The sequence below is a fragment of the Eucalyptus grandis genome, chromosome 8 (assembly GCF_016545825.1).
Source record: "Eucalyptus grandis isolate ANBG69807.140 chromosome 8, ASM1654582v1, whole genome shotgun sequence".
Taxonomy (NCBI): Eukaryota; Viridiplantae; Streptophyta; class Magnoliopsida; order Myrtales; family Myrtaceae; genus Eucalyptus; species Eucalyptus grandis.
This window is the reverse complement of record NC_052619.1, coordinates 35,258,606-35,330,694: the sequence shown is the minus strand read 5'-3', so window position 1 is coordinate 35,330,694 and position 72,089 is coordinate 35,258,606. Positions and strand designations below refer to the sequence as shown.

The window sequence follows — 72,089 nt, the reverse complement described above, 5'->3', positions numbered from 1 at the left end:
CCATCTTCTTTCTCTGCCACAATGCCGCTTCCCTCCTGAATCAATCCCCCGACCCATCCTTGGCCTGCGAGCACGGGATGTTCATGGTCTTCAATGTTATACTGCCTCACGTCCCCATGAAGCCAGTTCACAAAGTACAAACAACGATCATCTAGCGATATCAAGAAATCTGTTACGAGTCTAGGCATTATGGGAAGGATCCAGTTTTGGACCTTCAGAGGTTCAACTGATATAGCCACCTGCATAAACCAGTGAGAAAAAGACATTACTGGGCTGCAAATATCATATTAGTGGCAATCTGCAGGGTGATAAAAGCCTGTATTCAATTAGAAAAGGAAGTATGGAGACATGGAAAAAAAGGGCATCGAAAAGGGGAGAGATGACGAGACAAAAATTACATTCAACTAGATCTCTGATTTTAGTAAGAGGACAGGTAAGAATTTTGTTGTGCTTCCCAAAGTTGGCGAAATTGCATCAATTCATAGGTTTTTGTCACTATATAACAAGAGTTATATATCCCTTATAATTTCATTTTTGCACAAAGAAAAAATACATTCATCATGGTCCTGGTGTAACATTTCTAAATGAATCAAAAACAGCACTGATATGCACTGACATGCTTACATCAGTTGAACTGTGACTTCATTTTTCATATATTCTGGCTGTCTCTCAGAAAGAGTTCCAATACAAATATTCTCTAAATTTCAAGAACTTGCCATGCCACTTGACACCACTACTAAAGGTTCGAGTCCACCTATTGTCAAGAGCGAAATATCAGGAAGTTATACTTGACTACCTCATGGCTCCATGAGCTGTCCTGGGTCTTGAAGAAGCGCACCATATTGCTGCTCAATGCACACCCAACAAATCCCATGTCCTTGGAAGGATCATGCAGGAATCTTATCTACAAAAAGTCAGTGAGGGATTGTTCTGAGAATTTTGAGCTTGTGGGGGCTTAACAAGAACCAACACATAAACCAACCTAAACAGAACTGAACCTAAAGCTGCTAAGCTTTTTATCTACCTCGAGCGGTATGGAGCCAGTGTCGCCCAGGTCCAGTGTTTGCTTGAGTTCACCATCAGGCCAGCTGTACACATGGAGATGCCTCCCGTATAGACCATCCGACACGTGCTGAGGGTTAAAACCTTTGGTGAAAGCTGAAGGAGCCCCCCACGATGAGCTGATCATCGTCTTGTGCCAGGGTTGGTACCAGAAATCATAACCGAAGAGGGGACTGTGCCCAGGTTTCTCCCACCTTATGTAGAAAAATCAGCAGCAATTGAAATTCAGAGCGGCATATAGATGACATTTAGGGTAAAAATATTGACATGATACAAAGGAGGAAATAGAAGGAAAAGACTTGAACAATGCCAGATGCGACTAGTTGAATAAATTGGCACTGCCAATTGTTTAACATGTATCCAAATGAAAACGGATGAAAAGATTTGGGCATGTTATTCAACAGTTATAACCTTCCTTTCACGTTGAATTCTGAATCCAGGAGCAGAAAGCCATTTCCCTCGGCTTTTCCATCTTTGTCACTGAGGCACGAGACCATGATCTCACCAGATGCGAGGCAATGGGACGTGTGCGGATAAGCAAGTCCAGTCTTCTCAATAATGTCTTTTGGATCAACAACCTTATGCAGAGCTGGAGCTCGAGGATTGGTTTTTGTGTCGATCACATATATCCGGCTGGATCTGAAAGATGCAACGTACTTTGTAAGCAATGTATATGAAAAAGCAGTTTTGGCTGCTGATTTGGTAAAAGAAAGAGAAGCTAAAGAAAAGTAATTGCCAAACCAGAGCAGGTGAAGTAGCTATTTTATCCATCAAATACTCTCAAGGGGCATCTTTCATCAAACATGAGCAACTGTAATGGATTGATACCCTTAAGAGTAGAGCATAGAAGTGGCAGGAGATCTCAAAACAAACTTATATATAAAAGTCCAGAATGCTAACTTCCTGTACATTGTGCCTGAATGTTCTCATGAAAGTTCACTGAACCAGAGGTCAAGTGTCTTTTAAAATGAGAGATTAAGAAGTTCAGCTGTTAGACATGTGCATTCCTTTTGATTCGACTTCAGGTAGGAAATGCAAGAAAATTGATCAAATGAGATCTCACAGCAGGATGCAGGAATACAGTGACTATGACTAATGAAGATGAAAGACAAGGATGAAGACGGGTACTGCAATCCAAAAGCAAGAGTCCAGATGAATTACAAAAGAAAAAGAAAAGAAACATTTATGTGAAGACAAAGTACTAGGTATGATACCGGTATAATAAAATGGCATACTAGTAGCTGATTTGGTAGATAGCACACCGGCATTTAGAAAAATTAACATTGCCAAAAGACTGTCACATCACTTCGTAAGCTAATCAATATTCAAAATCACAGACATTCATATACCAAATGATATTTTAGCAGAGGAATACATAAACTGCAAAGGTTGTCATTCTCAGGTAATGATGCACTCAAAACAAAGGAACTGCGTCAGTTCATCATGATACCCCGTTCTCTCCTTAACAAGATGCGTTTTTTTTTTTATCCCCGGACTTTGGAAAAAAATTGTAAAAATAGAAGGACCATGAGAACAGGCTTCTCACATCAAAGATGGCAGAACCAGAAAATGCCTTTCGAACGACGGATCCCCATGGCAAGAGCTGCACGCGTTCCATTTGGAGTGATGGAGCTCGTCGCCTGGGTAGGGCACAGGGAGCCTGTGGATGACCTTCGAGTAGCTAGGCGAGTCCGGATCCACGTCCACTGTGGCGAGGTAATCGAGCTTCTCTATTCCAGTTCCTGACCCAAGAACAAAACTTTCACATCTCTTTTCGAATTTTGGAGACACCAAGCACTAGCACCAGCCAGACATCAGACATAAGTACATTCAACATATTTGGTGAGCAAAGTAGACGCCGAAATTAGCATCGTGTTCACCCAAAAATGGCATCTTTCAATCTAAGGACAGACAATCGATTCCTCATAAAGAACCAATTTTAGCCATTAAGCGAAAACCAAGCTCTTCCTAGAAAGACCTCACCACATGTTCAAAACCAGCATAAGAACTACGTATCGAGAACTGCATGACGCAGATCATCCGTGTCACAGGACAGTCCAGGACCCATATGGACCCGGTTCCTTTCTTGTTCCTGGGTTAATCGGCGACTGTGTCGAGTAACAGAACAGAGCACCGCACGAAGTTGCCAAGACGGAAATCTCAAAAAAGACAGAACGAACCCAACTCCCGGTTAGAAAACGAAAAAAGAGGCGAAACAGCAGCGAAGACGAGAGTCAAAAAGCACGGAGGTGGGTCGAGAAGAACGATACACCGGGGGGACGCGACGGAGCGAAAGGAAAGTACGCACCGGAGTAGACGCAAGAGACGTAGAGGATCTTCTCCCTGGGGCCGGACATGGCCTCCAGCGGGGACGCGTACCCCGGCCCCTTCGCGCAGCATGCATGCCCGTTGCTCGCCTCGGTCGCCATCTCCCTCTCTCTCTCCCTCCCTCGTGCACGAGTTCCTTCTCTCTCTCTTTCTCTCCCTCTCCCTCTCCCTCCCGACAAGCAGCTTTATTTCTGACTGGTTGGCTGGGACAGACAGAAGTCACTGGCCTTCAGTTTGTCGCGCGACGCCCCCGTGCTTTCGGAACTGAGGTGGCGCAGACACTAATAATTGTGTCCAGGTGGGATGTACCGAGGGACGCGGGATGAGGACGAGGGTGGGTGAGAGCGATCGGGGGTCGTTACGGTCTTGGTCTTATTTTTTATCGTGGAAATCTTGGCCGGACGCGCAGGGTGGGGTCCAAGCGGGTTTATCGAGATTGTCTGCCAAAACAACGAGAACACCAGTCAATCCTGGCACCTTGATGGCTATGATTTCTGGGTTGTTATTATTATTTTTTTTTGGTCAGAGATTTCTGGGTTGTCGGGTGAGTCGATCTGTATCTCTCAACATTGATTTCTCTATTTGAGTCGGTCACAATTTCTAATCTTTATTTGCCTCGAAATACAGGTATGGTAATGGGCAGTGGACAGCAGCCAGTAGGAGCAGCTATAATCTTGTCGACACACTGCTCAGGTAACTCCTTGGTCATTCTAATTGCGAATCAATTAGAGGTCACCTGCTCAGGTAACTCCGTAACTGTGATTTTCTTCTTTGCCTTAACTCTTTAGCCTCGTCCAAAATCTTGCAGGTGTATCGAAATTCATGGACCAGCATATACATGTCATTGGACAACCAAGGCATGTGGAATGTGCGATCGGCAATATGGGAACGGCAGTATCTCGGGCAGCGGTTCTATCTCAGGGTCTGGAATCCAGTCCAGAGCCTCGCTAATGAGTACGACATTCCCTCCAATGCTCTGCTCTGTGGCCAAGCTGTGGGACGGCACCATTAGAAAGACAACTTTTAAACAGTTTCTATAATTTGTTCATTCAATTAGTCATGAAGGTATGACTGCAGAGAATTGAAAAGAAGTGAATAATTTGTTCCTCATTAGTTTCCTAGTTCTGAGCCAATTACATGTACGGGATTCATGCGAAAGCTATTTAGTTAGGACGTGTTTAGTAATATTTATGTTAAAAAATTATTCCAAGGAACGAGAAATAGAAAAAAATGTTTCATTCGGGAATAATTTTTGAATAAAAAATGCGTTTGATAAACTTGTTCCGAGAATAAAAATGAACAAAAACACGTTTGGTAAATTTATGTTATTTTTTTGTTTCTTTTAATTTTTTAATATTTTTATTTTATTTTTCTTATTTTTCTTTCTTTTTCTTTTTTTCTTCTTTTGGTCGGTCACTGCCTCGACCATGGTGCGGCCTGCCCAGCCACAATGAGGCTCGCCGGCCCCCGGTGAGGCCAAGCCTCGCGTGGTTGGGCGAGGCTCGGCCTCGCCTTGGCCGGGCGAGCTCGGGCTCGCCCGCATCCGACGAGCCCGAGCTCGCCCGGCCTTGCCCCCGTTGGCGAGGCTCGGCCTCGCCAGCCACCGCCGATCCGCGAGCCTCATCGGTGGTTGGGCAAGCTTGGGCTCACCGGATGCTGGTGAGCCCGAGCTCGCTCAACCAAGGCGAGGCCGAGCCTCGCCCGAGGCTAGCGATGCTCCGTTGAGGTTGCCGGCCCTCGACGGCGTTGCCATCCTCGACGGCCGGTGCCGCGCCATGGGCGAGGCCGGCGACCGGCCAAAGAAAAGAAAAAGAAAAGAAGAAAAAAAGAGAAGAAAAAGAGAGGAGAGAGAAAATTTGTTCTTAAAAATTGTTCCAGAAACAAGAAAAAGAAACAAGAAACATGTTTTTCTTGTTTTTTGTTTATGTTCCAAATGTGTTCATGGGAACAAAAAAATAGATTTGGAACAAAACGCAAACAAACGCGTTTTTGTTCTTTTTTTTTGTTCCCTAAAACAAAAAACATAAATTTTGTTCAAAAACAGAAAAAAAAAAAAAGAAAAAAGAATGAAAACAAACAGGCCCTTATATTCATTTCAGTCCAAAGTGAACTTTGGCACAAGTTTATGTTGACACCTAAATTTTAACTATCAGATTTAGTTCTTTATTGCATAATAAAATTAAAAGTTCATATTTTCACAATTATTCTTGAAGTATTCCATTCCACTAACCATAATTACTTTGCACCACCCTAAATTTAATTTATAAATTCATGGTCAAGTGATTGAGGATGATTTTTCAACACCATCTTGTTGGAAATTTACTATAATATTGACTTACATTAATTAATTAATTTTCTATTTCAAATAATTGGATTAATTGATATTCCAATATTTGGGTTTTGGCATCTATTAATAATGGGCTTAGTTGAACAGCAAAGTGTAAGCAATTGTATTTAACTAAAACCCATAATGGGAGGGACCCAATTGACACGCTATTTATTAGAGTTTGCTAGGTCCCCCTCTAGTCTATAAAATGGTAAGTTATACCTATAAGTTGTTTAATCATATTAAAAGCTACTATACTGAAATAGGTCATAGAAATAAAGATCTGGCATTCCAATAGATCTCTGATTATTAGGTTGATATATTTTTTTTTTTTCGAAGTGAAGTAATGGCTCAAAACATGTATGTTTTAATTCCGCTATGCTTATCGATTACGGTATTTTATAGTCATATATGGATCTAATTGTTCTTGATTAATTAGTTATTTATGTTAATAATTTTTTTGCGTGTGGTATCAAAGTGGGTCATATATGATTGGAGAACCCAATTTTTTTTTTTTTAATGAACAAATTCGAAATTTCCTCTTTGAACCGAATATTTGCATTATTTTTTCATGTGGATTTTTTAATCAATTGATCCTGAAACCATAAGGGTTTTTCTTCTACATGTTGAGATATTTCCAATCATATATAATTTATGTAATTTCATTGAGAATTGAGTGAGAATTTTGAATTTGAAATTCTAGAGTTTATACATTGAAAAAGTTCTAGAATTTTAAATTACATGCAATCGATTGATGTTTGTTATAAATTGTTGCATGGGCATCATTTTATATATATATTAGCATCTTTTGGTTGCATTAAGGTAAGTTTTTTGGTTTAAATAAGAGAAAACCGAATTTCAACCATGGGGGTGTTAAATCCAAAATTTTAAATCTTGAATATGGTTCATTATTTTGTTTGTTCTTCATTTAATTAATTATAGTCAATTATATTGATATTACATGTAAGATCCATGGAAAAATTTCATCAAAACTCAACTATTATGTGTTTTCTTATGTTCGTGACCTGGCTGGAGGTTGAAGAAGACCTCCAGCCAAGCCGAGCCAATAAATTGGGCTCACGCCCATTAAGAAAAAAAAAAAGTTCTAGGTGTGAGCCCATAACCAAGAATAAATGGGTCTAAGCCCTTTTTTTTTTTTATTCATGGGCGTGAGCCCAATTCTTCCACCGGGACAAGGCATGGGCTCTTGTCTGGGGTGAGCATTGGTTTAGAGTCAACCTTGGACCAACCCTGGACCGGACTGACCCTGCTGGTCCTAGTTCGGTTCCTAGGGAGACTGGGTTGGTCCTTGGTCCTAGAATTTCTAGACTAGCACTGTGTGGGTTGGTCCAACCCTGACTCTATATATAATATTTTTTATAATTTTTTTTATATAGAGAAAATCTTAAAATAAAACGGTGTCAACAACATTAAACAACTCTTTAGTGAGTAATTCAATTAACTTTACATTATTCTTTAATAACTTAGAATTTTAATGTCTTTTACGACGTAAATAGTCATAATTTACGGAGGAAAATATTTTTGTGAGGAGTCCTCACAGTGTCCAAAAATGCACCTTATGTCATGCTCTTCTAGTATTCGTTCTCTTCTATCTTATTTGTCTTCTTAATCTTCAATTTGCCAAAATCGAAAGATCGCCACTCGACACTAGCCTCGCTCGCTTTGATTCACTTGTGCCACTCGACGCTTGATGCTCGTTGGGCTTGTTTCTTCCCGCTCGACATTCGATGCTCATTCAGTGTGACACTCATCCCACTTGACCCTCACCACTTATCTTCCTTAGTTGACCTCACTCATCATCGAACTCATTGGGTCGATATTGTCCTCGATTGCCCTTTCAAGGAGTACAAAAATGAAATAAAAAATTATTAGTTGGTTTTGGGTTGACCTTGAAACTAGACCGAACCCATTGGGTTAATCCGGTCCTCAATTGCTTTTTAAGAAGTACAAAAATAAAATAAAAATTATCGGTTTGTCCCGGTTGACCTAAAACCGCATCAACCCATTGGGTCGGTCTAGTCCTCAGTCTCAAGCTTAATAGGGTTGGTCATCGGTCCCAAAAATTGAGGACCAATACTGTGCGGGTTGGTCCTAGGGTTAGGGGGTGGATCGGCTCAACTTGAACCATGCTCACCCTTACTCATGTTGATTTGTGGGTTGGGCAAAGGCTTAGGCCCCGTGGGAGGGTCTGAAACTTAAATAAATAAAGAAATAAATAAAAGTTCAAAATTAAAAAAAAATAAAAAATATGAAAATTTGTGGCAAAAAAAAAAAATTGTTGCTTGATAAAATGCAATATGATCTGTGGAAGCACATCTTGTAAAGTGTTTCATATTGTTTGATGAATTTTTGGCATAAATTTTTGGAGTTCTTTATTGATAAAAAATTAGTGTGTATAATAATTCGCCTAAAGGGGATTATTGTGTATATTACTTTGGAAAATTGCATGAAGATTTAATTTCCAATTTAAAAGATAGGGATGTATAATTGAAAAATATATATCTACCCAAAGGGGATAATTTTTTTTTAAAATTATATGTAATTCCCTTCTTTATTGTGATAATGTAGATGTATAATTTAAATGTTTTGTTTGCACAAAGCGAATAAGCCATTGATAATCATATGTAATTCTCCTTATTGTCTCTATATATTGATATCTTGAAGATGTATGATTTAAAAGATTTGTCTGCCCAAAATGGATGGATCCTTGACAATTATATGTAATTCTTCTTGTTGTCACTTTATAAACTTCATGATGTGGAAAATAATGGTGCATTATACACTATACCCAAATGAGAGTTTATAATATACTAATTATTTTTGTTAAATTACTTGTTGCCCATAATTGATCTTATTGCATTATGTGTGACAAAAGGTTACCTTTATTGTAAACAACAACAATGTTGCAATTGAAATGTTAATTGGATCAAATATTATAAGACTTGGTCAAAAAGGGACACGTTGTGATCGAAAATATCATATCTGAATCCATGTTGGTTAATTCTCTAACAAAAGGCTTATGACCCAATTTGTGTTAAAGCACATATGAATAATATTAGTGTTTTTAGATTCTTTTGATTTCTTTTGTTAGTAGGAGTTATATAATTTGTATTTTTGGATATTATAGTTATACGCAAACTAATAATGCTTTCATGATGTCTATTAAAGCATTTATTTTTAATAATTATTATTGGTGATTCTATTGTTATCCTTCCCCTATTGACTGAAAAATTGAAGTATAAAATAATATCTTTAAAAAAAATTTAGTTTAGAGACGACTGGATGTCATTGATTATGAGATTTCATGTTGGATTGTAACATAGTCGTGCAATTTCATGTTGTTTAGAAATTGCGCTAATGCAGTTTTATGTTGTTGAGAAATTGCATTGAAGACCGATAAGAAATAGTGATATTTTGATCACATGTTGGCACTATTTCTTACTAAACTACTAAGCCCATGATCCATGAAAATATAATGCTTATTATATGTGATTATGGAAGGTCATGTGTTGTGGTATTTTCTTAACACATTGATCCCTATAGTCATATACTGAGATTATAAAGGATTTGATTGGTTTTGAGATGCCGTAATTGAAACATTATTTTTTAAAGTTCTGGCCATATAAAACAAAATTTTCAGTTATTAACCCAATAGTGTTGTTTTTAATATAAAATCTTTTTCAAAATACAAATAAGTTAATTAATGTAGCCTAAGTGAGAGAATGTTGGAAATTTGGTATAATATTGGCTTACATTAATTGATTGATTTTCTATTTTAAATAATCGGATTAATGAATATTCCAATATTTGTTAAATCCTTAAGTGATCTTATTAAATTAGGTTTTGGCATCTATTAAAAATAAGCTTAGTTAAGCAATAAAGTGTAGACAATTGTGTTTAACTGAAACCCGTAATGAAAGGGGCCTAGTTGACACGCTATTGATTAGCGTTTACTAGGTCCTATCTCTAGTCTATAAAAAGGTAGGTTATATATATATATATATCAGTTGCTTAATCCTATTAAAAGCTGTTATACTGAAATATATGAGGAAAATCTGGCATTCCAATAGATCATTGATTATCAGGTTAATCTATTTTTCTTCAAGTGAAGCAATAACTCAAATAGGTATGTTTTATTTCTACTGTGCTTATCGATTTCGGTGTTTTACAGTCATAGATGGATTTGATTGTTCTTGATTAATTAGTTATTTATGTGAATAATTTTCTACACGCACTTGTAAGCCGGATTAAGAGCGACGCATAATTTGACGATGTACATACACGAAAGGGAAAACTATCTTTGATAAACTTGTAAGGTGAAGCAATTAGGTGAAAGAAGACAACATGAATATAAAGCTGTCAATAATGTAGGATCTTATATGCTCTTTATGTTCACGTGATCTTCTTTCAGCTTAAGTTTGTTTTAAAGATCTCATAACTAGACAAACACAATTGTAATTTTCAATATGTTGTTAAATTAGTGGTTCATGTTGACAAAAAGGAAGAAAAGATCAGCGCTTTGGACGGAGATTACATGTCATAATGGACTTAAATAAAGACGTAGCACATCTTTTCGGTTGAGATTTTATTAGTAAGACAAATCAGCTAAAGAATTGGAATCACGATTGGCTCAACATTTAGCGTCCGACCTGGTCTTCTGCCAGAAAAAAATAAAAATAAAATTAATTAGCATCTTGGGGACTACATTTGAGGAAACGATCTAGATCTTCTTGATTGATAACTAAGTCAACGGTCTTAGAATTTATCAAAATGTCGAGCTTTGTCCACTTGATATAAAAATCTGAATATTAAACGCTACCTTGAGTGGAAAAACTTGAAATCCTAAGTGAGAAATGAATATCAAAGTGAAATGGAAAATTACCTTAACTAAGACTTGACTACACTAAGCTTATATAGTACCCAAATAATTCCGACGGGCTAGAGAAAAGCTCACTTAAAGAAGAACAACTATTGGAGTCAAATGTATCGTGCCAGGCTAGAATGTAATTATTAACTGATATAATACGTTTTGATTGATTATTTAAACTAGTGAAATACATGAATAGAGAAAGTCATCTTGTCGCTTCGAGCGCTTGAACCTAACTAGAAAATAATTTTATTTAGTAATGTAATAAGTTTTGATTGATTATTTAAGCTAGTGAAATACATGAATAGACGGAAGTAATGTTCTTGCTCCGGGTGACTCATATTCATCATTAAATGAGATCAATATCATCTGAGATTTAAACTAATCCAACTAAACGAATCAGGCTCATGTGAACCTTAAATATACTCGCTTTTGAATTGAATACTTTTTGAAATAGTTGTGTTAACACCAAAAAATGTTCAATATTTGCTATTATCAACATGTGATAAACTTAGTCAATGAGAGTAGAATTTGATCATTCACTAATAGAAATCGACAACTTGAGAAATTGACAATTTGAAGAATAGGAGTTGACAATTTTGGATGCAATTGTAAAAGAAGTAAACGTCAATGTAATTGTTCAGTAACCATTTGTAACTTCTCGCTGTAGCCTCCCTTTTGTAACTTCTTTTTGCAACTTCCTTTATGACTTCTCTTTGTGACCTATGGAGATAACCATCAATTGTGCATTTTAAATAGTCATATTGCACTCTTTAGGACCCCTATGCATGCATAAATCAAATAAATTTACTATATTTTACTTTATTGCATTGCAATTTATTTTCTTTAATTGTAACTTTTAGATTTGCGTCATCAATTAGATTCTGATGTGTATCCGTTTTCTGGTTATTATGCCATCAATTCAATTTCAACATAGTTTGTTTATATCTAGTTGCTTGCTTCGGTATATATTTTCCAAGTTGTGCTATTAATTAAATTTCACCATGGTTTGCGTTTGTGCAATCTTATTTTGTATAAGGTTGTTTATTCTTAATCGCTTGTAATATTTCATGTCCCTTTGATTTTATTTTTATTAAAAGCGGAAGAATGACTTTCAGGTAAAGATCTTTGGTCGCGGAAGTAATTCCGACAAAATCAATGAAAATTTTTAGTAAGATTTATTAAGAGAATTGGATTTTTTTTTCTAGGTGGGATAAAATCGATGAGCACGGGACGTCTCTGTGGCTGTTTGTTATGGAATATTGGGGCGCGTATGACAAAATTTCTGGAACAAATCAATTTCTATTCCATGGACGAGTTTTAGAGTAAAGAAACGCGTTTGATAACAATTCAAAATTTCTATTTCTGAATAAAAATTCGTTTGATAATTAAATTAAATTTCAATTTCTAGGAGCGGCAAAGATCGGCGTCCGGTGGCTGGAGTTTGATGTTCGGCATTTTGGCGTCCGGTGACCGGTGGCGGGCGGCTGAAGTTCGAAATCCGACATTCGGTGTTAGGCACCAAGTTTGATGATCGGTGGCGAGCGGCCAAAGTCCGAAGTTCAACAATCGGTGTCCAACATCCAGAGTTCGACGTTTGACATCCGAACTCCAAAGTTTGGCTACAGGAGGTTAGCGGCGAGTGGCCAGTGGCCGGAGTCCGACGGCGGGTGGCAAGAGGCTGACATCTAGCGGACGGTCGCCGATGAACATCCAATGGTTGGTGGTGAGCCTTCGACATCCAATGATTGGCAATGAGCGGCTAACGACCGGCGGGCGTCCGGAATCCGGTGACCGGCGGTTGGCGACGAGCAGCTAGAGTGCGGTGGCTAGCAATCAACGTCCGGTGGCCGGCGGTCGGCGGTTGGTGGCCGAGGCCTATGGTGGGTGGGAGGCAATCGACGGCGGGCATTCGACATCCCATGGGTGGCAAGTGGGCGACGGTCGGTGATGAAAGTGAACGATGAGAAAAATTTTGAGTTCTCATTTCTATTTTAGAAATAAAAAAAAATTATAAATTTTAACTTCTGATTTCTGTTCTAAATCTATTTATGAAATATAAATATGTTCCAAAAATAGAAAAATGAAATTCTGTTACCAAATTGATTTATGTTCCAAACTTATTCCGGGAAATAGAAAAACAAATAAAAAGAGAAATTGAAATTTTGTCATGCGCGCCTTGACCGGCTAGACAAGTGGGGCCCCATGTGTCATATGCACGTGTCAAATTTAGATAGGATATGCATCTGAGGAGGGACTAATACTATTATATGGGAATGATTCGAGATCACGGAGGGATGGTACTATGACTTTTATTTATTCTAACCTAAACCAAGGCCATTATTTATGAAAAACCTCGCTTGTCTCATGGCCTATATAAAATTGATCCCAGTTTTCAAAATAAATTTTCTGAAAGAGTATACTTAAAATAAATCATCCTAATTACAAGAAAATTAGTATATAAGATATTGTAATATTTTATAATGAGTAAAATGGTGGAAATGAACAATCATCTCTAGCAATCCATTCTGGATTTTATCATAAGGATCTGCACCACTATGGAAAAATTCGTTTGAGTCATAACTATTTTCCGCCACTCAAGACTTAATGTATTCATCGCAACCCTCGCAAAAATGTTAGCAATTAAGAAGTTTCCGCGCATGATATATATCTCATGGTTAGGCAATATAACTTGTATGTTTTATTTTTTTATTGTTAATCTAGGGCTTCAAAAATACATTACATTGCACAATTGATACTTGGTAATTTCCTAAAATTACTGTAACTTTAGGTCCAATCACAATTTTTTTTTTAGCCTTTTTCGTCTAAAAGAAATTCCAACCTTTTTAGTCCCTAATCTACCCACTTGTCCAAAAATCATGATTGGTTTCATTAAAATTATCAATATCATGAAGCTGTTATTTTTTCATACGAAGATAGGGATATTGATGAAGACGAAGGTTTTGATAATGAATCTTTAATTGGTCCCGATGTTGATAATTTCGAAAAATTACGGGCAATTTTTGGATGCGTGAACATATTTGAGGCTATAGTGAAAGTCTGAGATTTTTTTTAGACAAGAAGTTCAAGACATAATTGTGATTGAACCTAAAGTTGAGGGATTTCTAGATAATTATTCCCATATCAATTATGACATGTAATCTATATCTAAAGCCTTACAATCTAAATAAAAGAAAAATACAGTTACTTTGCCTAACTACGAGATAAATAATGCGTAGAGATTTTTAACAGCTAACGTATTCGTGGGGCCTGACATAGATCAAAGATTTTATCCACTAATATTTATTAGTAAGACAAGGAATTGGGAATCCCAGCTGGCGCCAACATCTTGTGGCCAACCCTACATGCTGCCAAAATAAAGGAACTAGTTTACCTTCTTGGAGACTTCAATTTTATGAAATGATATGGATCGTCATGATAATGACTAGACCAAGAGTCCTAGAAAATATCTCCTTCGGAAGGCATCACATCACACAACGAGGTCGAACCGTGGAGATAAAAGTATTTTCTTAACATGCTCTATAACTTCTTCAAAACTTGGAAAAAATTATGACTAGTGGTTAATGCTAATTACAATTTTAGGAAAGTCAATGTCTAGATCATATCATCTCTACTAATTCAAAAACATTAATTGTCTCACTTTTATTTTCTCTCAATTTAATCCAAGTTTCTAAATCATAAAAGAGATAAGAACTGCTGGCTTGACAAAACAAATCCAAATAATAATAAATAAAAAAGCTATCTCAAGTGGACAAACTCGAAATCCTATCATTAAGTGAGAAATGGATATTAGAATCAAGTAAATAATTGCCTTAATCAAGACGTGACTACACTAAACTTATTCGGTAGCCAAATGATTCCGGTGGACAAAAAAAAGCTCGCTCAAAGAAGAACAACTATTAGTTCTCCTCTGTTGTGTCAGCTAACTAGAATTAATTTATTAAGGGAAAAATATTCCAATTAGTTCTAAACGTATGTATGTTAATTTAGTTCTAAACTTTCTCATTTTTGTCAATTTAATCATAAACATTTGTGCGAAGTTCCAATGTAGTCTTTCTAATCAATTTTTGTCATAAATTGTTAATAAAGTAAAGATGCCACGTAGGATGGCTGGCAATGACTGAATTGCTCCGTCAACGATTTCCAATGAAAATTTACCAGGTAAAACTATCTTGGAAATTCATGCAAATTTATAGAACTAAATTAGCAAAATTAGAAAGTTTATGATCTAATTGACATCCATACAATATATATTTATAATTGATTGGGTTATTTTCTCATTTATTGAGTGATGTAAGAAGCTTGGATAGATTATTTAAACTAGTGAAATGCATGAATAGAAGAAAATCATCTTTTTGCTGTAGAGGCGTGTACCTAACTAAAATTTAATTTATCAAGTAATGTAGTAAGTTTTTACCGACCAAAAAAAAAAAAATTAGTAAGTTTTGATTGGTTATTTAAGCTGGTGAAATACATGCACAGACGAAAAACACTTTATTACTCCAGGTGCGGGAACATAATTCATATGCCTCATTAAATGAGGTAAATTTAATGTGAAATTTAATTTAATCCAATGAGATAAATCGGGCTACTCGGTTTTGAGTTTTGAGTTGAAAGCTTTTTGAAATAGTTGATTAATTATCGCGAAATCAAATGATCGAAAACTTTCAGTAAGATTTATTACTAGAACTGGGAAAAAAAAATTCTGTCTAGGACAAAATTGACGAGCGCAGGATGAGGGCGAGAGTGACTGGAACACCACCGTTGACTGCGATCATTTGCTATGGAATCTTGACCGGACGAGCACACGGGGCCAGAGGAAAAGTACACACGTGTCAAATTCCCATAGGATTTGCATCTGGGGAGGGTTTATGTTTTTTATTTATTTATTTAATTGTTAAAATAGGGCTTCAGAAATACACTGCATTGCATAATTGCTATAGGGTAATTCCCCAAAAAGACCCATAACTTTAGGTCCAATCATAATTTTGCCCCCAACTTTTTTGGTCTTAAGAACATTCTAAATTTTATAGTCCCCAATCTGCCGATAGATCCAAAAATTACTATTGATTTCTTCAATAGTATTAATATCAAAATGTTGTTATTGTTCCATGCGATAGTGTTGGTGTTGATGAAGACAATGGTTTCTGATAATGAATCTCTGACTGGTCGTGATGTTGATAATTTTGAAGAAAGAGATTTTTAGATGTATAGATAGATTTGAGATGAAAGTGAAAATTTGGGAGACTTTTAAAAAAAAAATGTGGTAGAATTGTGATTGAACCTAAAGTTAAGGCTTTTTTAGGGAATTATCCCTATATCAATTATGACATGTGATCTATTTTTGAAGACGTACAACTTAAATAAAAAATACAATTACTTTGCCTAACCACGAGACAAATAATGGGTCGAGATTTCTTAACTGCTAATGTCTTTGTGGGGCATGATATTAGTTCAAAACAAAGCGGGATGAGCACTTGGATACCTTCTTTCTTTCTTTTTTCTAAGATTTCATTAGTAAGACAAGCCGCTAAATAATTAGGAATCCCAGCTATCCCCGACATCTATAGTGTCAACCCTATCTGCTGCCAAAAAAAAAAAAACATTTCATCTTTTTGGAGACATCAATTTTAGGAAATGATATTTAGGGGTGAGCATCAGTCTAGGGTCAACCCTAAACCAACCTTAGATCGGCCCAACTCTACCGATCCTGGTCCAATTCCAAGGAGACCAGGTCGATCATTGGTCCTAGGATTTCTAAACCAGCACTATGCGGGTTGGTCCTCAATTCTGAGAGTTTATGGTCAATCCAACTCGGACCAACCCGGACCAACCCAAATGATATTATATCTAATATATTATTTATAATTTTTTTATATAGAGAAAATCCTAAAATAAATGGCGTCAACAATACTAAATAGCTCATTAGTGAGGAGTTCAACTAATTTTACATTATTTTTTAATAATTTAGATCTTTTAATATCTTTTACGATGTCAATAGCCATAATTTACAAAGAAGGAAAATGTTTTTGTGAGGAGTCCTCACGGTGTTCAAAATGGCATAAATAGCTCCTCACAAAGATCCTCCTCTAGTACTTATTTTGTTTTATCTTAGTTGTCCTCTTAGTCTTTAATTTGCCAAAGTCGGAAAAAAAAAAAAAAAAAAGATAACTTCTCTGCTCGCCACTCGACACTTACCTCACTCGTTTTGGGTCACTCATTATGTTCGCCGTTCGATGCTCGCCTAACTTGTTGCTCCCTGCTCAACGCTCACCCCACTTGACACTCGTCACTCACCCCACTCGACACTCATCGCTTGCCTCTCTTAGCTAACCTCGCTCGTCACTTTGAACCCATAGGGTCGGCCCGGTCCTCGCTCACCTTTTCAAGGAATACAAAAAATTATCGGTTGGTCACAAGTTGACCCTAGAACCGGACCAAACCTCTCTTAGCTGACCTCGCTCGTCACTGAACCCATAGGGTCAGTCCAGTCCTCACTCGCCTTTTTAGGGAGTACAAAAAATGAAACAAAAAATTATCGGTTAGTCCTAGGTTGACCCTAGAACTGGACCAAATCCATTGGGTCGGTTCGGTCATTGGTTGCCTTTTCAGAGAGTACAAAAAAATGAAATAAATAAATTATCGATTGGTCCCGGGTTGATCCTGGAACTGAATCGAACTCACTGGGTCGATCCGGTCCTCAGTCCCAAGCTCAATAGAGTCGGTCCTCAGTCCCAAAAATTGAGGATCAGCATTGTGCAGGTTGGTCTTAGGGTTAGGGGGTGAGCCGGCCTAACCTGGACCATGCTCACCGTTAATGATATTGATGGATGACTAGACCAAGGGTCTTAGAATTCATCTCCTTGAGAAGCCATCACATCACGCAATGAGATCGGCCCGTGGAGAGATTAAAGTATGTTTCCTAGTATGTTATGTAACTTGTTCCCAAGACTTGGAAATTGAAATTTGATTTAATGGTTAATGCTAATTACACTTCTAGCAAAGTCAGTGTGTTAGATCATATCATCTGTACTATATTAAGTCAAAAATACTTAATCATCTCACTTATTTTCTTTTAATTTTTACTAAAGCTTGCAAAATCGTATAGAATAACAATGAAGTGCTAAAAAGTAAAGTTCAAGACATGAATTCCAAAACCATCCATAACACTGCTGTTGACTCCATCAACAAAATCTTGTCCACAAAAATGATATAAAACAGCTTCTGTATCACTAGTGCTCCCCTTGGCAACGTTTGCCAAACTGCTTGTGGCATTCTGCCTATTAGCTTTATTCCTCCGCTTTGGACAATCTCTCTTGATGTGCCCCTCCTCGTGACACTCAAACCACTTCATGCGTCATTTGGACTTATAATGGCGTGATTTCGATATGTTTTTACCTCTGCTGCTACTAGGCCTTCGATATTGTTCTCTACCCCGAATCGTTAGTGCTTACGCTTGCGCTAGACCATCATCTCGCAACTTTCTCTGCCACTCCTTAAAGAATAAGGCAAACTTTACATTTTCTGAGGTAATTGCAGTACGCACCTGCAACAGTGAATCAATAAAGTACTCCCATGACTTTGGTAAAGAGGCTAACAACATCATGCAATGTTCTTCATTATCAAGTATCTTACCGAGTTCTTCAGATCCATCATAAGTTTATTAAATTTATCTAGGTGGGTTCTGATAGACATACCTTCAGTATATTTAAATTCAAATATTCTCTTCAACATGTATAAGCGATTGTTCAAACATTTCTTTACATAGAGTGCTTGAAGTGTTGCCCATAATGCTGCGGTATCCTTCTCCTCAACAACCTCTATTAAAATCTCATCTGACAAATTTAACAGGATTGTGCTATTTGCTCTTTTCATTAACTCTACCATCTCAGAGGCTTTCATTATAATTGGTAACTCATATTCACCATCCAGTGCCTTGGCCAAACTTGGGTTGTCAATAATGCCCGCATCTTGATGCTCCATAACCCAAAGTTGTTCTTCCCGTTAAACTTCTCAATTTCATATTATCTCTAAGACATAATTGCAATAATGGAATTTTTAAATAATAATCAGACAAACAAAAACTCCAAATCACAATCAAGAAATCCGAACCTAGCTTTGATACCAATTATTAGAATATAATATGCGAAAATGACAGAATCTTGCAATTTATATCAATGCGCAAACTCCAGAGGGATAAACGAGAAATAATGACACCAAAAATTTATGTGATTTGGTCCGAGTATCGCACCTACGTTCACAGAGAAAGCCAGAAGCAAATAATTCACTATAATTGGAAATCGGATTTTACAATCGCTCACACGCTCAATTCTCACACCTTGATTTAACCCAAAACCTCTTTGAGTGTTTATATATAAACAACTCATTTGGACATAAACGTATTGCACAAAATTACCGCGCATTCAAGCTCTAAACAAAAATGCTCTACATACGCCAAAATCAGAAACTCTAGTGTTCGTCTTTGGTTTACGTACGTATAGCTTCACATTCCTATTCAAGGTTTCATGCGCTTTTACGTGCGGCTCTTTTTCTCTCGTAGGGCTGCCTTTTTCTTTTCCGCTGAAGAGCACACCTTTTGTATTGTGTGTGTGCCCAAAGTCAAAACTTTGACTCTAGGCCCCACCCTTGATTCTTTTTCTCCAATATGAATTCTTCTTCTGCCTTCTTCTGCACGTACAATAAAAGAAAAATAGAAAACCCTCACATTTTTTTTTCTTTATTTTATTTCCTCCTCTGTGCACCTTTAAGGAGTCCAAGAAAAGAATGGCTTCTTCATCCAATTTAAAATCTATTTGGGATATCTTTATCAACAAATTTTATTTAACAAATCGTTATCTAAATTCAAACTCGAGACATTAATTTAACAATACCTATGCTCTAATCAAAGCCAGATACTTAAGGAAAGCTAGTGTCTTGGGAGACTATTCTTGTCTTTGTATCTGAAATTTCGTTTTGTTGGGCTACAATAACTTTAGGTAGTAGCTTATTCTTTCATAATTTTAATCAAGGATGGCAAGTTGGGTGTGCTGCTTAATTTCAAAGAAAGTGATCATACCGAAAACAAGTTTTTGAAGGCGTCAGGTCAACCCAAATTTGTATTCATACCCAACTAACAACAATCACAAGTCATTTGAAGCGCTTTGTTGAAAGAGTTTAGAAATATGTCCATAATCAATTTTGAGAGATCCTGACAAGTGAGAACATTGACACCACATGCAGCTCCATCAAAGTAGAGCAAATAATGTACGTCTCTTTCCCTACTTTTCATCCCTGAACGTATTTCTCATTGATTAATTGGAGTGGAGACATAGTTCCACAGAATATATCACACAACAGCTGGTCCAAGATGCCAGCCGCTGAATGCCCTTTTATAAAGATTTCTGAATCTGAAACTCTTTTAAAGATCCACGCTTTGTCATGCACCTAATTGCCTTTTTCTTTTTCTCATGCAGCTAATGTACGCCTCTTTCCCTACTTATCATCCCTGAACGTATTTCTCATTGATTGATCAGAGTGGAGACATAGTTCCACAGAATATATCATGCAACAGCTGGTCCAAAATGCCAGCCGCTGAAGGCCCATTTAGAAAGATTTATGAATCTGAAACGCTTTCAATGATCCATGCTTTCTCATGCACCTAAGTGCCTTTTTCCTTTTCTTTAATCTTTTATGCCCGATTGTTTCTTTAAGGCGAGTTGGCTGCGGTTGGCCTATTCAGAGCTTCCATTGATAAGCTTTTAACTCTTTTTGGTTAGCTGAAAAGGCACTGAAGTGAAGGAATCTCTTTCATTTCCTTAAAGAAAGATCGTTTTTTAGTGAAAAAAAAAAAAAAAAGCGAACCCATGTTCTTCTGTCAAAAAAGGGGGCAGAAAGGAATTATTTCTACAATCTTGAGTAAAATTTGTCTGCCTTCCTTGACAGTATTTTAAAGAAAGATGAGAGGTTCTTCAATTGGTGGGAAGATATATATTTCTTCCACCGGCATGCCAACGAACAATTATCAGTCATCTAATGGCTGTCCTGATGTTTTTAAAATTAAAAGAAGAAAAAAGAGGCCGCCACCTTGATCAAAGAAACTATTGTTTAAGGTAGCCGCTCTCTTTCCATGTTCTCAAAAGGGTATGGACTGGTCAAATGGTTTTTTCCTCCTAGTGTCGATCCTGAAACTCTTTGACCCTAACAATGTTGCGTGATACAACGTGGTATTTCATGTGACACTTGCACTTTTTTCCTCGCTACAAACCTCGTTTCATTTGTGTCTTCTACTTTTAAAGTCTTGTAGGCTGTGAAGTGGAAAGAAGGATAAAAAGGGACAACCAGCCGGCAACCCCTTTTTTCAGCACCATCACACAAGTCATGCTTGCGAGTTGCAAGTAATGCATGAGTTGATTCAAGTGAAAAATGCTTCATGCATCATCCCTTTTGAGCCTGCTAAGAGTTCTAAAACATGGTTTTCTTTTTCTCTAGAGACATGTTGGTGATTCAAACTACATTGCTCTCCTAATCCCTTGTAGAGTGCCAGTGTCACGAATTTTGATCTAAGAAATAGATGCATTACCTCCCTGATAAAAGATACACAAAATTATCACGATACTCATCTTAGCGACCTCTATCTCAATACCATCTACTTCCCCATGAAATCGCAAGGAAAATCAGCAAATTTTTTATCCATTACACTCTTAGCACTTTCTCCATCACAGCGGTATTCATGACTTGCAAATGATAGGATCAAAAGACTATCGGGTGGAAAGTTTTAGGAGGCAACTACTTTACTGCCACCATCATCAAAATTAATGGTCGGTAGGTACATTATAATCATGAAATTCGCCAACATATCAATCTCAATACTTCTGCAATAACCAAGATTTACAAAACGACTGAATGTAGATAATATCTTTTCTGATGAAAACTTTTACAAAACAACCCACTCTAATTTACTCTCGGACATGTAATTACAAGCAGGTTCATTAATGTCGTGACAATGGCTGACTATAACTTCTCCAACCGACCTCAAAGCCAGTATATGGGAATGGCACATACAAAATCAATATAATCATCTTACTGTAGAACAACTCTAAATTATCCTCTCGTAGATTATGAATATCCAGAGGATCCTGAGATGTCCGAATATATTAGTTATGGAGATGAGGCTATAACCATTAAGGTGAATACTAACCGTCGGTAAATAGTTACATTTGTAATATGCTATATAAAGCTGTATTACATTATTTGTAAAAGATTCATGATCATCAACACAAACACTTACGTGTCTTCTCAGTATTCGCATCTATTTTCCTTAGATTTAGTAGTTCTTATTATTCCTGTTCAAATTGCCATTGAATCCAAATTGCCAGTGGATCCGATTCAATAAAAACAAACATCATCTCGTGGTGAAAGGCACTTCGCTATTTGGGCCAATTCCCGGCGAAACAGAATCTAAGATGGAGAAGAACAAAACAAATCCTCTTTGGCGAAAACTAAAGAAGGTGTGCTGACCAAAATAATAATGGTTTTTTTTTTTTTGGTGGAGGGGTGTTAGTTGTATGCTCTAAGCAACCATGTAATAGTTACATGTTAGGGATTATTTAATGGAAAATAGGATTTTCATTCATCGTCCAATTTATATAAATGAGTCCATAAGATCAGTTAGGACCGAACCTCTTATTAAGCTGTTAAGAATATGTACGATAGATTATAGTTATGCCAAATCTTTAAACAGTTCCCGGTTAATCGATCATTGAGAGGATATTGATGATCATGTTAAGACCGATGTGTTCTCAAGTTTCACCATTTAGGGTCCGTTCGTTTCACGGAAAATATCATGTTTCCGGAAAACATTTTCCTAGAAGTCATTTTCCAGAAAATGACTCTATTTTCCGGTGTTCGGCCAAACCTAAAATTTGAGTGAAAAATATTTTCCACCGTTCGTTAGCTAGCTTATTTAATTGTTTGGGAAAAATTATCAAAAATTGAATTTTAATATTTTTAATTGACCAAAAAATTAATTTAATTTAATTTATATTTTTTTAAAAATGAATTTTTAATTATTTATATTTTTTAAAAATCGAAATTTTTATTATTTATTCTTTATTCTTTTTTTTTCTTTTCCTTCCTCCTTCCTCCTCCTTCTTCCTCCTCCTTCCTCCTTGCTTGCCTCCTTCCTCCTCCTTCTTCCTCCTCTTTCCGCCGTCGCCGCCTCCTTCCCGCCCGACGATGGCTGGCTGCCTGGCCACATCCGGCGAGCTCGAGGCTCGGCCGATCTCGCCCGAGCTTGCGCGAGCTCGCCGGATCTGGCGGTGGAGCTTGGGCTCGCCTGGATCGGGAGCCCGAGCTCCGCGCCGGATCCGGCGAGCTCGTGGCTCGCCGAGCCCGGCGAAGATTGCAGGCGAGCTTGGGCGAGGCCCGAGCCCCTCCCAGCTCGCCGAATCGGCGAGCCACGAGCTCCACCTGGGCCGGCAAGAGTTCCACCTCGCCCGTCTGCGAGGCCCAATCTCGGCTTTGCCGATCGAGCTAGGCGAGCCTCGCGCCTTGGCGAGGCCGGCAAGGTCGCCAGCCACCGGCTTGCGGCCGATGCCGCCGTGGCCGGTCGCCGGATCTTTGCCGTGAGCGGTCGCCGGCCACCATCAAAGAAGAAGATGAAAAGGAAAGAAAGAAAATAAAAAAGAAAAGAAAAGAAATTAAAAACTCGATTTTAAAAAAAGAAAAGAAAAAGAAAGCATAAAAATAAAACGAAAATGTATTGATAAAAAGAAGTAAGAGGGAAGAAGTCATGGAAAATGTTTTCCTCGCTTCAAAGGTTGTTTTTTCTAATGATGGAAAACATTTTCCTTGACTAGTTCATTTTTCGTGAAACGAATGCCGAAAAATCCGGAAAACATTTTCTCGGAAGTCATTTTCCGTGAAATGAACGGACCCTTAGTATTGGATACTTGAGGGGATGATGAGTCACAAGTCATTGGGTATTGTGATATCCGAGCTAAAATACAGGTGTTTGTCTTGGACAAGTTCACTGAATGTGACATACATAGAACGATTTGCGACATGGAAGCTTTTAGCGGGATCAATGTCTGATTGTTCATGCTTTGGTCAGGTATAAGATCCTTAAATCTGAGACATGATGCTAACTTGTATGTTGGATGATTATGGTTTACAAGTGCGCAAATTAACGCTTCGTCGAACCATCACTGTTCTTGATGGTCATAGTTTGTTTACATACGAAGGTACATGCGTGCACAATATGGAATATGTCTTCTTGTTATATATAGATATATAATATTGATGTCCTATGCGATCTATTCGTGGCATTGTATTGAAATCCTCAACCAAGGTTATACTCAAGAATGAATGGTTCATATCTCAAAGAAATACATATCAATTAGATTTGGGCATATGATCAAATTGTTGGCTTGATCAATAGTTCCATGGCCTTTGTTCGATCGGGACATGGTGAGACAGAAGGGTCAAATTACACGGTCGCCAAAGCTGACAAGTTCATTATGTTATAAAAACATTTCACACTATATAGGTAGCTATGATATATTGCTAGATATCACTCATGGTTTGCAAGAACAGGAGATTGATCTAGACAATCAGTTATCTTGGTTGTGTTAATGTGTTAGTACAAGTCTTGATGCCAGCTTAGTGATGAACCTAGGGATGTCACACACCATAATTAATTAGAATGACGTTTGAACGAGAGAGAAAATATTGCAAATGCGTTTGCAATTGAGCCAATCAAATTGAGTCGGGCTAGAAATAAAAATTCTGATGAAGGGGCTTCAGAGTTTACAAAGTCTGAAGTAGGTTTCACAATCTACGGCTAAATCAAAGATCTGAAGCGTGTTCAGATTCAGTGACCAAATTAATAATCTGAAGTGAGTTCAAAATTAATCGCATCATTAATGATCTGAAGTAAGTTCATAATCAATAGCCAAATTAATGATCTGAAATTGTTTTGGACTTAATGGCTAGATTAAATATCTGAAACGGCTTCAGATTTAATGGTCACATTAAGTTTTGAAATGGTTTCGGTATTTAATGGTCACTTTAATGATCTAAAACGGTTTCAGAATAAATGGGCATTTTAATGATCTGAAACAGTTTCACCAATTAATGCTTTGAAACAATTTCAGAAGTAATGGTCAAATTAAATATTTGTAACAGTTACAAAGTTAATATCCATAATAAAGACTTGTAACAGTTATAAATAAATGTTTGAAACAATGCTCTGTAACAATTGCAGAGTTAATGCCCAAATTAGTGTCTGAAACGGTATCAGAACTTACGTCCGTCAAGAGTTACGACTGAATTAATTCTAAAAATGGTTTAGAGTTAATGTGATGTGGCATCCTAAATTTCATAACGATCCTTAGATACACGGTGGTCCAAGATTAAATGATGAGAGTATTGCCGGATTATGATATTGGCGTTATATACGAACATTAGTTTGTATCATGGTTGGACAAGTGCATTATGTTTATCAATGATCCGATTTTCGTATAAGTTATAGTCTCATCGGAGATCTTTCATGTGAAGACTCATTCTAAATGATTTTCGGCCCTACGAACTCGGGTACGCTAATGAAGAAACATCCGAGGATCGGCCATTGGAAGCTGTCCATTTACTTATAGGCGGCTAACAAAAGAAAATTCGATGATGTATGAGGATTGTTCAAAAGCATGTGGGCGGATGTGAAGAATTATAAGCCCAAACGTGTGATGACCATGACTAACAGATAGGAGTACCACTGGAGGATGCCAATAGTGTCCTGTATGGACATTACCTTATAATCACCATCGGACCAATGGATCACATATGGGAATGATCTAATCGTCGAATGAAATTATAGTCTCAACAAGAACTTTCCTATGTACCATTACTGGCGAGACCGAGACTTGCTCCATGAGAAGAATAGACAAGATATTTGGCCGTCTAGTTGTGTACCCTATGAATTGGACCTCCCTTGATTATTGCCGCAACATCACACGGCCATGTAAGTAGACTACACTTAATTCACGCATAAGCGGAGACTAAGGCCAATAATTAGAGAAGTTATTGGGCCGTGTAATTAGAGTAATGAGTGGCAAAACCACCGGCCCAAAGCCACTCCACATTGTCGACACTTGAGTCAACAATTGAGGAGAAATGCTGACCGAAACATGGCCAGCAACGGCCACGTTGCTCCCGGAGTGGTGGCCAACGCATGAAGGAGGTGAAGCATGGTGGACACGTCCGTTCCAGCTGGCAAACTCCCTTGTAGCCATCGAAAATTTTACATGCGAGCCATCATTAGCCGAATAGATTTTTGAGGAAAGGATTTGCTCGGTTTTGAGGGGGAAGAGAGAGATAGCCGAGCAAAACAAAACAGAAAGAGAGAGGGCTCGCGAGAAGGGGATGCCATTCAACACTTGTCTTTGAATTGCCTCCACTTGTTCATTATTTGAAGCCACTTGTCCATGCATCTTCCACTTGTCCTTTTCATGAGAATACTTGTCACCTGCATACAAAATTAGTGAATTAGTTAATCAAAGGAAAGCAAAAGATTTCGGTAAAAGGAGAGTGAGGCCGAGAGAGTGAGGGGGCGAGCAAGTGAGAGAGGGTCGAGTGAGAGACCGAGAGAGAGGGTGAGCGGGCGTTTGGGTGTGAGCCATGAAGGAGGAAGAGGAGGATCGCCTCCCGCCGTGTCCGTGCCGCCGCCGTCGACGCTGCCAATCCCCATCGCCGGTTGGACCAAGCCACAATCCCCGAACCCCTGTTTTTGGCCAGCAATCGAGTAGAGAGATTTAAGGCAAGTAGAAGTTCATTGATCTATGTCTTGCATGCTGCAATTGTCTAGTGAAATGCTGGTAGATGTGTGAAAATGCAGAATTGGGAGCTGCATGTGGATTTTTGGATGATTGAGATGAAGATTGAGTGCTGATTTGTGGAGGATTAAATATATTGTTGCTGTTTTGTGTTGATTTGAGCTTGATGAGTACTAGATTGAAGTTAGAAGTCACTGCATGTTGATTTTGAGTCTTACATGTCTTGAAAACTTAGTGAAAGTTGGCTGTTTTGATTGAGCAAAGTGAAGTGATGCTTGCCAAGTGAAGAAATGAGGTGTATGTTGAGATGAGTGAGCTTATGGATGAATATATGCTTTGAGCCAAGCTGTGGAAGGTTTCTCTGTTAATAAGAACTTGCTGAAAGTGTTCTTAGATGCCGTGGAAGAGACTTGAAGTGTTGTAAAGGAGATTGGTAGAGAAACAAATGGTTGGACTAAGCTAGAAATGAAGAAAACCGTATATGAAGATTCTGTTTTAAAGGAATATAGATAGGAAGTCTTGTTATTTGTGTCGCCTGGATTCATAATGATGAAAATAAGGAAAAGAACCATTTTACTTAAAGATAACATCCATTAGATTGAGCTTGACATCTAGCTATGGCCATATGAATGTAAAAATATGAAGGTAGAAGTGAACCTATTGAAAACAGTGAACTGTTTTGTAAAAGACAGCATGACCATCGGTGATTATGTGAATTTTCTGTAATTATATAGCCATATTTTGACTTCAGACCCTTAATGAAAGTTGTAGGAAACATCTTTAGGAATAACATATCAAAATTTGAGAATGAATGGACAAGTTTTGGTCGGTGAAACGATTTTTCTAAGAAAATGCTAAAGCTGGAAGTTATTACAGAATGTTAGCAAGGAATACGGAAATTACTGCTCTTTATGCATAATGAATTTGACTTAGTGTTCTTCATGAAAAATTTTCCTTTAGGTCTTGTTTACAACATATCCAAATTTCAGAATTTTCTGAGTTTATTTAGGGGTTATTTTGAAACTTTCATTAAAGCTGCACATTTTGATTTTTTAAGCTGTTTTACTCCGACTTTGCTCAACTGATTTCAAAAGTGAATGCATCTTGGGTTGTTATGTGACATGATGATACTGGCATTGGCATATCATGCAATATTGAGATGTGATGAGACTCAAGAGACATTTTTTCATTGCATTGAAAAGTGTTTTTGGAAATTAAGATGTTAATTGTTGCCGTTGGACCCTTGGGTCAACAATGCCCCAGGAGTTAGGATGCCCAGAGGTTCAAATGAGTCGATGCCCTTTGGATGCCTGGTTATATTATGAATACATGACCAAAGGTTTTTCCTCGGGAGTGTCGGGATGCCCAGAGATTCGAATGAGTCGATGCCCTTTGGATGCCCGGTTGTATTATGATACATGCTCGAAGGGTGAGGGGTTGTATTATGATGCATGCCCGGAGGGTGAGGGGTTGTATTATGATGCATGCCCGGAGGTTCCTCGTGATGCCGGGTGAGGTGCGAGATGCCCAGAGGTTCGAATGAGTCGATGCCCTTTGGATGCCCGGTTGTATTTTGAATACATGCCCGGAGGCTTCTGCGACGCCAGGGATGGGTGTGGAATCCCAGAAGGATACAAACATTGGTCCTCTAGGGGGATAAAACCGTTTGGATGATAAAACAGATGATTATATTAAGTGTGAGTGTGGTCTGGTTATGGGACTAAATTGTATGGCATGGAATGGGACATGTCATTACAATTTGGCCCTATGATCGGGACTGGTGTAATTGGACATGATGCATTTGAATCTTTTGAAATTGCATTTGCCATAGCATTAAAGGATTTCATGATTTTGATGCATGCTTATCCTTTGCTTACCTGTTTTTGTCTATCTTACATGAATCTGGATATTGATGGTAGTGCGTGATATAGCTTAATGAATCTTTTACTGCTGAGTGGTTGTACTCACCCCTTTTGGGAACTAACATTTCAGACTAGATAAAATACCTCTGCCGCCACTACCACTAGCAGATGGACCGAGTGGTTGGACATGGCCGTGAGGAGGAGGACAGCAGAGGAAGGAACTTTTGGACACCGACACTGATCGATGGACTTTAAGTATACGAATGTTGGAAAAGACGTCGGTCATCTTTTGAAATATAGCCGAGTATAGAAAACCTTGGCATTTTGATGTACCGACTAATAATGTCCATCAAGTTATGTAAATAAAAGTGTTCGGCTTTAACTTATAAAATATTTAGTTGGTGTGCATCGTTTTCTGAATATAGGGAAGGGAGTTGTTAGATACGCTTCCGCCATATAAATTGCGTAGGGACCGATCTAAAGGATATAAACCCCTGGGATTGATAGACCTTCAGGTCAAGTAAGAGAAAGGTAAGCGAATTGTGGCGACCCCATCGGATCGGAGGCCATTCAAGGGTGCCACATGTGCCGATTTAAATGTGATATGCACTAGCTATAAAAGGTAATACAGAGAGCATATTACCGGATGATCGATGATCGATAATCGACAATTGATAATTGAGAGTGCTGATACTGATCAACAAAATCACTCACACGAGAGCAATTGCTAGCACAATTGTAATTATGAGATCTCTCAATTTTTCTCCTCTGTTCAACGTGAGAATTGATGGTGTGTCTAAACTAGAGACCCGACATTTGTGGGGTTGGATCTGAAAAACGTTAGAGCTTGCGAAGAGATCAGATGTTCTACATCTGAAAAATGTTAGAACCAGTATTATTGGAAGGCGTCAGACGCTCGTGGTCAAGAATCCAAGACTATCAGAACCAGTGTTACCAGAAGGCGTCAAACGTTCGTGTTCAGAACTTGAAGAAACTTATGAACCAAATTTAGAGCACAGTACAAGGTTAATATGATTAACTATTTTAGCTCTTCTATGCATTTTTGTTAAAATACACGAAAATGCTTTGGAAACTCGTATATAAGCGTATTTACTCCGTTGCAATCCAGACTTTTGATCTTAATTACTTATGCACGTATGCTTGTTTATCGAAACAAACACCAACCGGGGAGGTGGGGATGGGCGGCCGTGGCCCTTGCATGGCCACCAACAAGGCGAGCGTCTCCTATTGTTCCCAATCCACAACCATTCAATATGTTCGATTTATTTTTTTTAAATTTTCAAACTTTTTAAAGTTTCCATTTCTGCAATTGCGTTTTTGTTTTCTAGTGTGCCGCTAACATGGCGCCAGTTGACGGAAAAATCGATGAAATGTGCACGATTTTTTGTTTAAAGAAAATACGAAATTAACAGAATCCAACAATTGCATTTGTTTATATTTGTTTATGTAAGTCTTAACACCCAAATGACCTATAAATAAATATTTTAGAATTAAGTGAATTACCGTGACAAGTTTTAGAATTTTGTATTGAATTTTCTCTTATTTTTCTATTATGACGATAAATCCCATATTATATAAATCTGATCGATGTAATTATGCACTAATCTCATCATCGTACATCTCAATTTCATGTTAGACGAGAAAGTACATGTAAAGTGCAATTGTTATAATTATATGTGTGTGTGTGTCCCATTGAGAGGGGAAGGAAATACAGAAGAACATTAGCAGTTGGGACTTGGACGTAAAAAATGTATATATTGCAAAGCATCTTTGGAAATAACTTCTCTCTGATGTCCCGTTACATTGTTCTCTTGAAAATAAGCCGAGCCTTTCAAAGAGTCACGCTAGGGAATTTGCAAGATCCCCGACCTGCTCAAGAAGAACCAAAATCAGCAACGCAAGAACACAAAAGAATTCAGCAGTTTGGAATTCAAGACTGAATAATCATCCAAAGCAATATCTGTCTCTTTGAGTTCAGATATTGAAACTCACTGGGTCTCTAACAGTCTGCTCCGCCAGTCCATCGAAGTAGCAAGTCGCGCCTCGGCTCCTGAGCCGTGCCCAATAGGCACTGAAAGCATAGCTCGCGTGCCGAAAGGTCGATGCTGGTTCGTGGCACTCTCTTCCGGGCATGAGTATGTCGCACATGCCGTTTACCCTCCTGCAGGCGGAGCTCAATGCCGAGCCGAGATCGGTCACGTTCGCATCTATCCTCGCCATGCACCACAGTTTTCCCTCGTAGGGCCTGTTATTGGTGGGCAACGGCAGCGGCCCGTACGTTGAAGCAGGCCTCTTCCCGGTTAGGTCGATCTCGTAAACGGCATCGCCGTTGGCATGTAATAGTCCCCAATGCCGCTCCGTCCCGGGGCCTGCCTTCTGGTTCTCGTCATATAATGAAAAGATGAATGCCGGTATGACGACCCCAGGCCGAGCGGGAGTTCCGGCTGGCGGCTCGGCTGTCATTTTCTTGATCAGATTGCGGTTATATGTGGCAGCATTGTAGATGTTCGCTCCAGGTTCGTCGATGTCGCCAGAGTTTGGCCAGCCGGTCTCGGCGATTAGAAGTGGGACGTTCGAGTAGCCGAGCCTTTCCATCGCGAATATTAAAGAGTCAAGCATCTGGTCCAGGAGATTAGTATATGTCAACCCAGTTAGGATCGGTGTAGTTGAAATTTCCGCGGAACAGCGCAAAGTCCAGAGAGATGTCGCCCGGGTTCTGCGACCATGGGAAGTAAGGATATACGTCCAGGAAGAAGTGAGACCTCGTGCTGTTCAAGAAGCGGACCAGTGGCATGATCACGGATTCAGCGACGTCCGAGCGGAACCTCCCGCTCGAGGGAGGGAATGTGGATTCGACCATCCATCGCCATCGGGGTCCCAACTTTGATGTTACGGATGCGGTTCGACCGAAGCGAACTTTGATCCTGCGCATCGCAGGACAAGGTCGCCCCACAATTGGCGGTCTCGATCAGTGCTGTTGTAGCTCAAGACCTCGTTCCCAACGAGGATGAACCGGATCATCGTCCGGGGATAATACGGAGGACATTATTCCTCACCCATTTGTCGGCTAGGGCCTGGCTCGACGCAACGCCTGGGATCTCTTGGTTTTGGACCATGATGGAGACTTGGACCTGGGTTCTGGATAACAGCTTCAGGATCTCCGGGTCGGCATCGTACAGCTTCACACGCCCGGCTGTCATCAATTGGATGCGCTCAACGGATTGGGACGGCGATGGCAAATTGTTCCCTACCCGCCCATAGTTGATGCCCATCTTGTTTGAAATTTCACCCTCTGTCAACTAAAGCAATTAGTGTGTTCTACGTTCAGAATCAGCAGTAAAGACATAGCGGGAAAGTGGTACTTACTGGTGAGAGCACAGAAAGAGGCGAGCAAGAGAGCAACCAAAGGCATTTTGGGAGAACAATTTCAAAATGGAAGAGCGGACGATGCACGAGAGTGCCTAGTTTTTCTCTTGAATCCCCTACGTATAGGGAGACTTCATTGGCATGATGATTTTCTTGGTGATTTTTCTGGAAAAGAAAGGTTTTTCTTGTTCATGGCGAATGAGAGGGGCTAAGGATAGAGCTGATTTAATCATAGTAAATACGTTCATGTCTTCCAAATTGGGAAGAAAGAGAGGTAGCTAAGAAGGAAAGTGAAAAAGAAAAAAAGAGACGTTGGGACATGTCCAAGAATGTGAACCGGAGAAATATTAAAGTTGGGCTCCTAACATTGCTATCATGTAAACTGAGGGTTGATTTGTTTTTACGTGGAAAATATTTGCCGGGAGAAATTATTCAGTGTATGATTTATTTAAGAAAATTAGTCAACGGAAAAGATTTTCTTATTCAGAAAAAATGATTTTTTCTTTGACAGAATTGAAAAACGTTTTTCAAAATATGACTGGTTTTGGTAGTTGAATTTGAAACTCTACACTTGGGCATGGAAACTCCAACGTTAGTTTACTAGTTGTCATGTTCAAGACTAGGTCTCTAGGGGGTAGGCCAAGGTCCATCGAGGCCTAGCCCGAGACTCCGATGCTTGGACCTAGGCTCCTGGTACCTATGCTCGAGTTCATCAAGGCCGGGCTCGAACCCTCGGTGCCCTTAACTAATGCTCCGACACCCAAGCTTGGGTTCACAAAGGTCATGCTTAAGTCCCCAACACTTGAGCTCTAATCTTGACCCTCAAGCTTGGGTCTATAAAGATCGTGTGTGGGTTGCCAATACTCAAGCTCAAGTCCTTGGTTAGAGAAAAGTTTGCTCTTACTAAAATATTTTTAAAAATTTCAAATTTCATAATTTTTTTAATTTTATAAAAGAATTTGAATTTTTTTATTTTTATTTTATTTTTATTTCTTCTTCCTTGGCCGATTGTTGGCAAAATCCAAGCTCACAAAGTAAGAGGTTTGAAGATTTTGGCATACCAGCTAATCAATTAAAGATGATTCAAGGCCTTGTTTTCCCCGAATTTATACATTAGAACCAATTGCATTATGTTCAAGGAAAACAAAAAACTTGATCTATTTTCAAGAGTAATGAAAAGAAAAGGTAAATCCATATAAAATTTAAAAGTTAAAATGCAATTTTTAAAAATGTGAATTTTTTTATAATTTTTTTATTAGATGTTTTTTACTCAAATCATGGAAAATAATTTCAAATCTTTTCAAAATTTCTCAGCCGAACATTGAAAACTAAAACATCTTGTGTATGATATTACAATTGATTTACATGTCAAAGCTATCCTCTCGAGTTACCTAATAGGCCACACTCTAAATTTGGATATCTTCACTCATGAGAGACTAATTTAGCAAACAATTATATAAAATGAAAGCACCAAGTTTCTGCGTGAAGGCATAGTCATGAGAATTTTAGCTATCAAAATAGTACTATTTAACCACCCTTTAAAATCTGTTGCCCCATTGATGCGTACGCTATAGACTTAATGGAATAACTTTTTAACACGGAATCGCAATATATTCAAGTATATTTCCACCAAGAAATACCCTTGATTTTTTGGATTTAAGGAGGTAAATATTTATGATTATCAAAGTGCAATAATTCTCTAATAAATTCATTGATTTTGTGGAAGAGAATATGAAACGTGGCGAAAAATCAACTCTTATTTACTGAAGATTCGAGGCACAATCCTCATAGTTTCGTCGCACCCCGACCGGCCGCTAACAACATCTACTTTGTGGTCTTCCGCAGTGTCGTAGCATGGACGACTGATCAGAATGGGCTGAGAGTGTCGCCCGGTTTTGCTCTAGATATGAGCGCGTTTTGTTTTAAAAGTAGGAACAATGTAGTAGGGGCCACTTTCCCATCAAAGTCTCCCGAATCATTTTTCTTTCCGAAGGATTGCCTTGTTATATTAGAAGAAACGCAGGGCGAAGTTGCGCGGATGAACCATCGAGGGAAGGCTTGTTTGGCGTTCCGTCTCACCAGGCATCGCATGGTGCGGCTATCTCATGTGACATTACCACGAAAGTGATGAGCAAATATTCAATTGGACTTTTGACTAAGCAAAAAAAGGCAAAAAAAAAAAAAAAAAAAAAAAAAAAAAGAGAAAAAAAGAAAATAAAGAGATATCATGAGGACTGAGTTAACACAAGTGAAGTACAATATCGTCAAGTCTAAGCATATATTACGTGGTCCAAGTTCATCAAATACGAATCAAGATCCAAGTGGATGTTGAAATGAATAAAAACGGGTTAATATATTAACACTACCATTAAGTAAACCATTTAAAATAATGTTAGGGGCAAATGTTGGATCCCTTTTTTACCAACTTTCATTTTAAGAGGTGTTTAAATGCCAACGTGAGTAACACTTAAAAAAATCTATCACTTAAACTCACGATTTTACATTAATTTAATAAAGAAATGAATGATTTGGACATTGGAAAATCTATCTCTCGGTACTCGAAAATCTACTCGAGCTCAATTGGGTATCCAATTCCTACTCGAGCTCGACTTGATTAACTTGAGCATAAAATCGAGATACTTGAACTCAACTCGATTTCACTCAATCACAATCAATATATCAATAAGACTCGATCTTGGCTTTTATAAGCTTGAATATTATGTGATTTATAGTATTTTCTGTCTATTTTTCTAACTTTTAGATATTTTTAAAAGATAATGAAAGCTCAATTAGGATCACGAGTCTATTGAGCTGAATATTGATAAGTTCGAGCTTGCCTTGACAAAATACTTGAGTAGGTCATAGTCGAGCTCGACTCAAAACCAAGTGAATCGATTTAAGTAGTCATTAAGTCAAGCCCAAGCAATTCACAAGTTTGTCTTGGTTTCCCATTGTGTGAGTAACTGGATAGATCTCTTTATGTACTATTGCAAGTACACTTTGTAGATGGATGAAAGTAAGAACTAAGGATTTTTCAATGAATAGTTCTGACCACTTGTATGCAACAATGGCGACTCGTTAGGTTAACTATTTTCATGAATTTATCATGCATACCTATATATGTTAACTAATCATGCTAGCTATTATTATTGCATGTGACACAAATCGATAAATATATGTAGATAACATTTGCAGAATTTTCGTACATAACAATATTTAATTTAAATATGTTAGAAGTGTTCAATCATGTCACTTTCAATGAATGTCATTTTTAGTTGGACAGAAATTATTCACAACATATTTATGAAATAGCAAATTAGCAAAATTTTATGATGCTATGTCGTAATTAAGGATAAATTTATTGTAAATCCAATGATTTGTACGACGTTCTCATCATGTTTACAATCCGAATGCCGGAAAATCTTTCCAAAAAATTTGAGGCAATGAGCATTTGCCGGTTTGAAAACGGGGGGAACGATACAACGGTCTACTACAGGAAATCCCTATTGTCTTATCTATCACTTTGGGCATCCTCACTAGGGGTGAGCACGGTTCCCGGGTTACCGGGAACCGGAACCGAACCGGAGGAGGGTCCGGTTCGGTTCCCGGTTCCAAGGAGACCGGTTCCGGTTCCAAGGAGACCGGTTCCGGTTCCCGGTTCCTATTTTTTAGGAACCGGGAGTTCCGGTTCGGTTCCGGTTCTTATAGAAATGGGAACCGGAACCGAACCGAAACCGAACCGAACCGGTCATAATTCAAATAATAAAAAAAAACCTAGCTTCTTCCCCCGCCCACATGGTTTCCCCCCCCTCTCCGCGAATACTTCCCCTTCCCCTTTTTTTTCTCTCTCTTTCTTTTCTCCCCTTTTCCCCTCGTCACGTCACTTCTTGCCCCCCCAACTTTTTTCTTTTCTTTCTCTCTCCCTCTCTTCTCTTTCCGGTTCCGGTTCCGAATCGCCTAGGGTTTCTTGGATTGCTCTCTCTCTCTCTAGAATCCTCCGTTTCTTTCTCAACGAGCGCCTCCTCCCGGCGCCGTCTCCGATCTCCTGCTTTCCGAGACCTGATCCGCGCGACGCCCTCCGTTCCACGGCCACTCCGATTCGGAGCTTCGATCGAGCGCTCATCGCCGTCGATCAGTTCCTGCTCTTCTTCTTCTTCTTCTTCCGATCTCTTTCTTGTTTTTGTGGCTTGAGAGAGCAAGACAGAGAGAGGGAGGGGGGAAATGGTGAGGGGGAAGACGCAGATGAAGAGGATAGAGAACAACACGAGCAGGGCAGGTGACGTTCTCGAGCGCAGAATGGGCTGCTGAAGAAGGCCTTCGAGCTCTCCGTCCTCTCGCAACGCCGAGGTTGCACTCATCATCGTCTTCCCGAGGGCAAGCTCTACGAGTTCTCGAGCTCGACAAGACGGTAGGTTTTCCTCCGCATTTTTGCTCAAGTGAGATTGATATGAGCAACACCGATAGTTGTTCAACCTTCATTTCAAAATTTGGAAAAAATGAAGATTGCAGAAAGATGCATTGTTACTCGATTCTGTTGGGGTTTACTAGTTCTATTGGGTTGAATAGTTGATTGGCATGCTGTTTCTTTTACAAGGCCTCCTGAATGTAGCGTGAGAATCTTATGCTTCGCGTGCACGAACTGCAGGTACTTGGCCATGGCGAACCTGGCCAACGGCGAGCCCGGTTCCGCGCGATGAAGCTCGGGGGCTGACGGACTTGAGCTTCTTGAACTAGTCGAAGAAGGCTGGGGAGTGCGCTCCTTGATAGACGACGACTCGTTCGCGAGCGTGAAGTTGGGGAAGTTGAAGCCCTCGAAGATCGATCTGGCCACGAACGATTTGATGGCAAAGTGCCGGTGGCCGGGCTTCGCGAACCTCGCTCGCGACTCGATGAGTCGGATGGCCTCGTCGAGGTTCCAGTTCGCCGCCTCCATCTCGCGAGCCATGGCTTTCCCGAAGTGCCTCACGGATCGTAAGGCGTAGTGGAGGACTTGGACGAAGTGGGTCGGGCTTAACGACGCGAGCTTGAAGCCGTCGAACAGGGACAAGACGCTGCTCGGAGACGAACGGAACTGAAAATCGCCCATTACGAAAATGAAAAAAAAGAAAAAAAGAACCTGTCGGAACCTGGAACCGGCCTGGAACCTGTGACAGGGTAGGTTCCAGGTTCCCGATTCTAACGGGTAGGTTCCAGTTCCAAAATTGAGAAATCTGTACCCGAGGGTAGGTTTCAGGTTCCGGACGGAACCGAACCGGAACCGGGAACCGCTCACCCCTAATCCTCACATCCCACCCGCACCACCACCACCACGTTCGCACATACGCCACACCCAATCAATTCCGCTCTTCACGCTAACTACTGGAACACGAATAATTATTCAAAAAAAAAAAACAAGAGAGAGAAGAAACTTGAAAATCCCATCTCTCTTCGATCAGCGCCACGCGGAAAGATATTCGACGGTAAAGGCTAGTCGAGAACAGACAAGTGGCTCTTTATTAAAGAAAGATCGCTGCGCTGGATACCGAAAATCTTTGACCGTCAAATCTGCGATATTGGTGCACACTGTACCACCGCAGAAAAAAGAAAAGGAGAAACAAAAGACATCCGGAGAGTTTCTCCTTTTCTTTTTTCTCACTTTTGAGTTTTTGAATTTTTTTAAGGACGTGTTCAGGTCCGGACTAAAGAGATGAGATTATTTATATTTTCATATAACAAAAAGAGAAACGAAGATTAACGAGATGACAGCTATTTCCCAAAAACCAATCAATCAGAGAATCGATCAGAAGAATCGTGATCGCGTGTAATCATAAAAAATTTTCTTGTGTTGACGGGTGGCATCTGCTTGTTTTTCCCGGCGCAGAAGCCCGAGCCGAGCTCGTCGAGTCTGGCGGGCCCCACCACCTCCTTCTCTCTAATTCCCTCGTCCGCGTCTCATTTAATATAATTGTTCTTTGTTGACCCTCGAAAAAGAAAGTTATGCCTTCGCCTATAAGGAAGATACCGAGAAGCGCCGATGTTGAACAAAACCTCATAGGTTGGGATTGCCATCTCCTGTATTTTATCTGGGAGCCATGGAGCAGCTCTTCCTTTAAGATCTGGGTTCATCTTCAAGCACCTCCATTTTCCAAAATTCCAAGCAAAAACACCAGCGCCCGTCTCGTGTTACTAGATACTCATGGCCTCTTCATCTTCTTTGAAATGTAAAAAGAATTACGATGTCTTTTTGAGTTTAAGAGGCACAGACGTTCGCAATAAATTCCTCAGTCACCTCTATGCGGCTCTAAACCAGCATGGTTTATTCGCTTATATCGATAGTGAGGAACTGAGGAAAGGAGAGAAAATATCACCGGCACTTATGAAGGCGATTGAGGAATCGAGAGTTGCAGTCATTGTTTTCTCTAAGGATTATGCTTCCTCGCCGTGGTGTTTGGAAGAGGTGGCGAAAATCATGGAGTGCAAGGTACAGAAGGATCTAATTGTGTTGCCGGTGTTTTACGAAGTGGAACCAAGAGAAGTGAAAGGGGAGACAGAGTTTTGGGAGAGCTATAGCTAAGCATGAGTCCAGATTTGGGAAGAATTCAGACAAGGTGAAGAGATGGAAGAAGGCTCTCTTTGACGCCGGCAGCTTGTCTGGGTGGCACTTGAATAACGGGTAAGTGGTAATTGATGTGACGCACTACTTTGTCCCTTTTTTTTTTATGTGTTGAATCAAGTCTTCATTTTTCTCATAATGAAACTTGATCTTTGAACCGCTGAATCAGTATGTCAAGTACGTTTCTTGTTTTTGTCAGGGTTGAAGCGAAGCTTATAAAGAAAATTGCGAAGGAAATCTCTAGGCAACTAGATCAAAGATCCTTACATGTTGCTAAGCATCCGGTTGGGATACATCCGCGAGTGGTAGAGCTGGAATCAATGTTAAATCTTGAGTGTGATGATGATGTTCTCATGATAGGATTATGGGGACCGGGAGGTATAGGAAAGACAACTTTAGGTAAAGTGCTGTACAATGCTATTTTTAGACAATTTGAGGGTTCATGCTTTTTGGAAACCATTCGTGAGGCTTCAAAATATCCCAAGGATTTAGTTCATTTGCAAGAAAAATTGCTGTCCGAGATATTGCCAGGACAAAGATTAGCAGTGTCTAGTGTTTCTAGAGGTATTAATTTAATTCAATATAGACTTTGCCACAAGAAAGTTCTCCTTTTTCTTGACGATGTTAAAGACTTAGAACAGCTAGATGCTTTAGCTGGAAAATGTGAGTGGTTTGGTGAAGGAAGCAGCATCATTATTACTACGAGAGATAAGCATTTACTAACTTCTTATGGGATAGATGAAGATCACATCTATCAAGTTAAACCTCTAGACTATTGTGAAGCTCGTGAACTTCTCAATGGACATTCTCTTATGAGAAACAACAAAATAATAAGTAGTGATCTTGTGGATAGGGCTTTGCATTATGCTAATGGACTTCCTCTAGCACTTAAGGTATTGGGCTTTTTGCTTTGTGGTAGAAGAGAATGTGAGCAAGAAAGTGCATTGGATAAATGTGTCGAAAGTCCTGATAAAAACATCAATGATGTTCTTAAGTTAAGTTATGATGAATTGGAGGACTATGCAAAGGAAATCTTCCTTGATATTGCTTGTTTCTTTAAGGGGCAATCTAGAGAGTACATTATGCAAGTTCTTGACTCTTGCGACTTTCGCACAACTATTGGAGTACAAGTTCTTGTTGAGAAGTCCTTGATAATTGAAGAGAAAGAGACCCTACAGATGCATAACTTGTTTCAGTTAATGGCCATGGATATTGTTAAACAACAATGTCCTTATGACCCTAGAAGACGCAGCAGGTTATGGCTTCTTGATGATGTTCTTAATGTTCTATCCCAAAAAATGGTAGGATTTGCATGTATAGACCCTAATTTTGCTCTCTTATTCTCTGAATATGTATTTTTATTGCAATGCAAATTTTATAAATTCAGGTGCCAATTGCGGTAGAGGCCATAGCTTTGGATTTGCCCAAGCCAGAAGAGATATACATCGGTGTTAATGGTTTCAAAGACATGAGAAGGTTGAGGGTGCTCATCATGATTAATGTGCGCAACTCTTTCCAAGGTGTTATCGGCCTTCCTAATGGACTAAAATGGTTTGAATGGCCTTGCCCTCCTTGGATTCCAGAGATTATCTCTGGTCCAAAGCAGATAGCTGGACTGGATATGCCCAGAAGCAACATTGTAGTGAGGGAGCAACTTACGGTGCGCATTTAAATAAGTAGTGTTTATTATCTCATATTTTATATATCCATATCTAGAAGCATATGAATATGACTATTTAGGTGTTATTGAAAACTTTGAATGCAACAACTACTAACTCTGGTGATGCTTATTAATGTGCTTATGAAATATCTACATCTTTTAAATTGTTTAAAGTTGATTAAAGCATTATATACGGGATGTCGATCTCCTTTACGAACCAATATAAGTTAAATCTTCAATTTAGGGGAGGAATAAACAATTTCGTTCATGACTCTTGATGTCGATTTGAACAAAAACATATTCAAGAAAAAAGTCCATTTTCATTTTCAGAATTTACAAGCGCTTGAAATTGTAAGAACAATGAACTTAAAGCATCGGTAACTCTTGAGCACTGAAAATTGGAAGAAAAACTTACAGGTGATATAATTTAACAGTTGAACGATGAATGCGCTTATATATTTTTATGTCTCTGAAATGACAGACTCTGAAAATGTTATTAACCATTCTATATTGCATAGCAAAGACGAGCTAATTAACTTCTTTTTGAAATTGTGTGTGGAAAGAGATTTCTCTTTCTTATTTGCGTGATCGTTGAATTGAGTATGCGCTAAATGCTTTTGATTGAACATCCTATTATTGTCTCTCTAATAGCATGCAGTCGATAATTAAAAGACATACAAAAAGCGTGTAGCGAGGGATCTTTTTGGGAAGTTAGTCTTTACTTGAGTTGGTCCAAGCTTGAAACTCTCAAACAATGGCCAAAAAGTCCGGATGTCTCTTCTAGTTGGACTAACCTAACCGATAATTTCTGACAAGCATTTCTATACTTTTAGAGGGAAGAAGTAAAATTGCAAGAACCTTACCAAAAAAAGAAGTAAAATTGCAAGAATCTTTATGGAACAAATTCTTTTCCAAATATAGTTGGGAAACTTCATCCAAGAAATCTCTCCTTGTTCTAAGCATGTAACTCATTCCCCTTCTTTCCTTTTAATTGAGCCATCGATCAGCTCCCTAAATCTATTTATTTCTAGATTAAGAAATCACGGGACAAAAAGCGACTCTTCACATCCCCTTATTGGGGATCATCTCTCCTTGGTGTACAACACTAGGTGAACGGGATTGACCATCCAATTCTTTCTCTCGCTTTTTAAAACAAAGGCTTGTGGAATACGACTCCATGGAAGAGGCTTACCTTATAGACACGCTAGAGCGCAATGTCCAGCAATTTAGCTTTCTCAACAAAATTAAACGCAGATAGCTTGCCTGCCTATTATGTAGCTTACCAATAAGTTAAAATTACTAATTTTATAGAAAACCAGTAAGATGCTCGTGCATCGCATGAATCTAAAACAATATATTTATATTATTTCAAATGCTAATATTGATGTGAATTTTTCACAAAAGAAATATAATACGGGATAATTATCAAAAAGTCCTAAACCTATTGTAATTGTTCCTATTCAGTCATGAACTTATTTTTTTGACTAATTCAATCTTAAACTTTTTGCAATTGTATTAGTTCAGTTCTTCTTACCAAAATTAGCCGAGCGGCGTTGATGTGGCTGCCGGCACAATTTTTTAATAATATTCTATTTTTTTTTTTTTTTCGAATTAGTTTATTGATTTTTATCTTTTTTTCCCCTCTCTCTCTCTCTCTCTCTCTCTCTCTCTCTCTCTCTCTCTCTCTCTCTCTCTCTCTCTCTCTCTCTGGCTCCGGTGACCAAAAATATTATTAAAAAAAAATTGTCGCAAGTTACCAATATTAATACAAAAAAACAACAGTAAGCTCAAACCATCACGACTTTGAGCTGAAAATTGAAGCAAAAACTTCTTCGTATGCAATTTAATATTTGAACGTAGAATGTGCTTAATCAATACAAGGAGACTTTTTATTTGATTTGTAGGCCGTTGATATATGTAATATTCACAATATTTTCAAAGACCCCTCCCATGAGAGAATTGACAAGCCACGGACTCATCACTCTATGGATGGTAATAGATAAATCTACTTTACTTGAAACTTGCCAACTTGTATTTGAGTCTATATATCAACTTTATTTGATTTTATAAATATTACTGATTGATTCAAGAACTTACCAATATTTAATTGGTAAAATTAGTGGAATATTAAAGTTATCGACTCTTATAGCAAGTTACCAATATTATTTTGAGTGATATACCAACCCTTCATAAGTCAAGTTACCATATTGTTTTAGTTATTAACTCTTATTTGATTAAGTTGTTGACATTTATCTAATTGTTTAGAAATCACTTATTGTTTTACTAATTTACCAATATTTATTTGTCGATGTTTTCAGCATGTTAATATTACGAACTCTTACAGAAAAAAAAAATTGCTGATGTTTATTCGAGTCATTTACTAATCTTTAATTGATTACAACTTAAACGTGCTGGAAAAGCTCCCCAAACAAATGTGGGTATATTAACATAATAGTTGATACTTTCAAACTATCCAATAAAAGTTGGTAAATGACTCAAATAAGAGTGCGTAACTTAAATTCCGTAAATAAACGATAGTAAATTAGCGTAATGGTGTCAGCCAATTTCAAAGGAATTGGTAATTCTGTAAGAATAACAATGTTAATATATTAGTAAGCTCTCCAAAAGAAGTGAACTATTGAAACGGTGGATTGTTATGAAACTATCAAATAGACATTGGTAACAAACACAAATAAGAGTTGATAATCTCGGTATGAGTACCTTTTTCGTAAGTTGCCACAAATGTTGGTAATTATTGAAACTTCCAAAACAATCAAATATATATGTTGGTAACCAACTCAAATATCAATTAGCAGTTTCATGTAAGAGACTATAATTAGCTATGCAAATGTATATTGGTAAATTATTGGTTTAGTTGGTAATTTTGGAAGTCGTTGGAAATTTAATATAAGAGTTACTGACTTTAATACTTTGGTAATTGCAACGAATAAATGTCTATGAAATATAGGAACGACTTTAATTTCCAAGAATAATCTAATAAATGTCGGTAAGTGGACTCATATAACATTTGGTAATTTTCTAAAAGAAATCGTAACTTAAACAAGTTGGTAAGCTGGTTAAGTTTGTAAGCTGGCAAATAAACATTGATAGATTATTAAAAAAATTGATAATTTCAAGACAATGAAAAATGGTGGTGACTCAAATAAAAGTCGGTAATTTCCCGTAAGATCTAATAAAAAAATTTAACCAATTAATGATGGTAATTTAACTCATCAAAAGTTGGTAAATCACCAAAATCAAAGTTGGTAGTTTCCTATTTGAGTTAATAACTTTAACAAGTTAACAACTTTAAAAATAAATGTTGTAATTGTTAGAATAATTGAAAATTTCAATTTAAAGTACATGAAGGCATTCACAAGCAAATCTCTATTCTGCATGTCTAATTGTTACAAATATTTTGGTAATAATTGATATTACTTTATATTATATTGCATAATTCTCTAATCGAATAATGCAAATTTTGGTAATAAATGTTTAAAAATAATTTTGTTTATGTATATATAGAATCTATTTAGAAATATGTATATTATTATATGCTTAAATTTGATTGTTCATGATGAGGTCTGAAAAGAATTTAACCCATCTCATATTTGATTGACATTTACATCGATAAATGAAAAGATCAAATTCATATTTGGCTCATATTCTACAAATAAGTCATTGAAATCATATTTGAGAAAGTCATAATTCATAAGGCCCCAGATGTTTAGTGGATCATCCATCCAAACTCCTTGTGGGGTTTATGTTGGGTAGAAACTAATTGCCCAATTTTATTGATCCCGGGGTGAGTCTACCATGACCACTTTCTTGGCCCAATCACTTCGGTCATTCCATGGCCTTCCAATCAATGATCCCGAGGCCCACTTTCGGGCCATCTCGTATATGTTAGTTAATCCTAACTACAGCCCACGGCCTATTACATGTTGTTGGACCTAAGAAAGAAAAGTGCCCTTTAAAAACGAAAATCCATCCGAGAATCTTGGCTCGTCGGATTTATTCATAGGCGGGTGGGGATTAAACCAAAAGAAATGGGCAACCGGTCGGTCCGGTTAGAATGCATGAGGAAGACAATACTTATAGATACTAAAGTTTCTAATGGTGAAAATTATTCATTGTAATTCCTCAATTAGTGCTTTTCATTTTAATGGGGGCTTTTGCACATAAAATCTATTGAAGAAGATACATGTTTTTGGGCTTTGGTCAGATTCCATTAAGGGAGGCCCAAACCAACGTGTTACTCATTTTTTCAGGCCATGCACGGTGGGCAAAGGCTATCGCCCAAGTGCATCCAAGTGATGGACGAGTCCTTTGGGGCACGAAGAATTAGGAGTAGTACTCATTGATATTATATGTCAAAAACCAAAGTCTTACTCAGTTTTTCCAGAATGTTTACTATTTTATGTTTGGATTTAATATCATCACACATAAATTTTTTGCATCGAATTTGTCATTATCTACATCAAATCCATTTTGCAACCATCTACCACGTGTGTTGACATACATGCATTGTAATAATGGAGGGTCAATTTGGGCTGGGGTACCAGTTTGAGATCTTTGTGAGGTGGAAATTAGTCGTAAATGTGTCATGAGGGACCAGTTTTGGGTCTTTAATGATATTAACCCTCTCTATTAATCAGAGGATAAACCTGCTAATTCCATTTAAGCTGTAGAAAGAATTTCATTGATGTATATATTTATTTTGTTATAATTTTCTTCACATGTTTTATCTCTCTTGCGAAAGTGTCACGTCGATATCAACATTCATAATCATAAATATAGTCGTATCCAGGCAATGCACAGGCATCACACTAGTTTTCTATAAAAGTTAGTACCATTAACTTATTTTTAAGCTACAAATGAAGTAGTTTATAATTTAAAACTATGTAGTAACTTAAAAGTATTGGTTACTTACCAAAGCATTACTGTTAATTAAGTTTTCAATCAAAATTTTGTTGGCAACGGAAATTGACAATTGACAATGTCTGTCAACTTTTACCAGCACCGAACGGTGTTCCAATTTTACACAATGGGACAATGGAATCATCCCTATGTAATTTGTTTAGGAAAACTACAAGAACCATTAATTTGCCTCCGGACAGATGGAAATAATTACTTGTTCATTAGAGCCAAATTTTGCATTAAATACTTATCTCGGGTTTATTTTTTTCCATCTAGAATGTCTACCCAATTTGGTTTCTTTGTTCTTGCAGGACTTCATAAACATGAAGTTCATTAACTTAAGTGGATGCCAATCATTGGTTTGTATGCCGGACCTCGATTGTTTTCCAAACCTCGAGATATTGGATCTCTATGGGTGCGAAAACTTGGGGTGTGCCCACGAATCAGTTTTATATCACAACAAGTTACAGTTTTTGAATTTAGGGGGGTGCTCAAAACTCCATCTCCTTTTTATGCTCCAGGCCAAGAATTTTCAACTTCTCAATTTTAGAGATTGCTCAAATTTGCAAAGACTCCCTGATTTTTCGGATAAAATGGAAGGCTTGCGAGGACTTAATTTACAAGGGACTTCAATTGAGGGACTTCATGCCTCCATAGAAAATCTTATCTCTTTGGAAGAAATGAATTCACGTGACTACAAGAAATTGACAATACTTTTGTCCAGCATTTACAGGTTGCCAAATCTTAAGCTGACGCTTCGTGGCCGCTCAATACTAGTCAAGTTTCCAAAGAGGGAGGGGGATTCGAGTGATCCCCATACGAAAATGGGATTTCCTAAGTTACATTGGCTAAACCTTGACGAATGCAATTTATTGGAAATAGAGTTCTTGGAGAATCCTTCCTGTTTTCCCTCCTTAAATTGTTTGTATTTGGAGGGAAACAATTTTACCATCCTTCCAACATGTGAGCAACAATATAAGTTGCCTCATTTACCAGTTTCGTATTGTCCAAGAATACAAGAGATCCTCGACATTCCAGGGCAATTTCAACGTAAATGGGCAATTGGCTGCGAATCTCTGAGTGAAAAGCCCTCAAACATATGTGACTGTGACAATGTTGACCTATGCTCATGTCATGAAGTGGTCCGTGAAGTGTTGGCCTTTTTAATCATATGTTGAAGAGTAAGGTTAGACTCTCCCTCTCTCTTTGATTGATATGAGGCCGTGTACATGTTGGCTGCATTGTGTTTGTATTGTGAAGGCTGAAAATCTGGGCTAATTAACAAAAGCAAACATTTTGAAAGTGATTCTACATGTATATGTAGTGGAGTTGGCTATAAGGCAATGCAAATGATATTCTCTCTATCTATAGAACTCTAGCTTTCTGTGTTATTGCAAGGATCATCCAATGAAAAACTTAAACAACATATGCTCATCCAGTTACAAAATCTTCAATATTTCATAGTCCCTTTCCACCAATTAAGTGCAAAAAAATCTTTGTAATACTATTGCTAACTATGGCTAAACTATAAGACTACCCACTAAACTCATTGAAACTCCTCTTTTTAGGTGCCAATTTCGGGGGGAAAAAAACTATCTAACGGTGTGCATTATGACAGGTGTTTCATGATTGCCGAGAAGTTGTTATGCCTGGAGGAGAGATGCCAGAATGGTTGCTCCCTAATAATGAGGGTCATATTTCTTTCATGGCTTCAAAGGACTTGTTTGAAAAATTCTTAGGATTAGCTTTTTGTGTCGTAGCCCGAGCAAAATGTGGAAAAGAGGATGGCGATTTGTTCATTTACCCAGCCATTAACGGTCAACGTAGTTTGAGTGTGGGAAGGTATTTCCTACATGATTTCAATCATGTGTGGCTTAAGTGTTATGAACCAAGGCTACTATGGGACCAAGTCTCTTTCGGTCCAAATGGCTGGAATTGTTTCATGTTAACCATTAGAGCATCCAATGATGTAATTGTGAAAAAATGTGGATTCCGATTAATATGCAAGCCATTAGAGAATGATTTGGAGATATTTCTTCAACATAATCAGTCCTTGGATCCAGCTTTACTGTACGAGGTTCGACATGAAGATAATCAGACAAGCACGGTGGAAGAAAGTTCAAGTGAAATAGAAGATTTACTAGATAATAAAACAGGTAGAGAGGAAAATGGTTCAAGTGATTTAATACTTGAAGGATCCAACGTGACTGACTTCCCAATCCAGGTCTCTCTCTCCCCTCTCTCTCTTTAGTGCTTCGTGTGTTTTTATAATGCAAAAATTGAAAATACTAGATAAACAAATTAATCTAGGGTGATTATGCACCCTATATGTAAGATAACGTAAGCAAGGATCAATGCATCTAATTAGAGAACACTAGCTTAGGTTGAGTTACAAGGAATATGCTTAAATCAAGCTCTTCTACTCAAACTTAATTATAAACTTGGGTTCTTCTAACTATTTACTCATTTAACAGAACTATTGCTATTCCCTAATTCCCAAGGATTACCAAAATGTTGTCCCTGGAGGAGAGATGCCAGAGGAGTTTGTGCTTGTTGAAGATGGTACTATATCTTTCTTGGCTTCACAAGACTTGTATGACAAGTTCCTAGCATTGGCTCTATGTATTGTTTTCAGTGTAGAAGATGGAAAAAAGGAAATATCTTTCGACATTGTGCCATGTGTTAATGGCGAAAGGCGGAATGTGCTATCAAGAACTCTCGATTCATTTGATTCGGATCATATGTGGATTCAATATCTCAAACCAAATGTGTTGTGGGGACTGTTGGAGGGAGGAGTTGATTTTGATCAATTTGAGGAGAGTTATCTACGATTTAGCCTTAGAATTGGAGTATCGGGTGGAACCGTGAAAAAGTTGGGCTATCTGCTAAGGTTCGGACAACTAGAGGATGATTTGAAGGTTGTGCTTGAAGACACTCAATTTGTGGATCCAGCTGCACTCTGTGAGGATCTTGATGGATCAAAAGATTTCATGGAATTCTTTAAGAAATGTCACCTTCCTATAGAGAACCTGGAATGGATAGAAAGTGAATCGGAATCCATTGAAAGTGAAGAAGAATGAATGGGAACAGGCAAGTGTAGTAGTGTTGGCTTGCAGTTCTTAAGAAAGCAATCATTAAGCTAGCAAAACATATTAGGGGCGGCATATGTTTTCTTTTATCCTGGGACATGTATGGGGAAATCCTATTATTAGAATTGTGTTGAAGTGACATATGGCTTTCAGTTCAGTCTCTCGTGAGATTAAAAGATCTGTGAATGGAGAGAGGATGACTTGACACACAAGACGCTTGATTCATAAGAAAAGCATCATTTCTGGCTGAGGTATCTCCAGCATGGTGTGGGAGGTAAGTGAGGTTTTGCAAAAAGATTCCAGTTATTTTCACGTTAGCCTCAGACCATCCCATAGAATTGTGAAGAATTGGGGAATCCGTCTGATATGCAAGCAACAAGAGAGTGATTTGAGGGTTGTGATCTCACAGAATTAGCCAGTAGAACCAGCTTTAGTCCATGACGGCAGTCTTGGATCAAGAGGTTCACAGGATATTGCGCTTCACTGGGAACATGGTCTAAGCAAATGGATCTAGAGGGAGGTGGTAAGACTAGTACAAAGGAGAGCACGATGCATGAAGAAGGCAAAATAGAGGAGGTAACAGAGGAAGGGCAATCTGAAAGTTTCTTATTAAATGAAGAATTAAGAAAGGAGCTAGATGGAGGCACGCGATATAAACGGTCGGATAATATTCTTTCTCTGAAAATAGAGTGAATAGCAAAAATGAAGAAAGAGAGAAGAAACTCGGATCTGTGTTTTCTTGTCTTCACTGTCTGATTCACATGAAAGCCATAGGATCCAAGTTGTTGCGCATCCATTGAGGATACATAGGAATGCATGGTTAATCTAAAATAGATGCAAGGGAAGATCATTTTGTTCCTCAGCAAAGGCACGATCACCATCAGTGAGCGACTTCGAACGAATTTGCACCGATTTTGTTGGGTAGTTTGATCACGACTTCTGAGGGATGGCAACTACTTCCTTCTAATTGTCATGGGGTGTTCGACGTAAGTACTTTATTTTGGTGGAACTGTAATGGTAAGTATTTGCTTTATGCCTTCTTCATTTGATTTAAAAGTGAAAGTGACGTTCCAAACTTTTTTTCCTTTTTTTTTTGGGTGATTTTATGAGTATATTTACTAAACTCAAGTTGGGAGGTATGCTTCTTTATTGCATAAGATTGACAACCAAATTTCCTTTGCATATCTCAATCATAAGACACTCTTACGGCAATGAATTACTACTGCAGTTCTCAAAGAGCAAATTCATTGCAAAGTGTTTATTTTTCATATTTCCTTGTCAATTGAATCGTAATTTCATTGATAAATGTCATATTCTACTCAACATGATTACTTACGTATCATTTACTGATTTTATAGTGTGTTTTTTACGAGTCTAGTTGCAATCCATTATAAGTGTTTGTAAAGATGGAAAAACAAACACTCACAGCCATGTCACACGCCAATCTCTTTAGTGATCGATGATTGATAGAGTCCCGTGGACTGCTTTGTTCAATCCAAAATGAGAATTGATTAAGTGACAATTTTTAATCTACTGTAAAAATGATAATTTGTTCTGAACCACAAAATACCAAAGCCCGTCTGCACTTTTATGTTTTGATTAGGTGTCACGCCTGAGCTGTCTTATGCTCAGAGGAGCATGTGAGATTTTAGTTAATGTGGCTTTAGTTTTCAATGAAGATTGGACAATCTTTCATTTAATCGCTCGAGCGTTTGCTTCTCTTGCCATTGTAGATTATTACGGTGCTATAGATTCATTAGTTGAAGTGCAACTTTAAGTGGACTTGATTTGATTTTGAACAATTTGATTGGGTCCCGAAGTTAGCTTTTCCATTGGCGTAATCGAGTTATTAATGATCACATGCGTCCGTGGTTGTTGCAGGATCAGTCGGGAGATGTGCTGCATTGGATCCGGCAGGTAATGGCGCTTGTGTGCAGATTGCTATGGGGTTCAATACCTTTGGTTGGAGGCATATGGATTGTCCTGTGAGTTGATTGCTTTTCGCGTTCATGCACCTTTTCAACCTTCCATTGTTTCTGTGCTATGAAAGCTCGAAACTCTTGTAGAGGACTAGGCATCCCCAAGGATAAAAGAATGAAGGAAATCATCCTTGAATTTGGATGATGGCTTAGTCGTGGAGTGAGAATTTAGAGCTACCAAAGCCATTAACATCCGTGTGAACGAGATTATTCCCTACCTCCAATGCTTGTCCCTTCTCTCTTTCGTTTGAAGGAACCCCACCTCTGTGACGTCCACCAAGTGTTTGTGAATTTGCCCAATTGTATCCATTGCGTAATTCACGGATTTAAATGTTTTGACTACTAGTTTTGTGAAATTCTATTCTCTCTTCTTTTAGTTATTTTTCTATTATGTTGATGCCCTGGTCAATCTAGATGGATGAGTTTATTCCATTTTCACTACTTGCAGACTCGTCCTGGATGAGAATTGTTCCTATTGTGTTTGGGACACAAGTCTAGTAAGCACTTAAGTTCTTCACAGGTTTAAAAGTACCAAGTATGGATGGAAAGTTGAAGTTCACTATTAAAAATACTTAAGTGAAAGAATCTAATCGAGCCTAACAAATCGCAAGAGAGGCACATAGCATGGGGAAGTTTCCATTTGTATTTGGAAATTTGTCAAGTTCCTGTTATGTACCATTTGAGAAGGTAATCTTGTTCGTTTTGATATTTTTTTTTTTCCTCACTATGCATGGCTAGAAACTTCCACCCCATGCATGAGCGGGTGTGATTATGATTTTATGGATTTGCTATAGCAGGATGTTTTCGAGTGGGTCACTACATGGATACTATACTTCTTGGAAGAGAGATTCTATGTTGATTTATCCAAAGTCAAGAGTGTTCTGTCTCTTTCTGGGTACCCCAATATTTGCATGCGGATATCCTTGAATTGGCTTTTTTTGTTGCTTTTGAATTGGAGGAGGGAATTAAGGCTAGCGTTTCATTTGAGTTTCGAGTATTGGTGAACTATATTTGAAGTAACTTCAATACAAGCACTTTCTCTTCATTACAGTTTGATCACTTGTGGTTTAACTATTTTCCACACTGTTCATTTGATGAACTGGATGAGATGCTAGAGACAGAGTGGAGTCTCTTCCAGGTTTCATTTGAAGTATCAAAAGCAACACTGAGAAGGTGTTTGGGTTTCACCTTATATGCAAGCAAATAGAGGATGGTCTAAGGGTTCTATGCCAACATGAATTGCCCTTAGGAAGTGCCTCAAGCCTCTAAAGATAATCTTAGTAATCAGAGACATTCTTGAATCATGGCACAAATGTCCACCTCTGGATTGCAGCCAAGTTTGAATATTAGACATAATGCTTACTGTAATTTGTTGCATTTGCTAAATGTTTCCTTGCACTTCAATTCCAACAATCTCTGCACTTGTGCCGTTTCCCGGCGAGAGTGACCCTTTTGTCCATCTTCTGATGGGTTTCCAATGGAATTCTCCTATGTGACGACCACAGTGGCTGTCACATCAAGCAACTTCATCTGGGTTTGTCATGAAAGATGGATGGATGGGACATTTGTTGATTTGGCTGGTGCTAATGCTAAATTTGGAAATTTAATTGTGAGGGATTACTTTGCAAATGTCCAAAAGTATACATATACCATGTATGTTATTTAGCAGTCACGAATTTGAAACTTTTTGCAGCTGAATTTAGCTTTGCGCGGTTGGGAATTATTCAAATGCTTAGATATAAAGTGATATTAGAGAAAGTTATGTAGGTCTTGTTTTTTGGCCTCATTGGATGTATTGTTCAAGTCACTATGATCTTGTGCTTTAGAACTTGCTTCATTTTTATTGCTTTCTGCGCTTCACTCTTGGGGATCCTATAATTTTTTCCAGATTGCTTATTGCATCACAAAATGAAGTATCAATGTCAAAAAACAAGCAGACTGAACATTCTAGCTCTTTCCTCTCTCTTTCTTATTTATGTGTCTATCATCTCTTTCAGTTTCCCCATACTATGCTAGTTGGAGTGCTTATAATGCAAGATCATAAGAGTAATCCAATTTGATGTGCAGGTGAGCTTTTCCAAGTTTTTCAGATGTATCATTGAGTCATTTTTTAAACCAAATTAATGCAGCATGCGTTAATTTTACTCTTTTGCAGAGCTTCTGGATGTTTTGTCTTTATGGAAGTTTAAGCAAATATGAGCTTGACGAGTTCCATATATTTTATCCCAGAATTATCAATTGTGTGAAATCTCTCTTCTTTTCCATAAATTCATGATGTGTATAGCTTCAAACACGCTATATCACATTGAAGTACCTTTCTATTGTTTCAAAATGGTATTCCGTGGTGCATCCAAATCACTGCCCTTCTATTTGCCATTCTCGTCTTGTTTCTGTTTTCGAGACAAGAGTATGGGATTACTTGTGTAAGAGGATATTCTATGAAGGATGGGAAGAAAGAGCTTGAAAGTAAAAAGGCGTCTATAACAAAGTCAATTCCTTCAATTGCATTAGCAAGTTTCATTCGTGGGTAGAAGAAACCCATCATGAAGTTCGAGCATCTTGCATACTTAATCTAATTTGTCTGATTATCTTAGTTGGCATGCCATCCTAGTGTTGGCACGTGCAACTTAAATCGAGAAAGGTTAAGGGCTATGACCGGCAAAAAGGGTGCATTCTGATGTTCTCGAAGTAGATGTGTTTTGTAGGAAGTGGTTGGTTGAGCCTGTGCAGGGTCTGTTTCTCTATCTTTGGATGAGTAGTTAATGGGGGGCATGCTCAAATCTGTATTTGTTGGTTCTACATTTGCAACAAATGTTGCTACTTCATTTCACTCTAATAATTATGTCTTCTCGTTTCCCAAATAAAGGTAAATGTTTGATTACCTGATTTTCGCCAGAAAAGATAATTTGTGCAGAATACATCCCAAATTCAGTTAAGCGTTAGCCTGCCATCAGCAAAATTCAAGAATTGCCGGATTCAATTAGGAGTTTTGTTTTCTTATAATTCTGTTTATGATTGACTGCAAGGAACTTTTTAGTTCTTCTTGGCAGCATTCACAGGTTGTGAGCTCTTAGGTATATTTATGCATACTGTTGCTCAAAGCTTCGTAAGTTTTTGCGCCAGATGGAGAATGATTCAGTCAATTCAGATTGTGCTATCGGATTGCTGAATCTAATTCATCTGGATCTAAGCAATCACAGTCTATCAGAAGTGGATTTTCTCATGGATGTTACCTATTTTTCCACCTTGTTCTCCTCATCCCTAGCAGGTAATGCTATTACTACTTTGCCTGCAAGCATCAGTAAGTTTGACTAGTTGGATATTCTTGATTGGTCGAATTGTGAGCAGCTGCTGCAAAAGTTCCCCCACTTCTATGGTTACTGTAGAGATCAACTAAATTGTGTTGAAAATTATGCTGAGGACCTGGTCGGTTCCATAACTGAGAGAACTATTTGGGAGATTTAATTGATTGGCATACACTTGTTTGGGTACATATAAATAGAGCAATGATACGTATGCAGAAGGAGTAAGCCGGCTTCTCCGTCTGAATGACATTGCATGTCTTCAATTATATAAGGACATGGAATACATGGGCAAGAAAAAAAGGAAAGGATAGAAGATGAGCAATATCAAGAGAGCTCGAGGAGATGACTTGTTCAAGATTAGCAACCTGGAGATGACTCAAACCATTAAAAAAAAAAAATAAAAAAAAAAAGAACTCAACTTGTTCAAGATTAAACTATAAAACCTGCCCCCTTCTCTCTAATTGCATTCCATGTACTAGCAGAACTACACCTTCCATCAGGGAAGCAACAGTAGGATGAGGAAAAAAGGCCTCACATAAGCAGCCTACACTAGCAGCAAATCATCATATCTTGAATCCATGCTTCCCAAACAACTGCTGACTAAAATCAAGAGATAGACCTGAACCATAGACAATCCTTGTTGGGGAATCATCAAGCAAAGGGCCAGATGAAGCCAAGGTCAAACCATAAGAAAAAAAGAACTCTCCACTACTCAATTTATAGGTCATTAGCTGCCTGGTCTTTCTTCGCGTCTTTGGGAAATGAAAATCTCTCTAATGAGTGCCAATGTTTTGTCACGACTAAATTGACGAGCTAGTTCACCATCAGGAACTTCAACGACATGAACATTGCAGAATGCACAATTAATTGACCGCCCTTCAATATACAGAAGACCATCTAGATGGTGAAACCTTCAATATGAACTCTCAAGAGTCAACTCCCATTTTTTTTCCAAAACTTGGATCCTCTTAATACAAATTTATCACAACTTCAAATCCACCAACATTGATTTACATAGTAGAAGGGAGGAGCGCATATCAGCAGTGGAAAGTGTCCTCGACTGGATTTTAAGTGCCAGATTTATGTTTGAGAAAGGAATGGAAAGGACTGCAGAAATTCACTCCAAGTTGCAAGTGGGCGATTAAGCTTCTGTTGAGAGTTGTATCTGTTAAGTGGTTAATGATCAGAGTACAAAACAAACTCTTTTGTTAGCAAATGGTGCCTCCACTGCTTGAGTGCACGGACTGGAGCATAAAACTCATCATAGGTCGAATACTTCCGGCATTATTCGAATTTTAATTGACAGGGACAAATGGACGACCTTCTTGATTGAGAACACACCAATGCCAACATTGGACACATTGCAATAAACCTCGAAAACCAAATCAACGTTCGGTGGTGCTAACACAGGAGCTTAAGTTAATTTCCTCTTTAAGGGTTCAAAACTCCCGAAACTTCTCTCCTTTTAAGTATTCTGTAACTGTTGCAGCAATGGAACTGAAATTCTTTCTAAATCTCATGAAAGCTTCGAATCTCATGATGCAACTTCAATTCACAAGCTCCCCTACGAGAATGCTCATTAATCCAATCAAGTGTCACACGCATCCTCCCTCTTTTTGCCATAGCATCAAAAAGGGCTTCAGGGGCAAATAAGCAGATCAAGTGCTTTCAACAATTTTACGTGCTCCAGCTCAAGTGTATACATAAGCTCACAAAGCAACATGATCAGAAGAATCTTAAAACACTTCTTCAAGTAAGAAACAAGCCACATTTTTCTTGAAAAATAAAGACAACGCATAAAAACTCTAATAAGTTGGTGGAGGATGAGGATATTGTGGAAAGAAATGAGGATTTTGGAGGAAAGTTGGAGCAAATCGACTGAACAAAGTTCCTCCCGAATTTCCCACAAATCCTTGTCGCATCTCATTGCAGACAATGTGGGATCTCCCTCAAAGCGAAGTAAGCTGGGTAAAGAGGGCCTCTACCAATGGATCACCTTCATTTCCGTCATAGTATCAACTCCGGCAACTCGTGTTATACAGTTGGCTATAACCCTCAAGTTTGGTTTGGCCATCCCAAGCATTCTTCCATATCCAAACTTCTCCTTTCTTTCTGATGTCCATACCTTTTAGTGTGGACTCTCCATTAAATTGGCGGTCACTTCGGACTCCAGGCGTCTCACCTCCAAGGTCGACATCAAAAGTTCCAAAAATGCGAGTTAAGGCCATCCCCCACACGGAAAATTCGGTCCTTTTGGAGGTCGCTTCGGGGGACCTAAAAGCCGTTCTTGAACCTTGAATGTCAGCTTGATTTTTCCTCGAACAAATCAGCTTTGAGACCAGAAACAGGAAGCAGGCAATATATCACAATCGTATGGAGACTATGCTACGCATATTGACATTCAAATGCAGCGTGTTAGGATCATGAACTAATCGCTTCACTTGTTCTGAAAAAAGTATCATTTTTTCTCATAGTCATGTAAGTATCAAGGTCAGCTAAACGCCTCAAATCATCCTTGGGATTAATGTTAAAAAATAATCAACGTTTCATTCACAAAAAGACTCGTAAATTATTTCCTTCTTATCATGCTCACCTTTGATCGAATGAGTATAAAACCCTTTCACAGCTTCAAAATAAATCTCCTCGGACACCAACAGAAAACCAAAAATCTAACCCAACTAACTAAACTATTTGCCTGAACGGAAATCTCTCCCGTGTGAAAAAAATTCAAAGTCTATATCCCATCTCTTCCAACACACCTCTAGCAGCAAACGTAGACAAATACATTTGATTAGCAATTTTCGCAATTTTACATGCCACTACAGTAAGCTTAACCAGACACGGAGTTAACACTTGAATTTTACTTGATAAATCAAATATGCATTTAAGTAATAAAAATATATAAAAAAAATGAGAAAGAGAAAAAGAAAAGAAAAAAAGCCCTATCCATCATTTCATGCGGCCCTATTCGCGCAACTTTGGCCCATCTATAAAACCTGCCCATTTCAGCATTTTTAAGGGGGATTGGGGGAAAACACGTGAAAAAAAAAAAAAAAAAAAAAAAGATCTTCTTCCATAAACAGTCTCCTCCCTCCAAACCTGAGGGGAGACTAGATAATATTCATAGTCATCTCCATCACCGTTGGTAATTCTCTCTCATACCTTTCTCTCTCCATAACCGTTCGCACAGAGGACGCAATGCAAAGGTGGGATTGTCGGGTTTTTTTCTGAGTAGGAGGGGACTGAGGATCGTGTTTTGGGGGAATGTCTAGAGAGAGTGAGGTAAGAAAGGGAGATAGAAATTACTCTGGAAGAAAAAACACAGAGTGGGGATGAAAATAAATTTTGAGAGCACTCCGGGAGATTTTCATACTCCTTCCTTCGCGGTCAGACATCTTCCGTCGTCACTCGCGGCCATTCCCTTACCACGGCCAAAAAACTCTCTGTTATCCTCTGTTTTAACATTCAATCCATCCTATGTTTTTACACCGGTCACTGTACCCGGCGTACTTAGAGCCCCTATTCCGGCTTTCGATCATTGCTCATCGCTTTGGATCTCTTGCCTCTGTGAAGTATCCAGAGGACCGTTGCCTTGCCCCGTTTCAGAGGCGTAGACTCTGAAGCTGTCAAGTCCCGCTCGATCTCCACATATCCATCTCAAGTTCGTTGATCGACACATACCTGAACCTCCATGGACGAGTTTAATCAGCACTCGTGGTTGAAAATCCTTCCTCGACAAGGTTGGTTTCCGCAACATTTTTATGGTCATTTCATAGATAAAGATTTAGTTTGTAGTTGACGCCGGTGTATGTCTGGGAAGAGACCAGGTTTGAAATCATTTTTTTGCCTCGATCAATCAAACCCTTTCTGCAAAGAAAGAAATATTTGGATTGCGTTGCGGTGTTGATACACTCATTATGTCTTTTTTCCTAAGATGCTCACCAACTGTTTCCTGGAATGCATGAATTAAATCTGTGACCCTTGCCTCGTGTCGTTGATTGATTAGGAAGCAAAATCGACATATTCAGATTGATTTTGTTGAAAGATACTGATTATGGGATGTGGTTGCTAGTCTAAGCATTGTGGATTAAGTTTTTTTCCCCATTCACTGCGGTTCTGCTTTCCAGTACACTTTATGGTCTCCCAATATGTCACCAGCTATCTATATTTGCTATTTTTTTCATCTCTATGGCCACATGGTGTGGTCGTTTATCTTGGCGAGAAACGTGGCTCGAAATCTTTGACCCATACATTGATTAGCTGGGTAAATCTCGCGCTGGATGAGGTCCACTTCTTTACGCTCATATCCTGCGTGTCCTTCCGCTAATCTGGGTTTATGCATGACGATTAACGGACGATGGCCGTGCTCCAGGCGACTGAAGCCAGACAACGGCGACGTTACATTCAATGCTTGAATACGTCGATCATTGATGAGGTTGAGTTGGTTTCTTTAGCAGAGCAGAGCTCTTAGGATGTGCGCGAGGAAGATGATAGGAAGAAGACGGCAGGGCCAAAAAGAAGAATAAGGAGGAGAGAGGAGAATAAATGGGAAAATGGGCCTCTTAATGGACATTGAATTCATTGTGGGCTTAGAATGAGAGACTTAGGTTAGTGCCGTTATGTTCAATTCTGTTTTACTGGTGATTGGGCTATGGATCTCGTTTTTTTTCACGAATTTGGGTTTGATTAGTTTCAGGTGGGAATTGGGCTCAATTCTATGATATGAGCCCAGTTTGAATTTTTTATCGAGCCCTCTTAAGGTGATAAGCCCAATGAATCGTGCCCATAGATCTGATATGTGTCAGCCCGTGTCCGTGCCTCTTCCGAAGGCTTAGCCGAGGCCCCTATTTTCGAAATATATAATAAGAATAATAATAAATGAATAAAAATTGAAGATATAAAAAAATATAAAAAATTCGAAAAATTTGAAAAATGGTTTGAAACATGGACCTTGATTAGGTTGTTAAGCCATTGTTCTTGAAAAATACGGGCAACACGTAAAAACTCCAATAAAGTTGGTGGAGGAGGAGGATACTATGGAAAAAATGAGGATTTATGAGGAAAGTGGAGCAAACTGACCAGAAAATTGAAGTTACTCCCGAATTTCCTGCAAATCCTGGTTGCATCTCATTGCAGACCATGTGGATCTCCCCTCAAAGCCAAGTAAGCATGGTTGAGAGAGCCTCTACCAACGGATCACCTTCATTTCCGTCCTAATATCAACTCCAACAGCTAGCCTCATAAAGTGACGGTGGTTATACCCCTTGAGTTTGGTTTGTCCATCCCAAGCATTCTTCCTTACCCAAACTTCTCCTTTCTTCTTGTGATGTCCATACCTTTTAGCGTGGACTCTCCAATAAATTGGCGGTTGTTTAGGACTCCAGCGTCTCACCTCCGAGGTCAACGTCAAAAGTTTCAAAAATGCAAGTTAAGGCCATCCCCCACACGAAATATACAATCCTTTTGGAGGTCGCTTCGAGAGACTTAAAACCATTCTTGACCTTGAACGTCAGCTTGATTTGTTCCTCGACCAAATTAGCTCCATGGCCAGATATGGAAAGCAGGCAGTACATCAAAATCATATGGAGACGGCGCATGCCGACATATAAATGCAGCGCCTTAGGATCATGGACTAATCGTCTCACTTGTTCAGAAAAACCATCATTTTCTCATAGTCATGTAAGTATCACTGAAAGCTAAACGCTTCTAAATCACCCTCAGGATTAATATTCAAGAATAATCAACATTCCAAATAGAAAGGCTCATGAATTATATTTCCTTCTTATCATTCTCACCTTTGATCGAATGAGTATAAAACCATTTCACAGCTTCAAAATAAATCTCCTCGGACACCGACCAAAACCAAATCCAACCCAACCGGCTAAAACCATTTGCCTAAATGGAAATCCCTCCTATGTGAAAAACTCAAAAGTCTATATGCTGTCTCTTCCAACACACTTCTAGCAGCAAATGTGAGATATCTATCAAAGCAAGCTTGGTTCCGTTTGCGGAACCCAACTTGCAGAGGAGTTGCGACCTCCTATTCACTTTGTTATGCCCTCCAGTGTGGTGAAGAACTACTTCCCTTCTTTTCCAGCTGCGTGTTTGATCGGCATTCTCACAGGAGAGGGAGGATTTCTAAGGATTTTTTGGGTGTTTGGGATGGAATTGAATGGGTTTGGAAGAAACAGGTTAGATTCGAGGAAGATTGAAGCTAAGAGAAAGCGATTAGAGGCTTTGATTTGAAGAAATTTGAAGCAAAATCTAAGTGAGTGAGAAAATTTGTGGATTGAGAGAGAGAGAGAGATGAGAGTATGAGTGAAGAGTAAACAAAATTGAGAAAAAGCAGCAGATGGGGGAAATGGATTATTTTCATATTTCACTCACAATCAATCATGCAAAATACAAATATCTCATATGGGCGCATTGCCCTCATGAAAAGACTAGTTGTCCATTAAACAAACAAAAAGTACATAAAATAAAAAAGATCTCAAAGCAATATAAAAATAAATATTTCTTGAAAATTAGGCATTTATCGCACAATCATATTATTTATCATTGATGAAAAGTAAACAAATTTGTTTTTATGTCCTTTGTGTGTGAATGACACGTTATGGAACAATGGTTACATGATAAATTTCTTATCTATGTATTTAAACCAGCGTGCCCTTTCGTCTCACGCTAAAATTTTCCCTCATCTACATGGAGCGCTCTATCTCAAAATTTGCAATGCAATTTAAAGGAAAAAAAAAGAGTGTAAAGTCGGCCAAAGAAGAAGTTACCCACCTACTTTCCACTACTCAGTGCACTCGGATGAAATTCCTCAATTGTCTGGACAGTGAACAACCAACGTCATCTTGTGCCATTTTCTATTTTTTAGAATTGTTGAATAAATTTTTGGCAAGTTATTAAAAACATAGCCAAAACGTTCGTTTAGGGTTCGTTTTCCTAAAAGAATTTGTATAGGGTAAGATGAGAAAAAATATCAAGTATTATATATAGTCATCCAATTATAATTATTAAATTTTCTTATTTATTTAATATGACTTGCATGAGGAGTAAAATAATCGTGCATGTGCGTGTGCATTTTAATTCCGGGGTACTGTCTTTGCACTATTTACATTGCTACCCAACAAGAGAGAACGCTATGTAAGCATCAATTTCAATAACAAAGGCGACTCGCATCGTCAGACATTTGACCCGATCAATCCATAACTCGACGCGTACTGAATTCAATTTGTTGAAGTGAAGCAAACAACCACCTTTTTGTTTTTTTTGATAAAAAAAATTCATTGACAAACTATGCAACACCCAAAGTGCCTAAATCTAATTGAAACTAGAAGCAAATCAAGGCCCGATTGACCCAATGGTAGGCTTGAGAGGCATAAATGATATAATGGCATTGAGGTTCATCAAAAAGTTACATCGTTATACATTTGACCCAATGGGTCCAAAGTTTGACCTGAATTGAGTTCAATTTGTTGAAAATGTGAAGCAACAACCCAATTTGAGAGCCTAGATCTGATCGAAACTCAACGCAAATCAAGGCCTGATTGGCCCAATGGCCAGTTTGAGAGGCATAAGTGATACAATTGCATTGAGTAAAGTTTTTTTATATTAAATTGTTATTCATAAGAAATGGCAAATGAGGTTGTATAACTGTGATTGTGAAAGATTGAAGTGCATAATTGTCTGCTATTATTGTCACCTAACTTATCACTTGGTGAGTAAGTTTCATCTAATTTAGTACTTAGTAGGTAACGAAATATCAAAGTAGTTATAGCAACTTTCTCATCCTTATTAGTTACTTCTTATACAGAAATGGCATATGCGGTTCTCTTGCCAATGAGTTACATTTCCATTTAATTATTAATTTTTCAAGATGTCGAGTAACTTTTAAAAACTCGATAATTAGAATTGTCTCATCTTCTAACTTACTTGTAACATCGAAATAGAGACTATCAATATGCAAAGTAATTGCACTCAATACCTTATTCACAATAAGGGTAAATCGTTATATAATATAAGAGAGTGCGCATAGTGCCGGATGGAGAAAGATCAGGATACTCTCTTAGAGACTAGCGGCAAAGACGGGGTGCTACAATAACAAAAATGGGTTATTTGAAGAGGAAGAGAATGAACAGACAGATATGCAAGTGGAGGAAGATGTTGCTGATGAAAAGAGTAGGGTTGGCGGTGGTCAGCAACAATCGCCTTTCAATTGGGTACTTAGAATGAAGGACAATTAGCCCTGCGCCAAAAATGACCTTCTTAGATTCAACCAATGCCCAAAGTATATAGAGAAGTTATCATACCCAAGCTCACAGAGGGTAGCTCCCTTTTAATGTACAAAGAAAAAAGTGATTTTTCTATAAGTTAGTAACTTTTCACTTGAATAAGTGGCTTTCAAAATATTAGTAAGTGGTACATTTCCACCTAATTGGCAACCTTCAATTGGCAAATATGTAATTAGTCGAAGTGACTTTTCATTTCATTAGAAACTTTTATACAGAAAAAGGAAATAAGTACCTTTCGAACTTGGTTTGATTATCAATTTTTCTTTAGGAAAAGATGATTTTCAATCCATCGAGAGTTCGCAGATTTTAAAAGTCTTGATTTAAAAAGTCGGAACTTTAATTTAATTAGTAATTAGTTGGTATGGCTTATAATATTAATATAATAAAATACCTACTAGTATATCAAGAGTTGGCAACATTCACGAGTAGTAGCTATTCTGAAATATTAGATAACCAAATATATTTATGTAGTCAGCAACTACACTACTGCAATAATTTCTTCAATGATCCAGCAATGGCCAGTAAAAACGGCATGAATTTTCTCCGCTTTTAATCTCACGACACCATGGGATCACCCAAAATTGGAATCTGACACCTCAACAAGATGACTTTGGCTCCGAGGAGGTTCTTTTATGTTTTGTTTGCCAGAACATTGCACAAGCAATTATATTTTAAGCATATAAATAGTTTACGTTTGGATTTTTTGTCTCTTTGTTAGATGGGTAGTTCAAGGCATTGATCACGACTTTGTGAGAAGATCGTTGCTGGGAAAGGTTCCATCTTTTTTCTTGGAGGAGAGATGCTGAAGTGGTTGCTTATGGCTTCACATTGCTTGGGTGACAAGTTCCTAGGATAAGCTTTTTCTTTTGTATTTGGACCAAGAGGAGGAAAAGTGGTTGCCACGGTCCAGATCCTTCCACACATTAATGCCAAGAAGGGGAGAGGGAGTACTCAATATGCACCATACTATCAAGTCATTTCTAATGACATGTGGCTTGCATATTCCCAACCAAGAGCAGAAAAGTCGATTTTAATCAAGATGATTTGAATCATTTCCAATTTAGCCTCAAGAGTAATGGGAGAAATCTTCCAAAAGTGGGGATTCTGAATAATGTCTGGGCAATTAGAGGACAACTTGAAGGCCGTGATTCCAGACAATCAGTAACTCAGCTTGATCCAGCTTTCCTCTATGTGGTTGGTCACTTATACTCTTCGAGGTTTGTCATGCTGAGGTATCAAACAAATTCATAAGAAGAGAGCTTAAGAGAAGCAGATTTACGGGAGAACCCACCAATACCAGCTTTATAGTCCATGAAAAAGGGACTTGCATCTAGAGCTATGAAGGAGGATATTGCACTTTGGGAAAATGGCCCAAGTCAAACGGATCACGAGGAAAGTGGCCCAACAGTGCAGAGGAATGCATGATGGGGCTGCAAAATACTGAAGCTGGAATTCCCGATTTATATCAACTGAATTTGCGTGACGATTTAGTGGAAACTCTAGCGACATCTATAATTATTGGGAAAGACAGATAAAACTCTTTGAGAGACTTCTAATAATGGATTTTAAACTTTGGAATTATTGCTTTTAAATTTCTTATGTTTCCTATATCAAGAATGCTACGTTGAAAGAATGATCGAATATATTTGTGTTATTATTCTACTTACACATGTTTTTTTTTTTTTCCAATAGTAGTTTAAGCTTGTCCGTTCAATCATGTAATGACCATGCAATGTGGAATAATGAAGATGACACTGGCATTGGGGCTGGTTTTCAGAAAGCTCGCCAAAGGTATTCAATCAAAATCACATCTTATTGCAGCTTTTTAAGTCGTCTTAGTTAAAATCACGGAGCATCTTTTAAAAAAATAAAGAAAATTTCCAAATAAGGGCTTAAAGTGAGGCCATTTTTTTTTAAGAGAGCTTAGAGTGGAAATTATTTCAATGAGGGCCTTAAGCGGCTAAATCAATATCAAATAAAGACCTAAGCTCATTGGCCAAATGCTCGCTGGCTGACAAGCATATGATATTTCCAACAATTGGAATAGGGGCATTTTTGTAACGGAAATACAATGGAAAAGAGATAGGGGACTCAAGCCCTGGATTCACTCTAGAAATGAACATGTAGAAGGAACAAGGTGGTGGGGCCCACCTGCCCATCAAAATCAACTTTATCTTTTTCTCTTTCCACAGCGAAGTTGTGTGGAGGTGTGAGGCGAAGTTGCATGGAGGGAACCTGGCACGAAAGTGATGATTCCTAGTACTTTTGACTAAGCAAAAAAGACAGAAAAAGGAGAGATATTGTCAAATCACATGGAGTTCACAATGATTGGTGTAGTTAGTGCGCTCGATTAATATTAGTGATGTTCATCTTTAACATCGATTTAAATAGTAACAAAATAAGCTAAACTCTAAACACAATATTTATCACATCATCCAACTTTAGTGGACGATCTATACTTTCGAAGTGTCATTTTTCATTAAAGTCCAAACACGAAAATTCTTTTTCTAGACTAAATAATCTGAATGTAATGTGCTCTTTCACAACTAGGCGAGGTCTTTCTTACGAACTCTCATATGAAGTATCCAATTCTTTTAACATTGTCGCGACCAATTTTTCGAGGTGTGAACCACCTAGGGTTTGGCTAATGGATTGTTAAGCCTAAACTTAACTCGGGCTCTCCCAAGCCCATACCAATTCGCGACTTAGGTTCATGTTTTTAGCATGCAATTGATTTTTTAATCAGGAGTCGCCACTAATCTATTTTTTGGTGGGTCGATTAGAAACCCAAGTAAAGTAATGGGAGTTTCACTTTACTCCTACGAACCAGAGATTTGGGTACGGGGACTTGGTTACGCTAAATTTCTCTAACGCCCTTTCGGTACCTTTCTTTTTATTTTGAAAAATGTTTGGCAAGCAGTTTGGATTGATTTTAAATCTATTTTCCTAACATGTGAGGTGGTCATGCGGGTGCGCAATCCATCAATTTAACACCCAATAAAGCAAATAGAAAATGCAGGACTTACCTCGTAGCAACGAAAGCATCTGCAATGTTAATTCAAAATCCACATCAACAACCTTGGATATGGTTTCTAATTAACACGCAAATTCTCTTTTTTTTTTTTTTTTCACTTATTTAATGAAAATTATGCAATATGCGATGCAATATTAACTAGATAACCTAACTCTAATGACATGTAACTTCTAGTTGAATGGGCCTAGCAACAATACTAAATGACATGCATTTCAATGAATCTAACCCTAATGACGTGCATATGACATTTTTTTAATTAATTTTCGAAAATTCATGATAAATAGAATGCTTAGCCTAAACATGCAATATTCTAATTCAGGCATATTTCAAGATAAATAAAGCAATCAAGTCCATTTAAAATTACCCAAAAATGTCGTACATCATTTAGATTAAGGGATAATATTTCGCTAGTAAAATCGATAAATTGATCTTAAGCCTTAAAGATCAAAATATCAATTTAATTCCCGCTTGATTAATTATTTCATCTAAAGCCTTATAGATGAAATAATAAAAAATCATAGTGCGGTTGCGAATTAGGAATAAATCCTAATTGAAAGTTATGTCTATCACTCACGGATATGAAACTGGATATAAATAGACATATATTAAGCAATAAAATATCCAAATATACGAGAGATGTGCATCTTACCTAATTTGATGATATCCTTCCCAAATTTGGACCAAGTGCAATCGAACCGAGATCGCGACCGGTTTTTCGACTGCGAACGGGGACGACGCTTCACGTAAGAGTCGTCACGGCAAGGAGTGAGCTCGGTGGGGTTTTAAGGAAACCTTCAAAACAGAAATTTCTTGAGCTGTAGAGAAGGCCGCTTGTGGCGTTTGTCCCAGCGTGGATCGCGCACGATTTTCCGAAGGATTTGTGTTCTTTTCTTTAGCTCTTGTTCTCCACGTTTCGCAATTCTCACTGAGTCTCACCCAGTTGACATCAGATTGATGATGGTGCGTTGTGGGTGATGGTGGGATCTCTTGGTAAAGGATGACCGTGGGCTCACGGTCAACGAACCTGCAAAAATAAGAACTTCGGGATCGACTTAGTTTGGATGCGAATGGGAACGGTGGCTTTACGTCTCGAATGGACAGCAACTCGTCGTTGGGCGTGGCACAGATCAAAGCGGCAACGGGTCGTCACGGGCTATTTGAACACGGCGGGGGCAGCAGAGGCGACACGCCAAGGATAGTCACAGTCGAGCAAGTTCGCGTCCAAGGATAGAGATGATGACCAGCTATTGCGAAGACTCGGATTGAACAGCTGGTGATGAAGAGAGGTAACAGGCGTGTCCTCGATTGGCAGATCATCCAAGAGCCACCTCCCTCTTTGTTGTCTTTTATCCTCTGCAAGATCACGTGATGGGTTTCCTTGACTTGGAATTCTCAACCTTGGTCGACAGTTTTGATAGTAGGGAACAAAATCCACCCCTTGAACTCACGGTCTTCAACTTTTAACTTGGATGAGTCAACTTATCGATGACACTATGACGGTGCTTGCTAGTTGGAGATGCGAGCGATGGAGAGCAGTGGCAAAGACATGTCACGGCTACCGTTGGGGCACAGCGAGACCGAAGGGGACAATTTGAAGCCGCGACTGGCTACTTTGTTGTGAAGTTGCTAGAAGTGGTGAGAGGCAATCGCGTCGGAGGTGCGACCACTGGTCTGGTCGCGGAGAGGGCGCTGGCGTGGAGAGTTGTCTCCGCTGAAAGCTGGCCGAAATCTCTCCCTCTCTCCTACGTGATTTCTTATTTCACGAATCTGTGGCCGGGTATTCTCAATTGTGTGGCCTCCTTTTTATCTTCTCCGTACGCGGCTCTTATATAGGTGAATAACTTTGATTTTTGTGGATTATTTCACTTCCTTTCTCAACTCACGCACAAAATCTCTTTTGATTATGAAATATTTCTTGTCTTGAGACATAGAATATATCGCTCAAAATACCCCCTCGTGTGATATTCTTCTTGATATTTCATGCTTAAACTTCCAATTTTCTGTAATATATCGCCTAATGTGAATATATGAAATAATTACCGAATATTGGAAGAATAATATGAATCCTTTCTGAAATTACCGAATTGTCAACTCGTAAAGGTGAAGCTCATCCGCCGCTGATCAAATGCAAAAGTGATAAAAGAATAATGTAAAATGCTTCTAAACTATATGTTATGCAATTAATTAATTAACTAATATATATATATATATATTAGGGGTTAAAATTAATCCCTAATTTTTAATGCGATAAACGGGTCGCCAAAATTTAGGTGTCAACAAACATCGCTAAGCAAATGAATTCCAAAAAGCATCCAATGAAAAAGGCCCTATTCAAGCGAAGGATCCTTTGCTCCAAAGTAATAGAAAATAAGTTATTGGCATTCTAATTAATCATAAAAAGGTGTTCTTCTAGAGAAATTTCTTATTTCTTTGAATCTATAAATTAGAAACAACTGCATTACTTTCAATTGAGCAAAAAGCTTGACCTTTCATCCCCGATCTATGAAAGAAAACTAGTCACACAAGGGACTATATACCCTCTTTCTCTTCCACTTATTCACAGTTTACGGGATAATATTTGTCACAAAACTTGTGCATTATAGACTTAATTTCTGTGCTAGTTGTTTGGTAATCTGCATTCATACTCCTGTTATGGCACAAAAATGCCCTTGCTATGGTGAGGGACCTTATCGTTGGTATGGTGATTAAGCTCAGTGATTATGTTTATGAGGCCTCCAGTGCAAGAGCTAATGAAAAACCAACATTTTTTGCTGCTAAGGTGAAAAATCTTATCCTTGGCATGGTGAATGTGCTATGGCTCAAATCAAAAAGCAACAATTGAATTCCATGCCGTGTTCACGAGGCTTGGCCATTGACGACAAAGCATACGCTAGAAAAAAAATGAAAGCATTAAGAAAATTGCAAAATAGGGACCACTACCAACATGTAGGATCACTACGGCAGTAAATCCAATTTAAAAATACATTGTGGATGCAATTTATATGCGTTACAAAAGGAGACATAATGCACCCAAAAATCTAACAAAACAAGCAAAAGCAATACTAAATACAAAAAAGTTCTCCTACCATCACTATTCTCGCTATTATCGGTGTGAAATTCTACTACATGCCTACACCTTATTGACATGTTGCTTCAACAAAATGCAATTATTTTCTCTTGGTTGAATGAAGGATTGGCTGCATCAATTTGAATGAGACTAACCTTAGTTGAACGTAAGTGGAGATCGAAGTCAATCGCAACCTTGAGAAAAGATGATGGAGAGTCGAGGCCCTTGTGTTAGATTCGAGTGTCTAACTAAAAGAAGAGGTGTGCCTTGCTCGAGTTATGTCTTCTTCTCTCTAAAGAAACAAAGACCAGAAGCAAAGAAGAATATGTGAAGATACAGAGAAAGAAGTGTTTAGGTTTTTTATTTTCTTTTTAAGGTTTGCAATTGGTTACTCAATTTTTTGGGACAAAAGTACCCATATTATAGCCACTGGAAAATCATACGCTCGTTGGTCAACAAACATTTGACCGATCAATGAGTTTAAGCTTTTATGAGAGACAAATTTAACTACTTTAGGCCATTATAATAATGTCCATTTTAGGTCCCTTTTTTTATAAAATGGCCGCATTTGAAAATTTTCCAAATAATAACTACTAAGCCGTTTATGTTAGTAGCCAAAAAAAAAACAGGGAGGATAAAAATGCAATGAAAATGAACCTCTGGACTCAAGCCTTGGATTCGCTCTAGGTATGAGCATGTAGAAGAACGAGGTGGTGGGGGCCACCTACCAACTTGATCATTTTTCTTTCCGGAGCGAAGTCACGTGGAGTGCTAGCATAAAAGTGATGAGCGAATAATCCTTTTGGGCTTTTGACTAAGCGAAAAAGAAAATAAAGATAAAAAGACATATCATCAAATCACATTAAATAATAATGATCGGTAAAATTAGTGCACTCTATTAACATTAATGACGTTCATGTGTAACATCGATTTTGATAGTAACAAAATAAGCTAAATTCTAGATGCAATACTTGCCATATCCAACGTTAGTGGACGCTGTACACTTCAGAAGTGCCATTCTTCATTAAAGTCCAAATGCGGAAATCATGTTTTGGACTAAATAATCTAAATGGAATGTGTTCATTCACCCATAAACGATGTCTTTCTTATGAACTATTGTATATGAAGTACCCAATTCTTTTGAAGATAACTTGCACTTTTTCTAGTTTCTTCTTCCTAGGACTTGCACTTTGATTTGATAGGAAATAACATCACCAAGCAAGTGATTCTATCCAACGAAGAAGGCCCTACCTGAGGGAAAGATCTTTCCTTCAAAGTAAACAGAAAATAAGTTATTGACACAGCAATAATCATTTAAAGGTGTCCTTCTAGAAAAATTTCTCATTTATTTGAATTTAGACATTTGAAACAACCACATTACTATCAACTAGGCAAAAAACTTGATCTGTTTTTGTGCTCAAGCTATGAAAGGAAAAGGTAATCCTTATCCAATTCATAACTAAGAATGCCTAACAATGCATAGAAAATGTGACGTATCAATTATTGGCGAAGACATACTATCAAAACCCTTCTCTCAAGTCGGTACAAGTATTTATGTACTTGCATAACTAATACATCTTGCATAGGATATTACGAAAGTTCTAAAATTTGTTCTAAAACTTATTATGAAATTCTAATCGAATCCTAAAACTTTCAAAGGTATAACCAATAAAGGACTTGGTTAGACAAACTTAACAAATTTGAAAACTTGATTACACTTTTGAAAAGTTTAAGGATTCGATTGTACTTTCATAATATGTTTTATGATTTAATTGTACTTTTGAAGGTTTTTGAACTCAATTACATTTTTGTAATAATTTTAAAATTTCTAATACACTTATCCAAAAAAAAGGGATAAAAATGCAATGAAAATGAGCAACTGGCCATCAAAATCAAATTAATCATTTTTCTTTCCAAAGTGAAGTCGTGTGGAGCGAAGCTAGCAACAAAGTGATGAGCAAATATTTCCCTGAGCTTTTGACTAAGCAAAAAAGAAAAATAAAAAGAAGGAAATTTGTTAAATCACACAAAGTCCATAATGATAGGCGTAATTAGTGCACTCTATTAACATTAGTGATGGTCATATGCAACATTTATTTAAATAGCAACAAAATAAGCTGAAACTCTAAGCACAATCCCCACAATATCCAACGTTAATGGATGTTTTACACTTTCGAAATGCCAATCTTTATTAAAGTCCAAACACAAAAATCCTCTTTTGGACTAAATAATCTGAAAATGAGTCCTTTCTCACTTAGATAAAGTCTTTCTTATGAACTTTCGTATGAAATATCCAACGTTAACCACCTTCTTTGAAACATCAAATTTGGCGTCCCCAAAGCTTTAACTGGAAGAGTGGAGCAGCGCCGAAAAGCAGATTTCCACACAGGGGAAGGGGATCCTCGAAGGGGAGAGTCTGTGAAATTTATTCCCAAAAAGCATCCAATGAAAAACGTCCTACTTGAGCGGGATATCCTTCGCTCCAAACTCCAAAGTAATAAAAAAAAGTTATTGACATACCAGTTAATCATTTAAAGATGTTGTTCTAGAAAATTCCTTGTTTTTTGAATTTATAAATTAGAACCAATTGCATTACGTTCAACAAAACAAAAAGCTTGATCTATTTTCATGCCCGAGCAATGAAAGGAAAAGGTAATCCATATGCAATTTATAGCTAGAATGCCCAATGCATAGAAAATGTGAAGTACTAAGTATTGGTGAAGACATACTCAAATCATAATCCTTTTCTCAAATTGGCACAAGTATCTCCGTACTTTGCATAACTAATACATCTTGTGTAGGTTATTACAATTGATTTACATGTCAAAGCTATCCTCTCGACTTACCCAATAGGCCCCACTCTAAATTTGGATTTCTTCAATCATGAGAGACTAATTTAGCAAACAATTATATAAAATGGAAGCACCAAGTTTCTGCATGAAGGCATAGTCATGCGAATTTTAGCTATCGAAACAGTAAAATCTGTTGTCCCAACGATGCATACGTTATAGACTTAATGGAATAACTTTTAAATACTGAATTGCAATATATTCAAGTATATTTCCACCAAGGAATTCACTTGATTTTTTAGATTTAAGGAGGTAAATATTTACGATTATCAAAGTGAAATAATTCTCTAATAAATCCATTGATTTTGTGGAAGATAATATGAAATGTGGCGAAAAATCCACTGTTATTCCCTGACGATTTGAAGCGCAATCCTCGTAGTTTCGTCGTACCTCAACCGGCAACTAACAACATCTACTTTGTGGTCTTCCTCAGTGTCGTAGCATGGGCGACTTATGAGAATGGGCTTAGAGTGTCGCCTGGGATTTGCTTTTAGACATGAGCGTTTTGTTCCAAAAGTAGGAACAATGTAGTGGGGGCCACTTGCACATAAAAGTCTCCTGGATCATTTTTATTTCCAGAGCAAGTTGCCTTGTTTTATTAGAATAAGGGCTTTATTAACGTAACGATTTTTGAGTTACTGTTAATAACATTTTATTATGAGTCACAAATTCTTAGAAGAGTGAACTTTAAAATAATTTATAATTATTTATTATTTAATTTTTGATAGTCCTAAACAGATCACTATTCTCATAATAGATTAAAAATTGTCACTCAAATATTTTTTTTTTTTATTATGATGGACCGTCGTAAACATATGTAAACCATTGCCATTTAAAAAAAAATGGACTTTTAGGACATTCTATTCCTTGTACCAATGTGATGCCGTAAACATTTTGAACAAGCATAATTTTTTTTAAAAGAAAATGCAAATTTATGACGCTTTGGTCTTGATTACGACAGAACTTTATAACTTTTCATAAATCGTCATTATTCAAATTTTTCCATATTCATAATTCATGTTCTTTGTTACAACTGTGTGTACCAACTGTTTACGCCTTAATTTTATTTAGGTTCTATTTTATTAATTAAGTTTTCGGATAATAAAAAAAAAACAAACAAAAAAACAAAAACAAAAATAAGAAAAGCAAAAGCAAAAGCCCAGCCCAGCCCTTCCTCCCTTCGCGTGGGCCCTAGGCCCACTCTCCTCCTTCTTCACCCCCAGGCCCGGCCCCTTTCTCTCTTCTTCTTCCTCCTTCCCTCTCCTTCGCCGCTGTAGCTCACGCGCGCGAGGGAGGCCGAAGCACGAAGGACGGCCTACGGCCAAGGAGAGTAGGCCGACGTCGGCCGGAGAGGATAAGATCTCAGGCGCCATTAATGCTGAGCAGGCTTCGCTGGAAAGCTCGATGGGACACCAATTTAGCCAAGGGGAACTGGTGGGCAAGCTGGAAGCCGGCGACCGAGGCCCTCCGTCGACCGGATTTCCTTTGCCTATAAATAGGCGGCCGCAAGCAGCGTCGGAGGGTGTGGTGAGCTAGGAGATCTTTCACTGAGAGACATCGGGAAAGATCAAAGGGCAAGCGCAGGGGAGAACTCGAGTC

General features: G+C 38.2%; 1 protein-coding gene, 1 long non-coding RNA gene, 1 other non-coding gene and 2 pseudogenes across 4 annotated transcripts; 3 read left to right on the top strand and 2 right to left on the bottom strand.

The window, feature by feature from the left end:
- The window catches only part of LOC120287813, a 7,326-nt pseudogene extending 3,740 nt beyond the window's left edge, over window positions 1–3,586 (bottom strand).
- A 26,577-nt stretch (window positions 3,587–30,163) lies between these two features.
- Window positions 30,164–31,532, bottom strand: LOC120286888 (annotated as a pseudogene).
- A 4,481-nt stretch (window positions 31,533–36,013) lies between these two features.
- On the top strand, window positions 36,014–36,831 carry LOC104446844. Its single transcript, XR_005545173.1, has 2 exons — window positions 36,014–36,106; window positions 36,344–36,831. It is a non-coding gene; the product is annotated as an uncharacterized LOC104446844 (transcript).
- Window positions 36,832–38,979: 2,148 nt separating this feature from the next.
- LOC104416680 (disease resistance protein RUN1) lies at window positions 38,980–40,116 on the top strand. Its single transcript, XM_039301170.1, has 2 exons — window positions 38,980–39,591; window positions 39,678–40,116. Exons 1-2 carry the CDS (start codon window positions 39,103–39,105, stop codon window positions 39,960–39,962), a joined length of 774 nt encoding a protein of 257 aa, XP_039157104.1. The 5' UTR covers window positions 38,980–39,102; the 3' UTR covers window positions 39,963–40,116.
- A 6,707-nt stretch (window positions 40,117–46,823) lies between these two features.
- LOC108955018 lies at window positions 46,824–52,445 on the top strand. 2 transcript variants are annotated; one of them, XR_005545949.1, is made up of 5 exons: window positions 46,824–47,094; window positions 47,345–48,976; window positions 49,841–50,625; window positions 51,936–52,005; window positions 52,094–52,445. It is a non-coding gene; the product is annotated as an uncharacterized LOC108955018 (long non-coding RNA). The 2 variants fall into 2 exon arrangements; XR_005545948.1 differs by having other exon boundaries at window positions 49,841–52,005.
- The last annotated feature ends 19,644 nt before the right edge of the window (window positions 52,446–72,089 follow it).

What these genes read in the sequence shown, in the direction of transcription:
- LOC104416680 (XM_039301170.1), top strand. Translation starts at nt 39,103, where the DNA reads ATGAGAAACAACAAAATAATAAGTAGTGATCTTGTGGATAGGGCTTTG. An exon ending in ATGTTCTATCCCAAAAAATG is followed by an intron (nt 39,592 to 39,677) that starts GTAGGATTTGCA and finishes TTATAAATTCAG; the next exon opens with GTGCCAATTGCGGTAGAGGC.